This window comes from Oxyura jamaicensis, chromosome 22, assembly GCF_011077185.1.
Source record: "Oxyura jamaicensis isolate SHBP4307 breed ruddy duck chromosome 22, BPBGC_Ojam_1.0, whole genome shotgun sequence".
NCBI lineage: Eukaryota > Metazoa > Chordata > Aves > Anseriformes > Anatidae > Oxyura > Oxyura jamaicensis.
Genome location: NC_048914.1, coordinates 4,360,106 through 4,432,194, shown reverse-complemented (window position 1 = coordinate 4,432,194; position 72,089 = coordinate 4,360,106). Strand labels below are relative to the sequence as shown.

Genomic DNA, 72,089 nt, shown 5'->3' with positions numbered 1-72,089 from the left:
TTTCTTCTTGAGACTCCCTACCCTCACATTGAGTTTGGAAAGGTGTAGAAATGGAAGAAAATTCCATGTTTCTGCACTGAGATCCCGTGACCCAGAACTCCTTCCCCACCAAGATTTGGTTCTTAACGATTTCTTTCTCCTGTGCCTAGAGAATATGGTGACAAAACTTTGTGCATGAACCTGGCTGGAACAGAGCAATCAAGACAGGAGCTTTCCTGTCATGGCCCCTTGTAAACATGCATATCTGCCCAGCAGGAGAGAAAATAGATGGGAAGTCAAAGGAAAGCTTTAACAGGCAAGACATATTTGAGACAGGAAGAATACTATTTTGCTAAAAATGAAACTCCAGGTTTAACTAAAATAGTCTCTAGATTTTACTGTGGAGAGATCCTGATGTATAGGAAAACCTGCAATTTGCAGTAACAGTTCAATACAGTCTTCCTACACGGGAATTTATGCTTACTCTTAGGAAAGAAAATGTGCAGTCTTTATCACTATTTCTGACAGCTCCGGCCTGACACCTGTAAAGCTATTCAAACCAAGCACAGAAGATTTGTCAGAACAAGGCTGACATTTTAAATGAAGAATAATGATGAAATGTCTAAAAGTGTGCTACAGAAATACTAAGATAGAGCTTGCAATTTGTATACAGTGGTTTATATAAAAATAAAACCAGAAATTCTTGTGGTGCTATACATGAAGTTACGCAAAAGCTGGAAGTTCTGTTGCAGAATGGAGAATTCACAAGTTCTTGTTTCGTGGCTTCGTTTATATGGACATTTTGCATCAAGAACTATATTTGTTTCACTTCCACTCTTGATAGAAGTATAGCTATTTCGTGAACCAACAGTGGATGGGAAGAATGATTCCTCACAGGTGAAGGAAATGGAAGTCTCCTCCCTTCTGGTGAGCTAATACAAGCCTTCCATAATCATTTTAGAAATTCTTTCAAACCAGTACAATATATGTTCAACTACTGCAATTATACTGCTCTGTCATGTGCCCTGAAGTACTAAAACCAGCAATCCTTCACCCAGAATAAATTGTAAAAGGTAATACTTTAAAAATAATAACAGTAAGGGAATGCAATGCTGGTGAAGAGTGACAGCAGCAGGGACTGGAGAACTCTTTAGACAAGTTCTATAGACCAGTGTTCTGCCTCAAAAATATTTCACCACATGCCCTGGAGGATCAGCAAGAGAAATTTTTATGGTTCATTCATAAGACGAGACAGGACAGGACAACACTGCAGCAATGCGCTGCTCACACAAAGCAGAGCTATGCCTGAGGAGTCCCCAGGACATTTTTCTAGACAACAGCCATTCTCTCAGCTCTCAGACAACAAAACAGATTTGGCTCTTATTTGAGAGCTGCGATGTGGGAATATTGTCTTGTGCTGTCTCAATTCTCATTAGCATCACTTATACAAACCCTTGACAGAGTTCACTCATTCCAATAAGCAGCATCTATCTATGATGAGAGTTCAGCTCTACTACAGGTATTAGCATACATAATACACATGAGTTCTGAGTCTTGTTTTCCACCTCTGCAGCAAGGTTTTATGACCTTGATTCTGTTGCCTCAGATCTGTGCCTGATTTCTGAAGTGACACTGTTTCAGCCTATGACCCCCTGAGTGCCCAGTGACTGCCATGTGCACAGCACCTCGTGCATAGGAAAAAGCAAGTTCAACTGTCTGGCATATTAAAATGCAGAGAGCTGCACATACAGGACATCACATCACGGTGCTAAAGGGCCATGCTTGAAGCTCCTTGTCTGCATGGCAGATAACTCATCTTCAGTGTGGCTCCGTATCTAATTCTAGCAGACAAGACAATTGCTACATGATTGTACCTCAACCCCTCTATAGGATCCATATGAGATTTACCGCAGGCACAAAAGTCACGGACATTTTTGTTGTTATGGAGCTCCACCAACAGGGCTTGCGAAGCTTAAATGTTTATAGAGCCTTTGTATGAAAGTGTGCAGTGCTATAATAGCACTAATAGTGGTGACTATTTTCATCCAGCTGAAGATCATGAAAGAAGAGCTATAATACATAGAGAAAGCCAGTTGAGCTTATAATACATGGAGTTTGTTCTCCTCTGCATTTTGTTGGGCATTACTTGTGGCCATATAAGCTCCAAAAATAGAGCCCCCTCTTCTCAGGACAGGTAAAGGAGGTTGGGAGGAATCAAAGTGGGCACACATGTCTTATACTGTGCTGAGTTCTCTGCCCCTTTTAGAACAGGACTGCTTTACTGTACAGAGGGCAAATCAAAAGTGCTCTATCCCTCATTCGGTTTATCAGCTCACTAATACATGAACAAATATTAAATAGTTAAGCGCAATTCATTAAGTTCTTCAAACAATTATAGTAAAAATCAGTTAAATATAATGGGCCATGAAGTTATTACTCAATGAGGTTGCTGTATTTGCATAGTCCTAACTTGCTGTTGAGAAAGTATGTGGTGCTGACAGCTTGCACCCATCCAAGGTCTGTTAAAGATATAACTGTCCAACAGAAGCAGCATGCCAAAATGCTTAATTTTTACATAGCTATAGTGCTCTCTCCTGTGGTTTGAAGGTAATTTAGCAGGGAACACTGCTCTGTCGATATGAAGATACACGGGAGCGGAGGTGGTGTCAGCCAGCAGATGGTACTGCAGGCTGCCGCACTGCCGACACCTCGCTGCGAATCAAGCTGCTGGGGCAGCAGCCCTGGCAGCGGTTGTGCTCTGCCTCCTTTCTCCCAGGGTCCGGGTGTCAGGAGACAGGCAGCTCATTATGTCATGGAGATAGCTGCAGGAAAGTCAACTTTTCAGGTAGCTGAAGGAATGAGTTGTCTAACTAATGCATATGGGCAGTGAAAGCATCCTCTGTGCTCCTACCCTTACCTCGCAGCACCGCTTCCCCAGGGCTGGGCCTGTCTGGGAGCGCAGAACGAGGGCAGCCACATACGCCCTCCAGTCAGGGCGAGCAAACATCTCCCAGTCATGGCTTATTTTGCTCGAGGAGAGGCGGCTGTTTCTCAGACAGAGAACCCAGCCCTGCGCACAGTATCAGGATAAATCCCTGACACTGCTTACACACCTCTCAACTTTATGCTCATTAGTAGTGCAGGCTCTTCCATTCTCAATTGCCTTCCCAGGGAACCTAGAAGGTGTCTGTAGGGCAAGTTTCAGCAGCTCTCCAAACCACCTCAGGTTAGCTAAGATGTAATATTATCTGTATGCTTTTTATCCAGGCAAAAAGAAGCTGAAAGAAGTAAATTTTCACCGGCAAAAATAGGTTACATCTCCTTGCATTCTGTAGGAGGCAGAGGCAAATGATGAACTGAGCTCACGGAAGCAGCATAAATTATAAAAAAGCACCTAACTTCATGGTATGTCTGACTTGCTTGCTCCAGAAGATGGGGGTCCACTGAACCAAGCACAGGCGTTTTCTTTAGCACCTCAATCTCCTCCTGATTTTGATTTTTTCCCCTCCCTAGAGGGAAGTTGTATAGCTTATTGAACATGAGGATTTTTGTTTAACAAGATAGGTGACGACCCACTTTAGAATTGCATGATTGGCAACTGAAGGGGAAAAATGTACTTTAATTACTAGCCTCTCTGGGGAAAATTTTAAATAGTTGAGCTGATTCTAATGTGACAGCAGTTAGTTTCAAAATGAGAAAAGAAAACAAAATCTGCTAAATTTACAGGTCCATGGTGCATCATTTGGAACAGCTGCTGGAATCTTTACCAGAGTAACTGTCCCTCCTGGGGATCTGTCCTCCATTCTTTTGGAAGTGTACGTACCAAAGCCCATCTAACTGAGCAACAACCCACTCTTAATTAGTGACTATCACTGTTTCTCCTAATTACCTAAACTAATTGGAAGAGTCATGATACCCTGGGTTTAGACCTGTCTGCACCACTGATTCTCTGATAAGTTAAATAAGTCACTTTGGCTAATGTTTTCACAAGTGGCACTCCGAGGTGTGATCTTAGATTCCGAGCTGTCACAGCCTCTGCTGGAGTCAGAAGTGAAAAAGCTTTGGAAAACTGTGGAGCTGTGCTTAGAATTCTTTAAGTTCAGGTTCTACATTTCCCTATGCTTCAGTTTCATCATTTGTAGATTGCCGACAGTTTACCAGTTCCTCAGATTTTCAAATGCCAAGGAATTTCAGTGGATGACCAAATAACAAGTTAAAAATACAGATTATATTTTTTGCAACAAGGTTTTTGCACAAAACAATGCTACTTTCAACATGTAGTAAAGTCTCTTACCTTGGTGCTGACACGTTCTGTCGTGACACTGCAGAGCTGAGAAATTCAGTCCCAAAGTCCTCCAGCACATGGTCATCCTTAACATAGGTGAGCTCCTCAGGTAACCAGGACATCGTCCCAAACTGAAGATGAGCATCACGTATGAGCTATAAAGAAAGTTACTATTTCAGTACAAGCTCTAGCACTTAATTAACATAATTTAGATGAAACTACAGATACCTACATGGAAGCTAGGGACTGCAGCTAGGTCCGTAGCCCCACTTTATCACATTATCACTGTCCTTCTATCCTGCTGTCTCAGAGTTCCCACTCAAGGTAACAGCAGCTGTCCTTCAGGCTGCTTTGCTAGGTGGCTCACATGCATAAAATTGTTCATGGCATTTAGCTAGCTGTTTCTTCTTTGTCTTCCCCTTTCACATTAAGGTTTTAAACACTGAAAAATGAGTATTGAAAAAATTTCCTCAGTCAGCAACCTGCAATCTATTACGGCAATTAATCAAAGATATACTTTGTCAACTTCCCCTTGTTCTCTTATGCTTTATGATCGTGTTGTTATTTCATCAACACAATAAAAAAGGATTAATCTTCATTGCTGGGAAAATTGTTTTCAGGGCTAAGGGTAGAAGCCTTAGCTACACTACTGATCCTGTGGTCCAAATCAATCCCTGAGAGCAGAATTAATTATTTTTAACTGGGATGCATTCATTAAGCCCTAGTGAGAGCATTTAAGTTTTGCACATTATCATAATATAAATCCATCATTCAGGGCAGCATATTCATACAGTCACTGCAGGTTCAGCAAGCAAGATATTAGGGTGACATGCAGCTGACCACAGACTTGTTAGGGTGACCAGGTATGTGGTGATGTAGTATGCCCATGAAAACATCAGCAACAAAATAGTGCAATAGCATCCTGAAATGAATAACCACAATAATGACACATAAATATACTACAAAGCAGAAACAAACATTTAATCTCTATTATGAGGTATAACATGATGAATCATATAATCTGGAGACTAATTTTGAAGTAGATGCTTCAGTGCAGGTTGACATATTTGGCATTTCGATTCTTCTGATGAGCACCGGGTCACCCAGCTTTGTCACAAAGCTCTCAGGATTCAGGAAGATAACTAGGAAAGGACACACAGCGGCTGACCATCAGAATCCGATCCCTGTCCCCCAGAGGAGGGCAGTTTGTTACCTTTATGGCTGATGGTCCTAGCCAGGGCTTACTGTTAAGTACACTTAAGAATGAATGAAGTTACCTCCCAGTCTTGCTGGGGCCACCTGAGTGTAATCTCCACAAAAATCCACTCTCCAGTAACTTGTCATTTGTAACATCCGGGATGTTCACATCATCCTCAGTCACTAAAATTAACAGTACTATAGCATCTCATTTCAGTGCTCAAAGACTTCTTTTATCATGTTCTTACCAATGATTTTCAGCAGGATTGTCCAAACATTAATGCTGTAGGTTTCTGAGAAATATTTGCAGGTCAGATGTAATATCCTAAATCTTTACACTGACAATGGAACTTCAAAGCATCAAGTTCATATATTCTTTGCTTTTCTCATTACTCAACAGTTTGGCCTTAACATTGGCTCACTGCCCACAAAATATTGATTAGCCACAGAACCTCCTTGGCCAGCACTGTAAAAGTCAGCAATAGATTTACATTCTGGAAAGGAGTTCTGACAGGGCCAATAACAACACTAACACCTTGTAGGCTCTTATTACAAAGTAGACAAAGGGCTCATTTCACCAACTCTGTAAATAATTGGTTTCAGCTTAATGTTCTTGTAGTTAAAAGGATTTCTAACAATACAAAAATATAGTACTGGCCTCAGGTACATGTACAAATACACACAGGTCTTTGATGTGCAGTAATACTAACATATTTAACTCATGCATACATAAATTCCCCTCTGCGGACTCAGAAAGTACTTTTTAAACCCTTAGAATAAGGGTTGGAAGTGGAATAGTCCAGACCACTAGCGTACTCAGTCACTTCACAGACCCTAGCTGCCTGCTCTCTGGTATTTGGGGAGTTATTTAGAAGACATTCTCTAGCAGCACAAACAATAGAGACCATCTAACCATTGGGTCAGACCTGAGCACATTTGCAGTCAGGTCAGAGGATCAGGCACTGAGCTGCCCAAAAAGACATCTAGAGCTCTGCCCATCCTGAGCCCTGGCTCAACACCCCCATACGTAGGAACGTTTTCTGTAGGGAATGCAATGGGAAAAACCCTCTTTGGTTTCAGTCTCTGGTAAGTTGTTTTGTTTCATAAGTGCAGAACTCTGAGATAGTTTCTGTTCTCCACTACCTAAACAAAAAAAAAAAAAAAAAAAAAGAATCATTTTGCAGGTCTATTTCAGCTGTAATCCATCCTATGCTGCAACACACCACCAGCCTCGCAAAGGCACTCCTGTGCTATAGCCTACCCAGCTCTGATTACAGCTCCTAGTAAATACCTCCTCCAACAGCCATTAGAGAGAAAATTCCTTTTTTCTACCAGTCTGCTTCCTGCTCCTGATAATTCTTTTAAAAGCCTCCTCACAGAATATGCACTGATGATTTATCAGCTTAATACCTGTTCCAGCAGCGTGCAACTGCTACTTGCTTCAATCTGGAGCCCATGCACTGCTAGAGCTTTGCTTCTTACAGTCTGTTTCCCTGATTACACCACAGACCCGAGCTACTCTCCCACCCTTATGGGTGTGGGGGGGGGGGGTGACAGCTTCCGTGTAAATGGCTTTAACTATAGAAATTTTAGAGCATTAGCTAAGTCAAATGAACTGCTTATTTGGACCTGACAGATATTTGATAGGTGTAAGTCAAAAAAGTGAAATAGATTTCCTATTTGTAACAGGAATCCAAGTAAAGCTATAGAAATAAGTTTTCTAAATTACAAAGTCAGTTTAGCTGCCAGAAAAATTGCTATGGACAAACTTAGAACTCAAACCACCAGTCTGCTGGTAACCCCTCACCCCCTTACTCATCATTGCTTTTTTAATAAGATAGGGGCATTAGAAAAGAAAGTGTCCTACAGCTTAACAGCTGTGATCTCCTCTCATGATATCCTTTTTTTCTTCAGTTCTTACAATTTCTGTAAACTTTTCTAATAGCTCATGAATTAGGAAAGCCATGCCTTGATTTATAACACTGCTGTATTAAAGTGATCATAACAGATTAGTGATGACAAATCCAAAGTAATTGATTTTTTTCATTTCTCCCTCCTCCAACAAGCTTAAACTAATAACAATAATTATGTGAGAGTATTTCCATCAGGATGCTTGTACATTTCTGGCAGTAAAATCAATTGTTCCAAGGACAAGTTTTATCGCAGGAATTAATCATCGCTATCTTCAATTACTGTATTGCACAATTATCAATGATATTCATGATGTAAAGTATGCAGGAGAGCATCTTAATTGCTAAACAAGGCTTTACAGTAACTGCATCAAGTCTTCAGAAGTAAGTGAATGGGAAAATATTCCAGAGGATACAGCATAGACATGTCTGTAGTCTGTCAAACCAAGACTTCCTGGGAAGCTGCTGCAGGTTTGTGTCACAACACAGAAATTGTACTTTCATTCTTCAGAGTAACAGCACTGTCCTCGTGCTAAGTCTGAAGATAACCTGACCAAAATATTTTGGAAAGATTGGTAATACTTCTCAAAAGCCAGATTTCAGCCTTAGCTTCTTAGAAAAGTATGGATTTTTTTTAATGTCAGTTGAATGATTTTTGCACTGTTAAATAAAACCATGAACCCTCTGATAATTCTGTTCAAAGGTGACATGGAAGGGCTCAGGACACCAAGTTGCATAGAGAAAAAACTGGGAGAAACCAAAGTCTCATGCAGAAAAAAATACGACCTGAGGAATTATCTCTTCCACAGACTTTGTGTAACCTCAGGCAAGTCACCAGAGTTACACACACATGCTGCTCTAATGGCACCGGGGCACAGACAACCTCAACCCACACTCAGTAGTGGCTGTCCTTGTGCTCGTTTTTGCACCACTGGCACACAGCTCTCCGCAGACTGCAAACTGTTATACAGACCTGGATAAATAAATTGGCAGCTGGCTACGCTGTCACTGGAAGGCAAGTGTTACCCAGCTGGCTGTAAAGCCTCTCCAGACTTCTTAGTACCTCTGCAGCTCCCCTCACTGCCAAGATAGGGTAAGAAGTTATCTCGACTGTTTGGATGGCAAGATCTGCAATATGTGGAGGGTGTCTCACTCAGCTCGGCACAGGAATACCTTGTTAGAGGCATTCAAGCATCACGGTAACACAGACAGTAATCTACACTGACAGGCCTCTTAAGATAACCCTCCCAGCCTTACAGAGCTTAAAAAGCTGTAGCGTTTTCAGATCAGCTGTTAGAATTCACACAACTCATCTGATCTTCTTGCTTATGAATAATATAGCAGCTTTGTTAGTGCCAAAAAAAGGTCACAAAAGCAGCTAATAGCTTGTAGTCTGGGAAAGGATTAGGGTTAAGGTGAGACGAGCTCAGCTCCTGCCAAATGAGTCAAGGCAGGGGTACTCTTCCTGCTAGAGCAAGTGCTGTGTTTTGCTATGCTTTACTAGCCTTTCTCAATCAAGCACAAGTGTTGTCAGCACCCTACAGACAGCTACAGTTTGCTTAATTATTAGGCATTTCATGTAAAAATAATTGGCCTCATCACCATCCCCTTAGGTGGGAGCAAATAAGTAAGTTGTTGGATGGCATCAAAGTGGTTTTGAGAGCCACTGTCAAGGCTGCCCAAACAGGCAAGCAGTGCTGCTTTACCCTCTCAATGGAACATTTTTCACGCTAACCTTGAACACCTTGTAACTAGTTAACTAGCCCAAGCAGAGCTGTACTAGTACACAGAGATCAGGCTAAAGCCTCTGCCGAGGCTTCTTTTTTTAAAGGAACTATCTGGTTCCAATTCTTAGCTACTATGAATTGTAATTTCTCAGTTGATTTATAGCTGCAAAGGATCTAGTCCTTGATCTTTAACTTCTAATTCATTTTCTTAGCAGTGAATGTAACATGTGTGTTTGGTAAGAATAACAGACTGCTCTGCTGTTACACTGTGCCATGAGATAAATCATTTATCATGTGTTTCTAATCACATCACTTGCAGTGCCCGATAATTAATCTCCCCTAACCCTTACTTCATTCTGAACCCCTGAGTAGATCCCAATGGATATCAGTTGTTAGCATCCATCAGAGGAATGCATCCCCCTTCTGTCCAAAGATTGCCCAGCTACCACAACAGGCAGCATCGTCTCCACTTTGAAATCTGTAACGAGGCCCCACAGCAGTACTGGAATGGCTGCTGCTCTACAGTACAAAGAGAAGGCATCTGCAAGCTCTCATGCCACTCTACTGGGTCCACATACGGTGTTGTGCTGGGCTAGTAAGTGTGACTTGTCTGTCAAGAACCACAACACAGTTGGTGCTGAAAAAACAGTCTTGTTATGCTTACTGTCCAGCCCATGAGAAAAGTGTAGATGACAAAATCAGAACACAACTTGGCTAACAGCTTGGCCGGTCATGCTATTTGCTGTAAAATGAAAGTGAACTGAAGTGAATGTAGATTGGTAAGGCACGCAAGAACTCAAGTCATGTCCCAGATGGAGGTGCCCTGTTGTGTATCTGCTTTAAATGCCAGGAGCAATACTGCATTGTAGACACTCAAGTCCCACGTCTGACTGCTTCTCCTTTATTCACATCTCTAGTCTCACACAAGCCTCAGAAGTCTGATCTGGACCTCCTCCTGGACCTTTCTGCCTACCTGACCAGGAATGCCAGTGCCTCCCAGGTACAGCAGGGAAACACCAGGGCTCACAGAGCTTCCAGCTCCCCCAGCTTCCACATCAGCCAGCAGCAGGATAAGAGGAGGCAGCACTGGGCTATGCAGAACAACTCTCTGGAAAGAGAAAAGGAGCTTTCTTCAGGTACTACGGGGGCTTTCCACTGGTTTGCACAGCACAGATATAGTTGTAATTAAGCTAAATTGCAATTTTCCTCTTAAGTGATACTAATTTCCTATTGTGTACACTGCCTCAGTTAGGTCACCGTGCCTCATTAGACACAGCATTTCAGGTGCCCAGCTATCAGGGGTTCTGGGCCCGGGAAACCTTTCCCACAGAGACATTCTTTAATAACTGTTATTTAAGTAACACTTTGGGGACCAAAGAAAATTATGTATTTTAAACACTTAAAAAGTATTATTAGTAGTAAGCAATAGAAGTGATTGTGCTGGAATAAAAAACATTTCCTGAAAGGATCCGTGCCAGCCTTAATTACACTCCCATTGTATTTCATCTTCATGCTCCCCACACCGAGAGGGAGGGGTGGGTGGGAGATAATTGGAACAAGGTGAAAATGAGTGCTCATTAAATTGCAGACTACACAAGCACTCATTCCATGTGAGAGGGCTGTAAATATGACTTTTAATGAAGTTATGACATGCTTGCCAATAAAAGTCATTTACTTCACAGTATTACAGTTAATTATACACAGCTGGAGCCATTTATTGCCCATCCCTTGTTAACTTTGCCTGGGCTCATTAACCCTTTCACAGCTCTCTGCTTATGATACCTCCCACACAAGAAGTGCAGGACAAAGGCTGCAGGACTTTTAGGAGGAGTGGGAAGAGTGTAGGTGTAGAAAACCTTTGTAAAATACCAAACTCTAAACAAGTTGTGTACTGTGTTTGGGAAAGTGCAAATCTGCAGGAACCCATTACAGAAGCATAAGGTACAACCAGTGAACAAACAGGAATGAGCAAATGCAGAAGCACCAGCAGGAACATGGACGTTAGAGGTGTGGATAGTTTCTAGATCAAAGTCATCAGGACTGCATATATTTACAAACAACTTACAGAAGACATGACAAAACTAAATTTTGTCTATAGCATATTGGTTTTCAAACTGGTAGTTTACAAGAGCCTTTTCTGGTCACAAAGATACAGTCCAGTGTCAAATCACATCAGCCCAAAGTTCTGTTTTCCCTACAAGATACCTCAGCGTTCCCTGTATCTTAAAAATGAAGTTTTCCAGAACTGAAGGCACAAGAGTTCAGTTTCCCTATTCACTCTTTCTTACATACTTGCTGGTATTCAATCCTTTTGGCAATACATTAGCCGATGCTTTGTCAGAGGCACACAGTACCCACACAAGAGGGATATGCTTTTGCATGGAATGGCAAGAGTTGAAGAGGCCAAGATGAGCAGCCTTATTGCTCAGAGTTTAAATGGTGGCATCAGACCAGATAAGAAACTGAGGTGAACAAATGTTGGTTCAGAACAGAACTAGTGTCAGGCTCTGGTTTACTGCAGCTCAATTTTTAGGTCATTTCTTTTTATGACCTGTTGCAAGTACAAAAGCTTCTCCATTTGTGTTGCTCATATGTGTTGCTTTTGCCTCCTAAGAGCTCCTTAGCTTCCACTGTTCCAAACAATGCAGCTCACTTTTCAGCTCCAGTTAAAGTAGAAGCAGAGCACTTCTGCTGACAAAGCATGATCCTGACTAATCCCTCCCCCCAAAATCTGTTCAATAAATGAAATGCAGGATTTAACGAGTGTTGCTGGGCAGATGTAGAAACCCTGCAGTCAGGAACCCCCACAGCTGACAGCAACCTGGCTCAGTTACCCAGGGACTTGTTTTTCTTTGTCAGAAGACTTTCCAGCACAAGAACTTTTATAGTGGCATTAAAAAGCTTTAAACTACCCCATAAGCTTCAGAGTAAAACAGCCGTCCCTTACTGCTGCTCCTAATTAACTTCTAACCTGCTGGCTGTTGGGTTCTTCCCTCTATTCCTTTATTTCTAACTGCTAATGAAGTCTAGAAAACACAGCTCTTTATTTTACTAGTTTAGCACAGGTCCTCCGCAGTTCACTGGATTCTTTAGTTACCAGAATATATACCTCCTACTCTTTTCCTGTAGTCTGAATCTTGTTTGCAAGTTGTGTTAGACAAACGACATGGCATGAGCTAAGGAATTAGTCATTTATATAGTTACAGTTGGGTTTAAGGAAAAGTTAGATACTCATTTCCCTCCAGTTCCACTGAAGCAAGCAACAGACATTGGACTTGGCAAGGATTTGTCTAAATGGAAAAGAATGAAAAGCTAAATAGCAATAGGACATCAGGCAGATAATGCTATGATGCAAATTATGTAAATAATAGTTCCTTTGTTCAGAATATACAGTAGACTTCCTAGTGAAAGAAGGATTTGATGCTAGTCTAACAATTGTGTTACAAAGACATCAGAATGGGTTGATGGACAAGTACATACAGCTACATCCAGTTATACAAACTGTGCTTTCAATCCTTCCCCATCAAAACCGAGAAGTGTAACTTATATGGCTCACTATATCATAATTTGCTCTGATCTGCTAATGAAGACTAATTAGCTATATAATTCAGCATGACTATCTGCCCTGACCACTGCAAATCCTACTATCCCTCAAAATCTTATTTGCTCCCTTTCCCTTCTCCTCTTTTAAGCCCCTGACTGTTACAAGTGCCTCTTATTTAAAGAGAAATTGGATACCTACTGCGTACGTTCCTGCAGGAAGCCCTTTAATATATACTGTCACAATTTTCTCCAGGAATATACTAATAATTACAATGGCTAGGAACATTTACTATGTTATCTAAGAGAAAACATCAAACAATTAGAAGTTACTTGTTAAAGTCCAGAAAAAAATAATAAATAAATAAATAATAAAAAAAAGAGAGATGGTGATGAGACCATGGGGTCTTCTTAAGCAGCGATGAGCTGGAGAACAACCAAGAACATAAAAAAAAAAAAGAGAAGGAGAGCAGAGGCAGACACCTGCTCACAGTAGCTGGGAGAACATCTCTTCCTTGAAATTAGCATTAGATGCAGCACCACAGCATTTAGGACTTACTGGAATTGCTTCCGCAGCTGGGAGAAACAAGTGCGGTATGTTGACAAGCAGGAGATAGAGAGGGCACAAAACACGAGACTGGGAAGAAGCTGAAGGAGCTAAAAAACATGAGATAGGGTTTGTAGTTGGTTTACAGGGGTTAGAAAGAAGCACACTAATAATCTGTGAGCTGTGAAGCATTAAATATTCTCAATATTAGAGCAGAAAATGTATAATTTTTAATTCAGGTTCATGGATTTACAGGCCACATTAAGGTTATTTCTGCTCAGCAATTTAAAATTTGGAATAGAATTAAAAAACCTGCCCAGGCACAAAATCCAACAGCTTGATTCAAATTCATGCTCCATGCAAATCCAGCATGACTTCCCCACAATCAAGGATAACCGTCTTTGTTGAAGCAGTTGAGTCAAACAGGAGGTGGGCAGGCAGATGACTGAGTGCACCGACATGTTAGGAGCTTTTCATCTTCGAATTCCGTGTTGCTCAAAGCATGAACTGGACCACTGCTGCTGACACATCCTTCAGCCTGCTTGCCTTTCCACCCCAGGGCATCACTGTTTTTGTTCAGAGAGGCCTTTGACTTCCCTGTCCTTGATGTAGATAAAACTTTTAAGCTTCATCCTATTGACTGGACTGACTTCAGGCTTTTGGAACATGTTCTTAGACATTAATTTCCTTTTTACTGCCCACACCCAGAGACAACTCCGACTTCAGCACACAATTTCAGGCTACAGCTATACTGGAATATTAGCAAGACCATTACAGATACAAGAACCATCATTCTTAACTTTCCTGGTGTACAGACTACTGAAGAGAACAAAGCAGACACAGTTATGTTAGGAAGCCATCCAGGTACTGGCTTGGTTAAGAGGTAAGTGTAGGGTAGGCTGGTAGTGCAGCACTCAGCTAGCACCTCTAGCAGGTAGGGCAATCAGTTCAGGTACAGACACAATAGATGCACTTTACTTCTTCATCTAGGGGCCTTTAAAGTTCATTTTTAAGCTTCTCACATTGTTACTCAGTTAACGAGGCTGTAGATTACTTTCAGGTGAGGCCTCTTCCTTTCTCTTAAAACTCTAATTCCGTGCAAAAGGGTATTATTAACAAAGAAAGCAAGTAGTGGCATGACTCACTAACCTAGTTGTGAGATAAGTCATGAGGCAGAGAAGTATTTCACCCCCTTTCTTGCTGAACACAGAGAAGCTAACACTAAAATATTAATTAGAAAAGGAGCTAAAATTTGCAAAGATAAAAACATCAGGAATCATGTTCTGATCTCTAGAGTAGTTAAAAAGCAGAATACAGTACCTAGGGAGTAACATTTGATCTGTGGGATCTCTATTCCGCTGGAGTTTTACAAGGGGAGATTAGAAAAATGTGAGAAGTGTTAAGTCTTACTGATGCTGCCTTCGAACACATGACCACAAGAGATTCCTTTCAGTTTTGTCTTCCTGTAATCCTGCATGTTATGGAAAGCTCTGCAATTCTGTCTTTACTGAAAGACAAATGTAAAGCTTCAGAGAGTTCCTGAATATGAACACACCATTTCACTCCACTCCAGGATCTGGGAAAGTGATTAGGATCTCATGAGCATAGTCAAGCCTCGTACTAGCTTACTGCTGCAAAACCTCAAGTCTCGCTGGAGTTGTAATGCCTCATTTTAACTATTTGAGCAGTGTTACTTGCAAATTGCAACAAGGACTCTATAGAAAATGTTTTATAACATTCACAGAGACTTAAGAGTTACTACAGGTGCTGAACACTGCAGGGGAGGTTTCCCTTTTCTCAAACATGCAGAATATTGGATTCTATATAATATTGGATTAATGTGGAGATCCTCTGTTGTCTTTCAGAACACCCCAAGGGACAGAAAACCACACAAATTCAACTAGGCTAGAAGCTTATAGAGCAAGCAAAGACAAGGTACGCCACTGTAGGAGCCCAGGTCAACTTCAAGGGCTGGAGCAAAGGTGTGGGAGAAGTAAGGAGGAAGCAGGGAGGAATGCTTTATAGTACCTCATTACAAAAATATCCTTGGTACTTTCACCCCCACAAGGCATCCATGAGATACAATTGCTTAGAGCCTTCTAAACAGCCAAATCATTTCCAGCTTGCACTGTAATTTAGTAGGTAGCTAGCTGAAAAATCTTCAAGTCCAATTAGACAATAATTGCATGTTTGAATTTGAGCAATTTGTACAGAATAGGACAATTTAAATCATTCAGAGGACTTAACTGAATAGCTACAATAAACCTATGCCCTAGAAACTGTCTAAACCTCCCCTGGCATAGCTTGAGGCCATTTCCCCATGTTTTAACACCTGGTGCATGGGAGAAGAGCCCAATGCCCCCCCTTGCTACAACCTCCTTTAAGATAATTCTAAAGCACAATAAGGTCCCCTGAGCCTTCTTTTCTCTAAGCTAAAATTAAATTAAAAACCCGCCTCCCTGTTTCTAACAGGCTGTTTACACTAACATGGCTCAAGAAGCACCATGGTCATGCTACAGGCACTGATGCAAACTTCCACCAGCCCAGGCTCCTATTAAGGAACCACAGCACGAGCAGCACTGCCTCCTGACGAACCCCAGTGGAGAGCTAGGAGTGCTCACCCTACACCTAACAACCAGAACACCACTAACAGGCTCCAGGCACCCCATATCTGAGGCAAGCCAGACCTGGAAGCAGCACCAAGGAGCCCATCGAGCACATGCTGGTGTGATAGTGCTGCGTGGGGACTTAATGGGGCTGGTGGGCAACAGGGAGCCCATGGGGGGGCAGTCCTAGGTGGGGCTCATCGGGGTGATCAAAGGGGGCACTCAAAGGCCCCTGGCTCCCTCAGGTGCCTGGGAGGTGATAGTAGCAATGCTAGTCTAGGTTTTCTCTAAATAGCAAATGTTTTTTCCTTATTTCTAAAGGCAAACCTTTTCACAGGTAAGGTATTCCCATTAAAATCTTCAGTTAATACAAGAGAAAATTAGAAAAATCCCATTTTTAAGCTGTGATTTTTTGGAGGGGCAACAGTCCTTTATGTGTGAGCCCTTACTTTGTAAGTTTGTGAAGTGATTGCTTTAGCTACTGTAGTCTTTAATCCCCCTGTTTGCAATAGCAGTGTTTGCATTTCAGCATCTTACTTTGCTACAGAAGATCTATGCTGGGAAGCTGCTTCTGTGTCAGTGACAGAACGGATGCTCTCAGCTTTTCTGTGCCTTAGCCACTTGCACATTTTCAGAGTTCTTCAAGCAGTCTTTTCACATATTCTCTAGAACAGCTGAAGATTACATGTTAGTGGCAAAGGCCTATCTTCTTATTACCTACGGCAGCTTGAAAATTAGGGTAAGTTAAGTGTGTCACACTGCAGTTGAGCTGGGAACAAAAGGAGAAAGAAAAAAAGGAAAAATCTAGATCAGGAAGTCTTTAGTCAGTCTGTGTGGGTGAATGTGGGCAGATAATGTAATGGAAAAGCAAATATGCTGCTAAAAGAAGATTTAACAAGTTTCTTCTTCAACAAGGGGTGACAGACTCATACCACTAACTCACAGTGAAGAGCAACTCAACAGATATTTCTGAAGATACCTGAAGTTCCTCCTCCTGTGAAAAAGCCTGGATTCCTAACCTGCTTTCTCATGTACTCTATGAGCTCTCCCACTTGATTTTTTATTATTATTGTGATAATAGTTCTCTTATTATTCTTTTTTTTTTTTTTCTCAGGGCTTCTCACTTAATACATATTTTTTTAATCAAATCTCCATGTCATTATATATAAAGGAATAGAAACAGTAGAGCTGAGAGTTGGTTTCCAAGGTTTCTCTCTCTCTTTTTTTTTAGTTACTACAAGTAGGAATTGCAGAATGATATTCACCATATAACGTAGCAGTTAGTGCCAACATTCATGTTAATAAATAGATCTTTTGGCTTCTTCCGTGTATATAAGGATCTTTTCTTAGTACTGCTCTGTGTTGCTCCCCCAAGATGCTATGTTAAAAATGTCTTTTGTCTCAGGTTGGAGAGGTACGAGATTAGACTCCCTCTTCTTGCCTTATCTCGTACTTCTGAGGATTTACATCCCTCTCATTTGAGTCTGGATTATAGGTTCACTGTCTAAGAAATGTTGCTTCTGCTGGCAGTTGGATCCCTTGAGATATTCATCCATCAGCTTTGTGCTCCTCCCTTTCTTTTAATTTCTCTTATGCTTTGTGAGCTCCTGCTTATTAACGCAGCACCGGGGAGGGTCTTGAGGCTGTTCTGCAGAGTGGCATCGAGCAGGATGCTAGCCAGATGTCTGTTCCAAAGAGCTAAAAAGATAAATTCACATACCAGCATTTAAACTATCTCAGTTCAGAGTACTGCCCTTCAAGGGACACCTCAGATGCCTCTATCTTTTCAATGAAGATTACAGGCCAGGAAAAAAAAAATCTAAGTAGGTGTTAACACTCAGAAACTGCAGTAATGAATCTAGTTAGATAAACTGGGCTGGCTGTTGAGCCAGCTGTATGGGAGTGTTTGCAATCAAAAGAAACCTTCCTCAGACACTCAGATGAAGGCATTTTGCAGGCTGTGTAGTTTGATCACTGGTTATCCATTTATGCTTAAATACTGAAATAAGGGGAAACAATTCTTGTGTGTCAGTCAATCACTGTAGAGCTTCCTGCATTCTTTCAATTCATTTTAAGGCAACTGGGTACAATTTCCATGATATTAAGGTTTACACAATTATCAGAGGAGGGAGACTTTGGTCAGACAGTATTTCTGATTTGTATGGGGGCAGTTAAAAAATAAAAATAAAAAAAATCAATGAGTTATCCTGACCACTATAGAAGTTTTCCAGGCCACAGGAAGAAAGAGACAATTTTGAGGCTACTGACCATTTCATTTCTTTGATTCCTAATCCATCTGCAGATTGCCTTAGTTTAGATGTGGTGTTTATCAGGCTTCCTAATCCTTCTTCAGAGGAATTTCTCCCTTCTTCAGGGAGGGCTTTTCAAACAGGTGTTCTGGAAGTAGAAGAGGCAAACAGATTATGAAAAAGGGTCTGATCCAAAACACATCCAAGTGTGGATATCCAGAGGAGCAAAGACCGAAACAGGCCCCTATTTGCGGTTGTCAAAGTTTAATTTTAAGAATGCTGCGTTTTAATTTGGCACACAGCAGGCCTCCCAGCCATGCAGCAGAAGTATGAGCAGGGAACTTAGAAGGATTAGCTGGCATCTGCAGTGCCAAAGCTCTGGCTGTTAGAAAATGAAACGCAGCAAGGTAGGAGAAAGAGAAGCACAGTAGTGCTGCAATTCCAAATCTCCTTTATTTTCTAGTTTACCACTAATATTTTTTAGTTGATAGTTTCTCTTATTTTATTATTTTTTGGTTCTGAGAGCCAAGAGCCTGTAGGAGAAAGTCAGGGCCTATATCTACCCATACGGAATTCAGATGTCCGTTGTCACTCACTGTAGAGACTTTAGGCACCACGCCTACAGGCTCTGGCTTAAAATTTACTGAGATGTTGCATTGGTGTTACTGAAATTGGAAGAGTTAGGTTCAGAGACAAACCTGGCTTTGAGATGCTAATGAGCATTGAAGATGGCAGTATTTGAACACCTCAGAGTCAATTTGGTGGAGGGACATCAAGGGAACAATACAGAGATTGGGGGTGTATACTTTTAGTTAATTTTCTTCACTGTGGTAGCACTTATTCTTGGAAATTAATTGCAGACTGTTGCAATTACAGTACAGAGCACTAGTGTAAATGTGTTCCCTGCATTGAGTACTTAGTAATGATAATAATTAACAATAGAGACATGCAAACAGTTTTCATTTAATAGTAGAGTTGCCTGCAAGTGTTTCCATTGTTAAGCTCTTGTCAGAGCTTTGTACTTTTAATTAAAGGGAAGCTGATGCTGGCAGAAAGGTGTTGGATTGACATTCCCTGAAAATGAAATCATCTGCTTAGCTGCTAAAAAAACAACAGACAGAGCTACCTGAGTATAATACATACTTGGCTACTTTTAGAATAAATTTGGGAGAGCCAAGCTCCAAAATCATCTAGAGATACTGCTTGTGGATTTAAAACATTGTTCAAAAAATGACTTAATCAACAGGTGGGAGAGTTTTGCATTATGGACTGGGTTTGAGGAGATCTGGATTTTAATTCCTGCTCTGTGACATGTGCTAGGTGACATTGGCAAGTCACCACAGCTCCTCAGGATGTTCAGGACATTTAACACTTCTAGGATGCCCTGCTTCAGGTCTGAGGAAGGGATGAGCTGTGCCTATGATGTATGTGTTTCTCTCCATGGCTGTATGGGAATTTGAGACAACTACCTTATCTGCAGTGATAGTTTAGTTCACCAGAACATAGGTATCTGAAGCAGAATTTCATCTTCAAGATGCTTTTCATTGGAATTCTGAGACTTCAGATGTTAAGACTGAATTTTTATGTCCTGAGTTGAAGATCCAGCTTTTTTAGCCTAAAGCCTGCATAGACTAACATACTAAGGAGTAACATTCTAGAGCAGATTCTCAGTGGGGAAGCACAGATATCACTTTCACTGCCATTTTTAAAATCATGGTATGCTATTGAAGCAGTGGATTAGTTACCAAATCTATGAAGGCATATAGTTAATGAAAGAAGTATCACAGAGATAGTGAACTTCTCAGGAAGGGGCAAACTTGACTTTACTCTTAATATTTCATTATGCTTCAGGGACTTGTTGGAAGATTTGTGTCTTTACATTCTTGCTGTAAGAGATTAAATGGAAAAAATATGTATTTCCATTAAAACTAAAATAAAACATGTTTTTAAGTTACATCAGAATCCATCTTGCCCCTAAATCTCTTGGCACCATTGGAGTTTTAGTATTTCCATGGCTGCAACAAAATCCATTTCCTAATTCACACTCCAGGTAACAATCAAGATGCCCAGCAGCTATAATCTCTAAACCTGAAAGACATCAAGTTTGCATTTAGTTAACATGTTTAGGAGAAAGTCTTTGGTAGAAGATTTCAAAACTCCCCTCTGAATCACACATTCATATAAATATTGGTGAACAGTGTAGATTATATGCATAATCTCCTTATATAGCTGAATGCCCTTTTGAATTTTGCCAGTCTGCTTCTGCATTGCACTTGTGATCCCCAGCATGACAGTCATATCTGGATTAAATAAAACAGGGGATAATACATCTCATCCCCAAAGCAAACTTGATCTTTGCTTTCAACATTCTCTGTTTTGATCTTGCACTTTTGTTTTGCATACATATATATTTTTGTGTGCCTCTCTGTGTATGCTCATTTTCAATCTGCATACATTCCTTCATATAATGTTATTCAAGCTTAGTTCTAACTCCTTTGTTTTTTCAAGTCACATCATCCTTGCTGGAATCACCCTATCCTATTTGAAGGTAATCTTCAAAAACCTAGTGCTTAGATAGCACATGCTTATGTAATTTAGCAGTGAAGAATCATTTGCTAGTTCCCATGAACACCAGAAACACCAGGAAATAAGACAGGCCACAAAAGCCAAGGCTGTAGGGAGGTAAAATGATCCAAAGAAACTTTCAAAACTAGTTACTATGAGTCTATTTAAAAGTAAGTCACCCTTTGAGAACCACGTGGAATAGAAATAGTTTCAGTTTCATGATTCACTGTGATGAAGAGGTGTAACTTGTCTTACCCTATGTTTCAAGAAACAATTTCTCAGCCTCATACTAGGGACAAACAACATAGCAAGATTTCAGAAACATGGAAACTGAATTTAACATAAAAATCCTGGGAAAGACTGTTGGAATTTTATAATCTGTACGTTCCAGACAAATTTGTAACTAGCACTGTAAAAAAACTATATTGGTATAGTTTTTTTAGTTGAAATGAGTTTTGTTTTTAACTAAAACATATACCCTCCTGGTTGTGGATTACTAACAGGTGTTTTATACCAGTCTCTCTCTCTATTCCTGCTACAGAGGAATAGCAAAGTAGCAAAACCATCTTTATTCCACTCTATCTTTATCATTTTAGCCATACCCATAAAGTGGTGTAAGCAATCAGATGAATTCTGACACAAAGGGTCCGAGCCTGAACCAGGTATCTGTTACAGCTTTGCTAATTTCCCAGTGAACGATCAACCAACAGTTGTAGCAGCTGTGATAAGAGGATTCTTGTTTACAACAACATTCCAGATAGCCTGCTTTTGTTTTAATAGCACGTTTTTCATCTTCAGTCTAGGAGTCTGTCATAGAGAGGTACTATAAATTACTGCCACAGCATGCTCCTTACCACCTACAGTCTTTCTGTGGCGATATATGACCCATAAATCTTACTGACATTCTTTTCCATGGCTCTTTTAATGCTCTCCCCTTTCTCTCTCCCTCTTCTCCCCTTCTTTGCTGTGAACAACTCTGACAGGTTTTGTTTTGTTTTGTTTTGTTTTAAAAAAAGGGCAAAAAGCATGAAACAAAATGGAATCAGATTTTGTGGGTAAAGCCTAGGAATTGCTGAAGGCTTTGGCATGGAAAATAAGCTAATTTTAGCATAATATCAGTAATAGATTTGGTCCTAGCATTTCAGTAATCCAGTTCATTACAAATTTCTTTCCAGATATCACTCAGTGTTCTGGGTAAACGGTTGCCACATGTTCTGCAAGAAAAGAAATTACATTAACTTTCTGGGATAACTTTATGTCATTGAAGTAAACTTGGTTGGTGGCCTCTAGAGATCCATTATCAGTTTCAAGCACACTAACTCACAAAGAGATAATATATACACACAAAAGACTGTAAGAATTAATTTCATTGCATTTAGAATGAATAGATTCTTTCCAAACTAGTAGCATCCTCTTAGCAAGAAATTGCTTAAATGATCTATGTAATAATTTCTCCCCAAATCTTCCCATTGGCTCATTGGATAATTTGACAATATCACAGATAGATGCTTCCATTATTTCTTATTTCATTATTTATTTTGCTTTTTGTTCTGTTACATTTATTCTATTTAGAGAGTAACACCTCTGCCAACTGCAGTTTAATTGGTATCTAAGGCCTGGCCTGCATTTACATTTTACTAGAATAATAATGTTGGTAAGGATTTTTTTAATAAAAGAATTATGCTGCTATGAACACTTTTGTGGATGCAATTAGGTTAGTATAAAAGTGATTTATACTGATTTAGTTCTTCCCCTACTCTATGGTAATAGCTATCTAATTATAAAGTATGTTTATACTGACACAATTGTATCCACAATCCTGGTACGCTTTTTCATTCTTCATTTGTCTTAATGTAAATTCTGTCAAAGGAAAATGACACATGCACATACATACACCCACAAGCAAGATCATCAAAGTCCTGAAAATCTATTTGGTCAAATTCATCAGAAGATAATTCTGTCTCTGGGGCTTTAATCTCTAAAGAGCAAGATCAGTTTGTGGTGATCGTAACTGCCTGATTTGCATTGCAGCAGCCATAAAAGACTCCCACAGTGCATAAAAAAACACCATTTGGGGAACTTCCTTGAAGAAAATGGGATCAATAGCACTATAAGGAGCTAAATTGCTGTTACTGAAAATGTATACTAGATTAACTTAACCCTTTAAACTCTGCATACAGCAGATGTGATAAAACTCTTAAATCAAACTGTACTGATGAAAGAATCAGAGTTATCTGCCACACAGTCCTGTGATCTCCTATGGAATAAACAAAGCTCTGAACAGATGGCATACAGTGAACCGATAGCGTCTCTCTCTCTTTTTTAAAAATATGCTCCTCATTAGGCGCCACCTGGAATATGGTGCTCTGTTCTGCACCTCCCAGTGCCTAAAGGCCACTGACTACACGGAAGAAGGTAATCCAGGAGCATTTGGAGATGTTGTAAAGGAAAACAGAGCTTAGAAAAGGGGTGACCCTGGTAGGGGGCAGGACTGTGGACACTAAAAAGTCACCATTGTTGATGCCAGTTCACAACAAGCCATAGCGATGGTGGCAAGGACTGTCTACCCCCAAAACCTGTGCTGGGCAAAGAAGCGGGGAAAGGGCAGGCCTGTTACTGGCCTTAACTGGAGCAGCCAGCAGCTGGCCCTGGGCAAGGCTGCAGGGAGAAGGCTCGCTGACAGAAACCTGCTTGTCTTAAGGTGCTCGTGGAGACCAGGGCTCACTGTGGTGGCAAACGTGAGGTGAAGCAAGCAGCATGGGAGAGGGATAGTAAATACATGGCTTGCTTAGCTCTCGTTCTGCTGGGGGCAAAAGGTGCTCCTCCTGGGCTCTGGCTGAGCTGCTTTTAAACCATGTCGTGTGGTGGGGCTCTTCAGGGGCAGGGAGAGTGCTGTGTCAGGTTAGGGACCTTGTGGGTCTAGGGACCTTAGAGGATTTGTGGGTCCTGCCCTGCAGCACAGAGTGCACTGGGGACCTGTGTGAGCTCTGGTAAAACCCCTGCAAGCCCTCAGGGCAGAAGAGCAAAGCCAGCCTTGCAGAGGCAAAGGAAGAGCAAGTAACAAACTTAAAAAGCAAGCAAACTGCCTGTTCTTTACAATTTGGGGTGGGCAGGGAGCTTTGCTGCAGGTGCGGGTCCAGCTGAGCACCTGCCCCAGGTGCTGCTGCCAGCACAGGGGCCATTAACAGAAGGTTCCGGAAGGAACAGGGAGCAAGGAGAGCGCTGGGCTGTGGTGCTGAGCAGAGGTAAGCAGCCTTTGGGTTTAAAAAAACAAAGAAGTATTTTTTGTGTATCTTTTAAATCAAATCTGCTGCCTTCTAGCGTGTGGGGGTTTCTTGTATTCTTTTATTTTTATTTATTTATTTATTTTTTTGTCTGTGGCTTGTAGGAGCGTGCAGCTGGGAGGTTTCTGAGGCGTTTTGGTGGTTTTCAAATCCAAGCCTGTGTTTGGGAAGGAGAAGGGAAACTTTGCATTGAGAGTTCCGTGTATTTCAAACAGTGTGCAAAGGTGGAAATAGGAAAAAAAAAAAAAAAAAAAAAAAAAACTAATCAACAACAACACACATACACACACACAAAAAGAACTAAAAGAAGGTCTATTGCGCAGGCTGCTGAAAGTGTTCTTGAGTCTTGGTCGGTAATTTGAAAAGTTAAGTGGGTTGCAAGCAGAGCAGTCAGAGCAATTAGCTGAGCTAATGCGACCACAATAAATGTAAAAAGTAGTCAATGCTACTGAAAGAAATTGGCTGTTGTTAACGTCCAAAAAATAAATAAAAAAGGGCCATTATGGAAAGGTCAGTTCAGGGGAATAATATTCAATTAGATGCTAAAAGAAACAATTGCACTAATTGATGCTTAATTTTATGAATGCTCCAGGAGCCATGAGTGAGGTGGGAATTGGGCATCAGAAGGAAGGCTCAAAAACTTTGAATTTAAGGTATCTGAAATGCTTCAGGACCAGGGTGGCTGAGCGGTTGGATGCAGCACTGTGGCGCGTGAGGTTCGCTGGGTTTGAAGTGTTGTGCTTCTGTGTGGAGGAGGAACATGTCAGGCACCAAAACCTTCCTTAAAGAAAGCATAAAGTGTCCAGCACATGGAATAACATTGCCCACAGGCTCCATGTGTGCATGTTTTATGGAGATCCTTTCCCTTATGTTAACCATCTGTTAAGTCAGCCACAATACAACCGTCGAGTTCTTTGGTTTGCTGCTGTACCCGCCAAATGCAGCCTTATTTCTCACAGGCATGAGTTTGGTTGGATGTTGCTTCTGTAGAAGGTGTCAGTTACCTGTGTGGTTTATTTTTTGGGTGTCTTTTTTAATAACTTGTTCTGGATGTGGTCAGTGCCAATTGATTAAATTGGATCCCACCCTATGCGGTCAGTTAATTTTATTTGTTTTGATCTGATTAAGTTCCTTAATACCATTCAAGATTCAAGCATTTCTCCAGTCATGATTTTTAATAAAGATTAAGCATAAGCAGTCTTTTGGGTCTCTGCATGAAATGTTTTATAGTAACACCAATCTGCAAGGGTATTTAAGCGTTAAGAGTGAAGAAGGTGAGTTATGTAGATGAAGTGCTATGGTAACTTTTCATGTCCAAGAATAAAGATTAAAATAAAGGGATTCTAGTAAAAGTTACTTGAATTGCCCTTAAGCCATACAGCATGATCTAATTCTGAGATCATAAAAAGAAAATCCTCCTTGAGGCATGCCTACAACAGAGAATTGAGAGAGAAGGAATCCTACTGCCTGCTGCTGGTAGGCAAGTGGCTGAGGGTGGAGCAGAGCCATGGCTGATCTTCCTGGTCCCCCCCTCCTGTGCCGTGGATTGTGAAGAGATGGACAGACAGCCAAGGGTTTTCCCATTGCCTCTCATCCCTTTCCACTGATCCGCTGGCTCGTTCCCCATGCAGTCCCTGTTAGGCCCTGTATTTACTGGGGAGGAAAATCTGCCAGGATCTGGCTGACGCTGAATGGCAAGAACACAAGAAGGGAGCTAAGGCTTTTCTGAGATGCCAATGGGACAGCAAATCAATATCCTTGTTCAAAGAGCAGAATGAGCGCAGTTTAGAGTGAAACTAATGGGAGGACCAGGAAAGAAAAGCCTCAACTGCTGTTGCCATGACAAATAATGACAAAAAATGACTGAAGCATTTTAAAGGTAATGTTGCAATAGAAGATAACCTGTGAGTTGCTTGGTTATAATTGGGCTGGGCTCTGTCAGCACTTGTTAGGGCTGAGAGCAAGCGCTCCGCAGGATGCGCAAACAGTGCATGTGCTGGGTGATGCACAGAGGGGGAGATAAAGCTGTTGTGAAAAGGCCCTGAATTTAATTCTCCTGGAAGCAATTTTTTTAATTCGTGCTGGGAGGAGTACAGGTATGCAGCATCACCTAATGCCCAGAGACAATTGGTAATTGGGAGTCCTAAGCTGTTTTGGAGAGGGGAATATAACACAGCAGACCAGATAACGAGAAGTCAGACTGTCTTTCTGTTCATTTGTTATTTTTGTAGTGTATTGTTCTGGGAAGTTGCTTTGCTTTTTTGTCACCTTTATAGATGAATAACATCTATAAAATAGAAGTAGTGGTGTTTTGAAATGTGTGTGAGGGAGTACAAGATGAGGGGAAAGAAGAGGGAAGAGAAACGGTTGTTGATGTTTGGTGTTTCCCCACTGGGTGAGGAAGGTTGAGGGGTGAGGCATTGCTTGCTGCTTCAGTAATGATAATTACCCAGATAAAGACGTGCACTTCAATGTTACAGAAGTGCTGCAACAAGTGTAACCAGCAGGACTGCAGGTGTATCACTTTGTGTTTCTAAAGATGACTTCTGTGGGTATGAATGAGTCTTCTTTTTCTCCCATTGATGAGAATGAATTTTAGATGTAGTTAATGTGGAGCCTTTCTCTTAACTTCTGATCCATATCCAAACTCAAATTTTAACTTTGCTCATGCTCACAGTGTCAGACCTTTTTAAGTTTTGTTTTGTTTTCTCTCTGAGAAGCTTTTTGAGATGGATTATTTATGGCTTCTTTAAACAATACTTATACAACAGTAGTTAGCTGCCTATTTATTTAGTTAGTTTCCCTGCCCTCCTGTTTTCCTTTCCCTCCCACTCTACCTACAAGGATTGATAGCTTTTAAATAGTTCTTCAAAAAGTTAAGTTTCTGTGCACCAATGTGTGTGGATGAGCAATCTCTGTATGCTGCAATTTGAGATTGAGGAGGATGCAGAAAGAAACCAGTTGTGGGGGTGTGGTGGTTCTGTTTGTTCTAAGTCACGCCTGGTTGCATTCTGCCTGATGGCAATTCACCTACACAATATAAAATGGCAGCAGCATAGTAGATTTTTATTATTATTTGTGAATGTACAAGTAACTACCAGAACTGAAATGTAAGTTGATATCTAATATATGGAGAAAAGCTAAGGGTGGCCAAGGGTGCATGGAAAACTGCAAGCATCCAAGACTGGTGATTTGGGGGCTACAGGCTTAAACTATATACATGTATACTTTTAAAAAATACATACATATATATATATATATGTCCTTACTTATTGGTATTCTTTTACCATGTGCTGTACCTTCCTTGTGTTCTGGGACTGCTCATCTGCTAACCCCATGGTGCTGATAGCAGGTGTCAGTACAGCTAAATCTTGTAATCCAGGGAGTACAAAGATTGTCAGCAGAGATTGACCCAAACCAAATCCCTGTTTGTGAGATCACAGACAAGATACCAGTCTCAAGTCAGAATTTGCCATTGATGCTTATTATGGTGGAAGCCAGCTGAGACCTTAGGAGAGTTCAAATCCTATATGGAACGCTGTCTGGGTGTTGTTTGAATAGTTGTCCTGTTGAGATTTTCTGCAACAAGCCAGGCCAAATTTACACACACAATTTCCAACAAGGGTTTTGATTTGCTTTCTCAGGGCTTTGGAATGAAATTGCTTTGGCCACAATAGCTTTATTAAATTCCCTCTGCTAGTTACCTTTGTAAACTGCTTCTCATAGGACACTGTTATGAGAACAGAAAACAAGTCATCTGGGATGGGATGGGATGGGCTGTTTGTAATTTTAAAATAGTCAGTACTTTCTTCCATGTTATAAAGGCTTTAATGGCAATTTTCTTGCTGTATTCAAAATAAAATGTGTGCACTTTGGGATCTTTTCCCTTCTTCAGTCATTCCAAATAGACTATTTTTTTATTTTTTAAAAAAAGACTGTAGGCACCTCGTGTTAACACACTGGGTTTCAGGCACTGCACAAATACTGGTAGCTAATAGTTGCTTTTGCAGTTTTGAAGACTATGCTGTGTTCTTTGAGAAACAGACTGAATGGACTGGTGCCATTTTCAATGCAAAAATAATCCTGTAATATAGGAAGTGCCTAATGGTTAATACTCGTAGGGCTCCCGTTGGCCTGTAATGACCACAGACCGTCAGAATGAAATAACTCCATCAGGGAGTGACTTTACAGCAATAATAGTATATGTGAAGGCATCAAACATTCATGACCATACCTGAGGCTTTCTAGTCCATAAACCTTCTTTGAACTCAAGTAATAGAGTTATCAGAAAGACAGAGCAACTGTTCGTCATAAATGTGCTATATTCATAGGCTTCGCTGGAATGCTGTAGTATATGGAGTACATCGGTGTAATTTGGTCTAGTGTATAACAGATTAGCCAATACTCAACTTTTTTTTTTTTTTTTTCCCCCCCCATCTTTTTCTCTTCTTGTTTAACCCTAGCTGGCAGCTGAACACCACACAGCTGCTTACCTACCCCTAAGCAGGATGGGGAAGAGAATCAGAAGGGTTAAAGTGAGAAAACTCATGCGTTCAGATGAAGTCAGTTTAACAGGTAAAGCAAAACTCTGCACACAAGCAATGCAAAATAAAGAATTCATTCGCTGCTTTCCATTGGCAGGCTGATATTTAGCAGCTTATAGGAAAACAGGGCTCCATCGCATGTAACAGTTACTTGAGAAGACAAATGCTGTAACTCAAATGTGTTTTCCCTCCTGACCCCCTTCCTAATCCTTTTGCTCAGATTCTGTTGCCGAGTGTGACGTCCTGTGGTGTGGAACGTCCCTTTGGGCTGCTGGGGTCCCAGCTGTGTCCCCTCCCGGCTCCTGGTGCGCCCCAGCCCACCCGCTGGCAGGGCGCTGTGAGGAGCAGAAAGGCCCTGACCCTGTGCGAGCCCCGCTCAGCAGCAACTATAACATTGCTGTGTCACCAATGCTATTTTCATCACAAATCCAAACCATAGCACCATGCCAGCTACCGTGAAGAAAATTAACTCTATCCCAACTAAAACCAGCACACTCCCTTTTGAGGATAGGCATTTTATTTGATTCTGATTCATAATCCTTCTAGGGTATATAGAACATGTAGAACTTTGTAATGTCATTTCTGTTTTAATTGAAAGCCAAAAAATGCATGTTCTTGTCTTCACTTTTATTTCCAGAATATTTCACGGGACACTTTCTTATACAAAGATTGACAAAAATCTTAAATATACCAATGTGGTAGTTGTCTTTCAAATGGTGTTTGGACTGGATCTGTTAGTCAACTGACTTAATATATTACATAATTGAAATGGAGTGTTACATTAGCTGAAGCTTCCTACAAACCAATTACACAGCCTCACACTCCAGTCGATGACAACTATGTTCTCATGATCCACGTCCTGCTGAACTTTCTGAATGTGGAGAGGAACTTATTGTGCCATAGGCCAATGTAAAATATCCTGTACAACACTGAAATCGATGCACTGGGTTTCACTCTCCCTTGTAAGTGGATATTAGAGAGGTCAGGAAATACATACAGATGGTGCTATTTATAAAAATAGATTTAATAGAATCCTATAACATGAGCTTTTGCTTCAAGTTTTGCCAGTAAAAAGCCCAATGAAGTCAGTGAAATGCGTGCTGTTACTGACTCGAACAGATTTTCAGATTGTGCCTTCAGGAGAGAGATGACAGACTGTGCTACAAATTGTTCTCATACAACAAGGCATTTTAGCAGTACTCTGGGCAGCCTTGAACAAGCTTTATCGGGGGGGGGGGGGAAGAGGTCAAATTATAAGCCATTGTGTAGTTTTGATGCTGTGATGTTTTTTTATTACCTTTTGAAAGAACTTGGGGTCCCCTACTGAAATCATTGCTTAATTGTGTCTCCTATCTTTGTAGAAAAGGGTCAGAGATTGACTTTAAAAGGATTTGGATCTTCTCCTTAGGAAAATACATTTTCTAAAATCAGAGGGGTCTTTGCAAGAAGCAGGAGTACCTGGCTATCAGTTCTTACTGTAGTTTCTGTATTGTATGTTACTACTGGAATGGAATTTACATTTCAAATTTCAAATACAAGTGTTGCTGTTCAGAAGTATTTAAAAAAGCAGCAACAGCAAAAGCCTGAAACGAGATAAATCTCATTTTTTTCTGTTTTGTCACTTCAAAACAGGGAGAATAAAAGACCATCCCCTAGTTCAGTCCATGTTGATTATTGAGTTTCAGCTTCAAAGCCACTTTTTGTAACTCAGTAATAAACTTCCAAAAATGTGATGGTGGTGTGGAAATTGCTCATGCAGACAGGCTCAGCTAAAGCTGCTAGCAATTGTCACTAGAACACCTGCAGTGCAAGTGGCCGGCTGATGAAAACAGTGAAGTGCTTGTCTTGTGGCCCTGTTGGGGAATAACAAATCTGGAGGGGATCCAGCTCTAAGTGAACCCGGCACCCATGAGCTCTGCAGCACTTGCAGTCAGATTATCTGTGTAATTAGCTGTCTCAATCCTTTTTTGAAAACCCAGCCACTTCTATTAGGTACTGAAGTGAGAGCTCAACTGTTTATCAGATACAGTGCTCCCTGCAATTGCTCATCCCTTTTGGAGATGAGACTTCCGATCAGGCGCATTACCACACCTAGAGGAGCGTGGGGGTTCCTAGTCGCTGACTTCAGTGAATGAAAGCTGCAGTTCCTTAATTAGTTTGCTTTAGGGGCTATTAATATCACACTAGCTCTAGCTGTGAATGCTTTTTAGAGGTATAAGTTAAAGGGCTTTACCAGCAGAACCACTGTCAAACCTCTACCATTTAGAGTAAGTGTTAAATTTAATGACCCGTTCTGTGGCTCTGTCCTGTCCTTTAACCACAGTGTGACACCTGTGCACAGGGCTGACCGATCCGAAAGTTCAAGCTCTGAAGCTGCATAGGAGCTGCGGCTGCTTTATGTAAGTGGCCTTGACAAGCCATTTTCAAGGCCAGTGGTGCTTTTTATGATTTGGTGTTGGTTTGGTATTTCTCTCAGGCACGTTGCCACATCCGAATACATCCTGAGCAGGAAGCGCCTCTGAGCTGTGCTGCTCCAAGGAACTCAGTGTTTCTGTCCTGTGGCTACGTCTGTCCTGGGTTAATGGTTGCCTTAGCCTGCCCTCAAGATTGCACTCAATCAAGGTTTGTATTCTAGAGCAGACAGCAGCTTGAGCATGCTGTCCAGAAGGATGTTTCAGGCTGTATGCAGACTCATGGGATGACCATGAATACAGAGCGTGGATGGGGTGCAGACCATGCAGTGTTTGTTATCCCCATTACTCAACAGCGCAGGCAGTCAACAGAAAAATGCTCCAGAGCCTTCCCCTGCCCAAGTTCAGGCACTGGCATTGCTAGCTGGCCTAAAGAAAGGGAAAGTATAACCTCAGCATTCTGGAGCTTCAGCTGACGTGAGTCAGTGAGGAAGTGGGAAATTTCTTTCCTTTTTTCCTTTTCCAGTTCTTGAAGTACACTTGAAAGAAAGCAAACCTGGATTCTGGTACTGGGCTGTAGACTACTTATTCATTGTGATTAGGATGTCCATCACTTGACTGAGAAATAATCTGCCAGAACAACAGCTGTCTTCTGGTATGAGAATCCCAGAAATCTGCAAAGATCTGTGAGACCACAGAGTCTTTTTAGCATTAGCATCTTTTGAGTCAGGCTCAGGTCCAGGGAAAAATCATAATGGCTTTGTTTCCAGACATCTTCAGTGCTAGAAAAGAAACCAAATTATTCATTAATACTAATAACTTCTGTTATAAGTCGAGAGGGACAACAGCAGATTTTGATGGAGCCAATATCAAGCACTAGATGATCTGATGTGACTGATCCTGGCTCTGTACTGTCTGCACATATGTATGTTTCCTATTGGGGACATCTAGGTGGCACTTTAATAATAATAACCTTCATGTACTCCTTGGTGTTGCACTGTGGCAATTTTAAGGACATTAAAAATGTCTTGATGTTACAAACAAAAATAACCCACCTATTTGTGTGCTTTGTATCCAGTTGGATCTGTGGGAATCCCCTTGATATTGTGAAATGCAGCATGTATCTGGGACTTAGCTGCATTCAGTTAAGATCTCAGTTCTCTGAGATCTTTGCATCCACAGGGCATTATGCTTTTCACATCTTAAGAGTGAAATGTGGTTTGAAAGCACTTTGATTAATAGGTCCTGCTCAAAGCCTTGTCTCTGGGCTAGAGAACCGGGCGCCTTGCTGTTTCCATGTCATTTGCAGAGCAGTCTCTTGTTGTGTGTGTACTCGTACACGTCAGCGTGGTGCTGCCTGTGGATTGCATTAAATACTTCACCCTACGCCTGTCTAAACTTCTAAGCATTACAGTTGTAGACTGTGCATGTAAATAATTTATGAAAAACATTGTATGGATTTTAAGTCTTACCCTTTTAGCATCTGCCTTTTCATCTCTGAATGTTACTTGTGTATTACACGGCTGTGATAAATTGGCTATTTAGTGAATTGGTTATGGTGGATTTTCAGGAGAAAGCTGAAGTAGCTGTTACTCACGTAAATATGCAAAACTTTGCTGGTAACAAACTAGAAAAAAAGGCTAATTAGTATAATTACTGTCATTATGATTCTAATTTAACTGCATAGACTTGCACTGCAGCAACATCAGAGCTGTCACATTTGCAAACTGCATAATTATATGTATTAAGTTCTGTCTCTGTTGCATCCAATATATAAAATGTGCTGTTACCTTAAATTGCTCCAAAAAAGAAGTCAGAATGTCATTAAAGGTCTAGCTTGATTTTTCTTGATTTTTTTTTTTTTTTCTGATTACCAGTGGGAGTTGAAACAAAAAACTTTTCTAAATAAATGTTTTATGAATTTTATCAATCTTTTTTAAATAGGTGGTGAGTTGAAAATAACAAATCTGAGTGTACAAGAATATATTTATACATTCATGCCTGTGTTTCTAGGTCCTAAATCCTACTGCCATGTACTTACTGGTAGATTGTCACTTGAGTGTCAGAGATCCTATCCCACCAAAAGTTTCATAATAAGTGTCTTTCAATCTATCTGCTAGGGAGCAACTTCCTCTAATCAGGACGGTGTGAGTACTGTCTGGGTGATACTGCGTGGCATTCTTCTGGGGAGGTCATAGAATAACGTCAACTGTGAAATCTTAATGTGTTGCATATTAAATTAAACATGTGGTAAGGTATCTTAGAGACTCCTCAATTACTTAGAGAGTTTGTATCTGAAACTAACCTGAAGGGAGAGGTGGGTATTGTCAGTGCTTTGGAAGATAGGATACAACTTAAAATAATTTTGATTCATTGGGAAAATGTCCCTGTATCAAAAGTATGACATTTAATGAAGACAAGAAAGGAGGAAGCAAATGTAAAGATACATAATATGGAATAATTAGTGAGGAAGTAGAGGATATGGTGTTTCAAACTGAGTCAAAATGGGATTCAGCTGCAGAAAAGGCAAACGATGTTTCTGGATATCGGACCCATATTGCATGTGGAACACAGGAGGTAATTATTCCACTCTGCTTAGCGTTGGCGAGATCTCCCCTGGGGGAACAGTACATGCCTCGGGCGCTGTTGTGTGGAGAAGATAGTTCGATGGGGTGGAAAGAATCCAGCGATAAGCAACAAAGAAAGTAAAAGCTCCTGGGGAAATAATGACTTGCAGGAAAGCTTGAAATTACTGGGTTGATTTATTGTAGTGGGGAAGAATAAACGGGGACCTGAGAACAGCCTTCAGCTGTGGGCAAAAAAGCACCAGGCTTGGGAGGTTTTCGTGTTTCCCAAGGGACAGGCTGGAGCTTGCACCAGTGAAGGTCTTTGGGTAGATGTGGGTGGACAGGAGGGACAAGGAGGGCTGGATCCATGGGGAGTGGAACGTGCCCCATCGTACTGAGGGGACTCATGATCTTTCCCTCCACTGTAAAATTTTAACATAAACACTCATGTATCTGGCCAGTCTGGCTTAGGCAGGCACGTGTGATCCTGCCTCAAGAAAAGGTATCTTGAAGTGCCTTCCAGGGCTCTTTCTGTGACCTTTTATTTAAATATATATATATAGAGAGAGAGAGTAGCAGCCTCGTAGAACTACTGCAGAGATCTGAGTTCAAATTCCTTGGTTCCTTCCCTGCAGATACTGAAAACACTGCAGCATAAATCCTGCATTGCACAGCTCTGCATCTGTGCTGGTGGTTCTTAACCTTTGCAGACCTCGTGTGCTGCATGTGGCAGAAGCACTCCCTTGTTCCCACTAATAAAAACCCTGGAGGCATTTTTTTTTTATTTCCAGTCCTTCAGATAAACTCCCTTCAAACACCAAGTGACAGATGTTGTTCACGTTGACTCCAGTGTTCTGGAAAAGCACTCAAATGTTATTGTAACTGAGATAACGTGGAGCAGAATGAAGTCCATTCCTGTTCTGCCTGCACTTAGCCATAACAGCAGTCCAGGTGGCATCCATCACCCTTAGAAAAGATGGACCTTGCATAGGCATGACAAGGGGCTTCATGTGCCTTGTAGGAGGTCATCTTTAAGGACTGAAGCCAGACTCATGGGCAAGGCAATACACTGCCAATACGAAGTGGGACCCTTCACAAGAGTATGTAAAGCCTGGCGTGTAAGTGCACGTTTAGAATCAAGCGTGCGCCGAAGCATTTTGCTGAAAGAAGGTGAAAGAAAAAGTGCTGTGCAGGGATGATGACTCAGGTCTTTTTGCCAGAACAAGAGAGATAAAATGAGGCTTTTAAATTAAGCATGGAAAGGTAGAGCTTAGGAAATGCACCCAAACTTTAGGTTCCTAATGGCTGATTTAAGTAATTGTGGTACTTTGTGTTTTAAGGGCTGTCAGATCCTGGATGGGATTACACGTAACTGTTGAGGTGTAATGGCTCCATTAGGTGATAATTTAAGGATCGTGAATTACGTCTGGTGTTCTAGCCGATATGGTGATCCCAAGTCTGTCCTATCCACACACACTTCATTTAAAAATAAATGTGTTAAAATGCCAATGCAAATTGGACCTAAATTCACCTGTTCGATTAGTTTGGGTGAGATGTGTGACCTGAACTTTCCCTATAGGTTTGGCTGACTAAGTTGCAGTACTCGGGGGGGGGGGGGATTAAAAAGATTTTTTGACATTAGCAGGAATTTCTATTAGATTTCTGTATTCAAAAAGTAAAATCCAGATCTGCCCCAGCAAGAATTGTTTTTCAGCAGTTGGCACTGCATTTCAGGCTATTGAGCTTTGTTCCTTTCATAAATGAGTAAATCTTTGCAGATCTGCATGTCCCAGGGTTGTGTACTTTCTGTCCATTGCCTGCTAAAACTACTGGTCTTGAGGAGTCATCTAATGACTGTAGATAACCTGATATCTTCTTTCATCTGAACTGAATCACTTCAACCACCTACACAAGACAGCATCACAAACTATCAGCATGCAGAAACCATGATTCAGTGCCTCTAATGATCAGGACATTAGGTATAATGATAATTTAAAAAACACATTTTGTTGCTAGGGGGATTTGGTTTTGTAGAGCTTGGAAATTGAAAAATAATATCTGAGAATCCCACTGATAGTGTGACTTCAAGGACAAAAAAAAAGGTTTTAATTCTAAACTAAATAATACAAGAGCTTGCCAAAGAACTTCAAGAACCAGTACTGCTATTAGTCTACAGAAGAGCACCTGTTGGTGTAACGGAATGTTGTGGTTGCCTATCTAATGTGCAGAGCTCAGATAAGTGTGTATTTGGGTGAAGTGGGATCTCGGAGAAAAATAAACACCAAGTTCTCTGCCTCAGTCCAAACCTGCTGCAAACTGCACGATCAGTTTGTTTCTCAGGCAGCATTTCAATCTTCAATGCCACACATGTTTCAGAAATCAGGCTGGTATTTATCACCAAAGCATGGAAAGGTGGGTGCAGGACTGGTGCGGCTTTTCTTTTGTGCTTGGCTGATGTTCCCTGCATAATGCACTCAATCAGCTAATAACACAGACAAAACTTGCTGCTGCACCTCAAAGCAACATCCTCCTGGGCTTTGAAGCTGTTGAGAGACCTGAAGCCCCGATTACAGCTCTCACAAGAACAGAAAGATAAATAGGAACAGATACATGTTTCGTCATGGTCCAAGTCCAGTCTTCATTTTGAATTCTCTAACTGGAGTTCAGACCTTGAGATCATGAGATGTTGTGCAGGCTTCTGAGCCCCCAGCCCTCTTTCCATCGACTGAGGAAGTACACCTCTGAGACTTCCTTACTTAATATGTATTTATGCTTCTGGAACACTCTTGACAGTTTGTTTTCTCCCCCCTTCTACATAAAAAATGAGTTGCTTTTGTACTGCTCAGCACTGTTATGAATATTTATCCAGAGGGTTTATTTTTGTTATTCTAAATTTGCCTGTATCCTTTGTAAGAAGAAAAATGGGATATAATTAATCTCTTTGTTAATCTTGATATTTGCATGGAACAAGTGAAACAAGCTCTTCAAACCACTTGCTCCACACTTAAGAAGTATTTGCTCTGCAGTTCAGAGGGAAACTTGAGGGCTTATTTATTTATTTTTATCATTTACGATTCAATACACACAGTGGGAGGCAAATTTCCTAATTCTCTGTGAGTTTTATCTGGTTCACTGTAGTGGTTGGAAGATTTCAAAAGTAACCTCAGGAGAGGAGCAGGGAGTTACCAGGTTGGAGGGGGCAGCCCGTTTAACATGTGCAGTTCACCAAATGCAGCAGGCCAGCTGAGCCCTCTCATTCCACACAGCCCCTGTGCTCAGAATTGCTCAGGGTCTGTGCTAACATTGGTGGTGGGAGTGAGCTGAATCCACAAGTGCTGTTGAAAACGGTCTCTCTTCTTTCACACCAATCTTTGCTTCCCTGTACTGCCTTAATACAGAGATGCATGTTGCAGGATAAAGCCCGTGACGGCATGGAGATTCATCTGTGTGCTGTTGTCTTCCTCTGGGGTGGAAGCTCTGGGGGCTTAGCTTCAGAAATGAAACCGTAGCCTCTTCGTACTGCGTGGGTTCATGCAGTCTTGCAGTTGGACCCGTTCCTCATGCCTGTACTGTGTGTCAGGTGTGTGAAACTGATTATTCCTCTCGGGTTGTGTACAGCTGCTACATACTTGGCTTGCACTGATGTGAAGATGAGATCGGGGTTTCTTCAGCCTTGTGCAGCATTCCATAATTCATCGCTCAGTGGTGCAGGTGGAATATGGAGGAAGATATGTCTTGTACTGTAGGTCAGGATGCATTGAATCGTTGAATACAGATGTATTCATTTCACTTCTATCACTCCATATGAAAGCAGTATACTAGCCTTGTCTAGAGTAAATTCCAGAGTTGTGTAGAATAAAATAAAATGGTGTGCATTACAGCTGTAATAAATCCTTGTTTTTCATCTGACAAGAATTTTTTCAAGACTGCAACAGCAGTAGTCTGTCTGAGTGGTCATCGCCAAATCATACACTGTACTGGGCACACTCTGCTGGGCTTTTGCTGTTGATTACTTACTTACATTGGCCATCAGCAGAACAGGACCTGTGTTAGAGCCTTTATAATCCAAGGGGTGGTGGTGATGGGGAAAGCGGGAGAGTTACATGAGAAGAACGAACAATTAATTCACCCGGAACCAGGATGCAGATCAGTGTAAACAGCATGGCAGCGTAGTGGGGAGAGTAAGCAAGGGCAAAGTTGAGATCACGCTGTCAGTTGTTCCACTGGGAAATCTTAACTTGCCTTCAGTGAACGTTGAAAATCTCTTTTCCTTCAAGAGCCGGGCGGTGAGTCCAGCTGCAGGGTGGCACAGTGAAGTAATGGGTAAAGTGTTTGTGTGCTGGGTGGCCACCGGCTGACAGCAATACAGCCGTGCTTTCTGTGCAATGCCATACGATTAGTAGGTACAGTAACAATTGTTTTCTAAGAAATACCCTCCATATGAAAATTTGTGAACCAAAGTCAGCTCTGGTGTCTGACTTCAAAAGACTTGAAATAAGGATGAGCTTGGCCCTCCATCTGGAAAATAAATTAGAGCAATATTGAAGCTTTGTTGGAAATGGTAACCCCGCTTTGAAGGCTCCTGTTTTATGAAAGGTTCTTTGAAGGCATTCATTCACTCTGGGATGAATTCATGCTATTCATTCTGCCAGTCACAGAATAAGATATAATAGCAGTCACTCATGATTGCTGTCATCTATCAACAGTTCATTACATAGCAGTTAGACTGAGGATACAGCATTTGTGAAAAACATTACTATACATCTTGAAAAGAAAAAGCCAGCAACTTCATGTAAAAGATACTTGGCCTGTTTCTCTTCAAGACTGGGTGTCTGTTATTTTGAATGTTTTTTATCAAATGGCATTGCTGATACACTGAACAGGTAATACACCCCTGGAAAACAGTGTTGCTCCAAGGAATCAGTTTGTCCCGGCTGAAGATTTGACAAGTTCTGGACCATCTCCCCCCAGCTCCCGACAGCATTCTCTGCTCTGTGTAGTGACTCATACCAGCACAGGGATTTCAGCCAAATTTCCTCCGAGTAGGCAGGGAGATGGGAGCTGCCAGTTGGTGTCAGGCAGCTCTTTACCAAACAAGTGGGATTCTTTTTGTTGCTAAAATGACTCCTAGTAGTCTGATAGTGTATGTGGACAAGGGGAACCAAAAGCAGAATAGTTGGATAAGGACTGTTCTTCAGTCACCACCTGGACAACAGCACCGAGTTTAAAATATTAAATGAAAGGGTGTGTGTCTCCCTAAAATCTGATTTTTCTGTTTGTTATTGGAATGTTACAGTCTGCTGAGCAGGAGTAAAGGAGACGGGAGGAACCCCCAAACAATAGTCACCCTGTGCACCAATGTTTCTTATCTACAAATAATTTTAGATTATTTTGCTACAGTTTAGGAATCATGTATAGATTCATGCACATGATGGGACTGATAACTGCATGGAAAAGACTCTAAAAAGCAGTATCTAATGCGTATGTAATCATTTTAATCAGTAGCTCTCAAAGAACAAGATCACTATAGCCATTATCATTCCTCAGGCAGGGGAACTGAGGAGAAGAGAGTGACTCCATCTGACTCGAGATGCTTTCTTTTGCAATTGGTCAAGAAACACCCTTTAAAACCAAACACTAACTTGCAATGTGTCCCTCTAAGGTATAGTGGTGCTACAAAGCTGTCGGGCTGACTGCTCATCTCCCCTGGCCCCTTCTGCTGTATCCTCACCGGCTCAGGTCATTGTTCAGCTTCGTACTTCTTCCAGGGCAGCCAGGAGGGGCGGCGTGTTGGCTGCACGTAGCCCCCACCCCAGTTTACCTGCCTGTAAGATGGGTGTAGGAGTCTTTCTCTGCGTAGCTTACAGTACGTGAGCAGGGTTTGTAGTAAGGCTTGCGTCGCTTTATCTTCTCTGCAGATTAAAGAACATGCAAAGCACTAACATACAAGCTAGAATGGACACCTTAGCTGGGAGTATAATTTCTCCCTAGTCTCAGAAGAGTAATTGAGTTAATAACTAGTTAACTACTTGCTAATGTATAATTTTCTCATTTATACAAGTAAATTGTAATTAACACATATGGCCTACAGATACATGCAGGGAAAAAAATTAATTTTCTCCCTCTTTTCCCAAGTATGGATGGATTAAAATGTCCTGTTTTGTGGGAATTACATTTTAATGAACTCTAATATGCACAGATCCCGTTAACATAGGCTTTTTTATCAGTTCTTTTAATTATGAGGATCGGCTTGAAGCAAAAGAACTTGAAAAGCTTTGGAAAAAAAGGGGGGGTTGTATCCTCACAACTATCTTTAAAAATAAAAGCCTTAGGAAAGTATTCTGACTTTCTTCTGTTAAATTCTTGGAACCATTATGTTTGTAGTTATCTTTTGAGTCAAAACTTTACAAACATGAGCCAATCCATGTTGTGCAGTTTGAGAAATATTTAAACAGAAATGGAGAGGTAGAGGTAGTGAGAAGAGTGCCCTAACCCTGTTACCTCCGGTGTTTCATGTAAAAGGGTCAATACCCAAGGATTTACTAGGGACACTTTTTACATAAGCAACTTTTACTCATACTGAAATTGTGCAAAGCTGCTGTTGTGATTTGACAAAGGGCCTTTTTGTCTTTTCCCTGCTACAGTTGTTTCCCAAGAGATTCTGATAGCATATATTGTCACTCTATCCAAGCCACAGAGATGGACAAACTTGTTGTCATCTTTTTTAATTGAGTTTTGCATGTGGTGAGAAGAGATCAGCAAAACCTAACCATATCAGTGTAGTTCTTGATCCTGCAAGCACACATCCTGCTGAAGAAAACTCAAAAGCAGAGCACGTTCAGGGAATGCTGTCTAGTTGTTTTTGCATCACTTTATCTTTTGCATGCTTTTTGCTAGTAATAGCAAGCTCTGCAGAGCATGGAATTAGTCTTCTGCCCTTTTCCCCATCACAGGTATGCAGGCAGTGTTGTTGATCAGTGCTGCAATGTAGGCATTGATCTTTGTTTTTTCCTTGGTGGTTTTATTTATTTATTTTATTTTTAGCGCAAAAGATCATTTGGGCTGCTTATCTTCAAAACAGAAAGCCACATCTAAAGGATTTCTGCAGCATTGCTAATACGTCTTATAAAAGGGGTATGTGGAAGATAAGGCTGCCTAAAAGAGCAGCTTTGAGGCAGGTTGGCCTTTTATGGCAAACGTGAGTGTTAAAGGATTCCTCCCTTTATGTGGATAAAAGGAAAAAATGGCCCTAATGGCCTCTTAGTTACAGTGTCATGGCTGTTCTCCAGTGCATCTCATGGAGAAGTTGCTTCTTCCCCAGTCCGACATGTTATCGGATAAGCATGAAAAAGTGCTTAACGTGCTCCTGCTTTGCCGATGCAATATTCAGTTTGTGCATGTTGCAAGACAGCCAGGTGACCCAGCTGGGTAGGGTTACCCTGATGCAGTTGCAACTGAATTCGGAATTAAGCAAAAGGGGTTTAGTATTTCAGTTACTGCCTCCAGCCTGCCGATCACTGAACCATCCCAGGTCCTCCCATAATATTGTTTGAGGTTCTCTGTGCCAGTGCTCAGTACCTAAGCGTGGGGCTGGTGTTACCTGCCTGTAACGTCCCCTCTTGCCAGCAGATGTCCCTTCAAGCTCACCGATATTCTGCATTCATTGAAGGGCTGCTAGGCGAGGGCTATTAACAGCAAGTTGTTTTTGACCACGCAGGGTAAAACCGCAGAGCCCCCACGTTTGGCTGAGATTCCAGCGGACAGAAGGGCGCTGTGAGAAAGGTGAGGGATTGCAGGGATTGTCTGAAATCAAACACCTCACGTGAACACACCCCAAATTTAGGAAGGTCCTTCCACCTAGAAGGAAGAGGTGATGATGCACTAAAGTGCATTTCTCTCAGCCTTAACACAGTGTATCATCCTGAGCTGCTCATAGGCTATTTATTTGCTTCCTACCTGTAAAGGATTGATAATGTTGGCTTCCTCCCAGCATATCCTGGTTTGCTAATGGCTGTGATGGGCTCAGATACCTTGAAGATGAAGCCTTTAGAAAACAAGGCAGATTTGTCTTTAAAAGTCAAAGCCAAACATGCCTGAAACCTGTTATCTGAGTTGGTTTGCTAATTTGATGGATAGTTTGAAGTTATTTTTAGAGGTGCAGCTTGCAGAGTTCATTCGGGTTTTTGTTTTAGGAAAACAATTCTAAACGATACCAAATGCTGTTAAGGTGACCCATGTTCCACAAATCCGAAATATCAGGTTCTGTAGCTGACGCTCAGGGTCTGCCTGTGAGTCAAATTATTAGTCTGTAACATTTCTGGTGTGGGTGAGCTGGTTTGGATGTTTCTGTTAATCGTTTAGAAAGTTCTGCTGCTGTGCTGCGCTACTCGGAGGTTGGGTGGTGCGGTGGGGAGGCTCCTGGGCCTGCCTCCACTTGTGGCAAAGGAACGGGAGGTCGAGTCCTGGCGCTCCGTGTTTGTCACGATGCATCAGTGTCTCTGGAGTGCTGAAGGAAACCCAAGGGCGGTAGATGCCTAGGACAACGTTTTGATTCGTGCTGACTAATAAACGACACAAGACAAGTTTGAAACTACTTTGTCAGACTAGGTGACTGACAGCCCTGTGGGGAGCATCCTCTTCGTTTCCTAGAGGGATGTGTGCAATAACGCACTGAACAGCTTCTGGCTCTGATGTGTAGGGGATTGGCAGCTGGACTTGTAGATTTAGTGGATCTGACTTTGTGTTTTCACTGGAGGTAAGTCTGAGCACAGTCAGACTGCGAATGCTTCATTATATCAAATAAAAATAATTCCTGTATGTGTGTGTATGTACCGTCCTCACTCCCCAAAAAGACTGTAAGATCTTTAGGGTTTAGATGCCATCTGGACCTTGCTCTAACTAGCATAATTCATCTTCTAGAAAAATAAAAGTGCCATTAGAAAGAGAGAACCTACATTCTTTTTATTCTTTCGTTTCAAATGTAGGCTTTTTTTGTGTGTGCCTGGCATGTCATGCCTGCTGTTAAAAGATCTTTTAGAGGAGTGATTGTAAGCTACAGGTTTTCTTGAACTTCTTTTAATAGACTGGATATAGGTACTTTAACGTTTGGTCTCCAAACAAAATGTCTCTATAAACAATATTTGTCTCTATAAACAAAATGCCTAGCATGGCAAGAAGCAATGAACTCTGTCAATCTCTCTCCTGTGTGACATCTCCCCTCGCCCCCACCTCACACTACAATTTTGGGGTTACTTACCAGATAGCAGTGGCAACTATTCCCCATAACGTTGCATTCTGTATGTGTATCTTTACGCCATAGTGTTCTTCCAGACTTGTAAATAAATGCCTCGTTGTCAGGGTGATAGGCATTTTATGATAGTCACTTGAATAAATAAAATACGCTGGGAAATTAAGCCTCATAAGTTTGCCAGTCGTGGTTAATATTTCTTCTCTGCCTGTTGCTGCTAACATGGAGGACGTCTGAAAGCAGTCATTGTGCTACCTTCAGCAGAAGCCTTCATGTAAAACTGACCTTGTGCAAAGTGCAACGTTGGCCTCAGGTAGCAGAGATACAGCAGAGGCTTTGGAGCTAACGCTGCAGAGGTCTGTGCCAGCACCAGGTATTTCAGGGGGAGATTTAAGAAATCTGTACCTAAATGGAATCAGGTTATTCAGTGTGTGCAAATGGTTTGTTCTTCACCACTTCATCAGCAGTGAGGTATTTAAATGTGCTTAAGCATCTGGCTTATTGGTCACTGCCTACTTCCCGAGTATTCCTGTTGAATCTTATGGGATGAATTACAGTGGTCAGGTTATCATTTCCACGTACATCCTTTCTTGGAGTGAAGGCACCCAGCTGAAAAAACACCTCTCAAACAATTTCTCAAGAACTGTTTCACTGTATTATTCTCTTACTGAATTTAAACACACCAAGGAAATGAGAGCAAGCCTCAGCTTACCATTATGTTTTTGTTAATTTGCCTAGCTAGGGGTATTCCATTTCTTCTCAGATGTGTGTTTATGCTTCCCAGTTTCTAGACTGCCCTGCATTACAAACAGTGAACTCATCCATATGATGCTGTCATTATCAGACTTGTAATAAATTCCTACCCAGATGGACTCCATTTCTTCTCTTCAAGCCAGAAGCTGATGGAAACTTCTCCCACTGTTAGTAGCATAATGTACAGAAAGAAAAACTTAAAAACATATGATAAGTTGTTACCCTTGTAGACAACCTGTGACCGCTTCTGTCACAAGAGCAATCTGGTCATCTCTTCACGTTATATTAACAGTTGGTGTTTTGATATCTAATTCATGATTTTTGTGTTTAAATCTTGACTGCTGTTGACTGCAGAAAACATAATATAAGGTTATCTTAAATAATGTTAAAAATCTAAAAAACGTTAAATTAAAAAGTAATTACAGAGTTAATTAAAATAAATATGAAAACTCAGTGGATATTGGAAACAGTCAGCAAAACTATATTTTCTGCAGCATTTATGCAATGGTAAAATTTACTGGAACTTTTTTTTCCTTTGTTTGTTTTGACAAGCTAACTGCTTTCATTTTTTTCTTCTTTTACCATTGTGTCAGGTACTGCTGAACTGCACTGAGAAATGTTTCTTACCCTGCAGAGGTTACAGTCTAAATAGACAAGACCAGTACAAAATGAGGCACAAAGTGTCTTGCGTGGGGTCCCACTGTAAATTGGCAACAGAGGCAGAAATAGAATGTTTATACATATTTATATATAGGTATATATTTAAAGTTGGACCCCATCCCTCATGCATCTAAAACCTGACCTTTCTCTTTCTTCTATCACTATGATGCATATTGTTTCACTGCTGCTCCTTGTCTCATCTTCTACTGGAGCTGTATGTGCTGTGGGGTAATGGTTTATCCTTTGCTATGTATTTTTGCACAGCCTAACATAGTGGCTTCTGCAAAGAGATTTTTTTTTTTTGAACACGAGGTATGAACAAAGTTTGTTTAGTCCTATGAAAAATAATTTTGATATGTTCATGATGATCATCTCTTACTAACATACAGATTCACACGTGTACACAGTGTAAGACAGAGAATGGTGGTTTTCCACATCTCCCAACACAAACCATCAGGCTCAGTTATTCTGAGAGCCACGTGTTGCATGGCTTAGCAGAGTACTGTAAAGGTCAGTGCTCTGTGGGTTTTGGTGACATTTGTGAATCTGTTGGGATAAGGAGTTAGGCAGCCCTGTGGAGCAACAGGGGCTAGAAGAAGAGGGAAAGTAATTTTTAGAACAGCTTTTGTGTAAGTTTGAACTGATCTGGCTCAGCAAAGATAAACAATTTTGTTTGCTTGAAAAGATTAAATAGAAATAGCACATCAGTGCAGAGGTCGCCGGTTTGACAGGCAGAAGCTGAGACATAGTAAGATATTGTGTAAATTAGTTTTTCTTAATTTGAAGTAACTACAGTCTGCTATTTCATGTTATGGCTGTCATCACCTAGCCCTTGTTTTCCAGTAACCATATATCTTATTTTTCTCCTTATGCTTATTTAAAGTAGTTTAGAAAGTTAATCCCTTATTAAAACTGAAATGTACCTCTCCTAGGCTGAGGTAAGGATGTTCACCCAACATTTTATACCGGTTTAATTGGTGTGGTTTGATATTACACTTAAATTTGATACAAGACCTGTGTGTACCCTGTGCTGTAGGAAGATCGATCTCATTTGCTCTTTATATCCTCTCATGCAAGTCAGCATATGTTCTGTTTGTGTTCCTTCTTAATATGAAAACATAAGATTGTGCATGCGATACAAAGGATCAATTTTTTTAACTGGGGGAAGAAGAGGGAAGGAGGGAAATCCATAAAAGCTTTTTTCACATTTGGAGTTCAAATGGGAATTGGGTGTGTTCTGTGCATGAAAGCTGCCTGCTTCTGCTGCTGCCAGAAAAGGCAGTTAATAAAGGTGAATCTTAAAGAATACTTTGGTAGTCACTGTGCACACAGCCTTAGGAAAGGTTAATTTTTCAGTGTGTCTCATTGTGGACACATTTCCCATACTTATTTGCAATTCTTTTTGCTTCTCTTTCTTCTCTACATTTGTGAAACTCTTACACAAAACATGAACAGAAGGGGAAAATGCAAAAATAAGTTCTTGTGTATTTCTAGGATTTACTCTTCAGGTGTTTTGCCAAGTTTTAATATGTTCTTCATGAAATAGCATGATTGCATGTATTCAAGAAAAAAATTTGCACAAAGAAACTGATTTTAAGTCCCCAGACTGTGTGAGTGAGTGGTAGGAAAAAACCTGCAAGTTAAATGGTCAGTGCAGGAAATAACATTTCACCTCCATCGCTACTTCTCAGTTATGGAAAAAAAAGTAAACCTGGGTTTGGTGAAATACTACGCACTTAATCAAGTCTTGTTTGCGTTGCACAGGTCGATAGTTATGTCCATGGAGCCGTGATGTTTATTGCTTCCTTGGATACAGTGTACAGTGGGAAAAGCTCCTACTTCTGCCAAAAAGGATGGGGGTGTGTGGAATGCATGATTCATGGCAAACTACTGCTGCTTAGCATCCTGGTGTGCTTTCCTTTTCCTGTTGCTGCTCAGTGTCTCAAACCCAGAACTTTCTCTATGTATTCGTATATATGAAATCGTATGCCGGTCTCATCTCTCTCCATTTGAATGAAAGGAAACATTTTTCCTGCTGCCAGGATGAAGCTTCTTCATGAGCTACTCTGCCATGCTGTATTCAGTTACCGTTTTCTCCTTACAAGGTACTGACAAAAGACACTAGAATGCTTTTAGACTGTGTCAGAGAGGTAACGCAGGGGATCCTCGAACAAGCTCTGAACAAACTAGCTGGCTTCAGCAGTCCAGCTGTGATAGCGCTGTACACGGGCTAGTTTGTTTGGAAAGCTGCATTTGGGGCCTCAGACAAGTGATTTGAAAGGAATTCTGGTGTCTGTATTGCATGGCAATGACCCTTGTGATCATGAAAATTAAGTTACAAGGTCAGCCAGTGTAAGAAGGTTACCCGTTCGTTTGGGGTAAAGAAGTCGGAGCTCTTTGCAGCTTTACCTGATGGTTTGTTTTTTTTTTGCCTTTTTCTTTTTCCTAAGTTTCCAACAACAAAAAACCAACAGCAAAACAGTAATGTATTGGCTTTTTCCCTCCATTAGTCACCAGAAAGCAAATATCAACAGCCTGTTACAAATTTGGAAGTGGTTCAGGCATGATCTCTCTCTCTATCAAGACATGCACAGTATGCCAAGGGCAAAGACTGCAAGTAACACTTCATTGCAGATTGCTGTCGTGCAGTGTTCCAAAGAGATTTGCAGATATAGCTAATAAAAGAACTTCCATAAGCCTATGGTTTCAGATGAGGTGGGGAGGAAAAGAAATGGTAATTGATCACATTTTTCTATCCATTAGCTGGGGCAATGTACTGCATAAATAACTGGTTTTGGCCTTTTCTCTGCCCTTTGTTAGCAGCAGTAGTCTGCTGTGAAAGATGGGGAGGTAAAGAAGACAGGACAGTCTAAACAAATAGTAGGAATTGGATTGTTTTCCTTGCAAGGTGCTCATTTGCTGGGGGATCTGCAGAACACGTGGTGTTAAGTGCAGTTGTTTTCTTAACTAACTGTAAATTTACCTGTACTGCGGACTGGAGTCTAACACAGAAATCGAAGTGAGGTGAAGGCCAGTCGGTTCTGCTTTGGAATCGTTCTGCTGTTGCAGAACGCTTTGGTATGGGATCAATGCTGTTGTGTTTTACTGAGCTGATCAACAGCCTAGAAGGTTTGTAGGGCAGGAGGTGGCGAAGTGGCGATAGCAGTTGATCTGCTGCGTTTTTGTCTGTTTTTTTTTTTTCCACCTCCCACCCCTAGTTATTATCTTACTTGGATTCCAGTGCTGAATCATAGTGTGTCAGGGTATGTTTATTAAAGTGTTGCCGCTTTATATGTTTTGCTTCTCTCCCCCTTCTTTACTGCTACCCTATAAGAACCATGTTTCAGGTGGGAAATAATTTCCTGCTGCCTTGTATAAGCACATGTTAGTGTTGTCTGTAAACATGCCACAAGAAAACAGAATAGACCTAGGAGAGAAAACAGTATATGAGCTTAAAAAATAGTAATTTTCTGTTGTGGTTGAAATCAAGACCATAGATTTATGGTTTAAATCAGTGGCAGTTCCACTGGTATTTGTGCTCTGAAGTTGTGCATCTTAGCACAACTCTGTTTAAAATCAGTGTGTGAATACAGTTCCTCTGGCTTTGCTGAGCAGGTGCTGGCTGGTGCTATGGTGAAGGTAATCTGGTAGCTTTTTTCAGAGCATGTGCCATCTGTGATGAGACTGGGTTCAAAGTTAATACAGCCCGTACGTAGTTCATACAGCTCCAGGAATAAGGCAAGAAATGAAAGAAGTATAAGCAGTCTATATACAGTATTAAATGAAGTGTTAATGTCAATAAAAATGCAAACCAAAACCAGCCCTGCTGAGCCACCTGATATTTCTCTGAAACTTTTCAGAGTCACATTGACACAGTTGCTAGGAACAGTCAGGGTTTTTCCAGTCACTGTTCATTTTAAATGGTTTTAACAGCTCTGGAAGTATTCATGAATTCAGATTTCCTCACTCTCCTGATCATGTTGCTGGCTTAAAATTCACATTTAATTAACCTCTTTGCCCAAGGCATAAATCAATACTAAAACTCCAAATACTACCCATACTGATAGTGATTTTCATTTGGAGGGAGCCTGCTGAAAATTAGGATTTAAGATGCCTAAAGCAAAGGAGCAAACTAGTTGTGCGGAGTGAAGCACAACTAACTCGTAAACTGCAATAATGAATGTCCTTGGATGGGATGGGAAATCCATTCATTAAGGCTCCCAAGGAAGAAAATGAGAACCACACTAAGGTGAGCATGATGCTGCGTTCAGGACAAAATTCATTTGAGGGGCTGGACTTACATTAAAACACAATTGCTCTGTACTTTAGAAGTCCTGAGGTTCCTAGAATGGTACTTCAAGTAGCAACAGCAGAGAGCAAAATAAATGAGAATTCTATGAATTCGCATGTCTGATATTTTTTTGTTACAAATATCCTGTATGGTGTTAATTACTCCTTTCTATTACTGCCACCTAGTAACGCTATAATGTATTTTTAGTATAGCAGCTCCTGGGAGTGCAGGTATCTGTGTAATTGCATTGTGAGAGGTATGGGAGAGACCTACTGTGACTAGGTAACACACACAGAAAAAATGTCATGATTAGTTCCCCTAGGATTGGGGAAATACAGTAGTCCTTAACTGTTATACAAATACTCTTGCACTCAAGATAAAAGTGGTTGCAAGTACTGTTACAGAGACTAAACAACCCATTTAATTTTCATTTTGTTAGCACGTTTTGGGGAAACTTACTTCTTACCGAGTGATTAGCAGAAGGGATTCCTATCTTTTTATATCGCAAGAATAATTTCTATATAGTTCTGATATTTTTACTCTAAATTTCAACATCAGATTTATTTGCACAATTATTTTGCTAAAGACGAACCTGGGGGGAGAAAGGGGGATGTGTTACCACAGTGAGTTTAAAATTCTCCTTGATGTACTGCTAAAGCTTGAGTACTCCCTGAAACAATAATGAATGATAATTGAATAAATAATTAATTATTATCTGGGATTTAATGAGATGATGAGGTAGTAGAATGAGGTTGTTTACTGAGATATGGTAGTTGTCATACCTGCTGTAGTCAGTATTATTTTGCCTGAAGTATTCAAATCTTTGTGTTCTAAAAATGTAAGAGCTGCTTTCTGTGCTGGTGAATCAACTGTATTTTGCAAATGAGCTGTCAACTAAGCAATCTCAAAGCACTTTAGGCTACGTTTCAGGAGGATATTCTTTTATATTCTTTCCTGTAAATATGTGAGGTGAGTATTGGCTTTACTCACAGTATATACATAGGAGTCTTAAATCAATTTGGGTCTCGAGTAGTAGTGATGGACAATCTATTGGAAGCAAGCATGCCTACACAGGAGGTTATGTTTGCATTATGGCTCTCGAGGTTTTTCCAGCTTTAGTACAGAGGATTTTTTTCAATTTAGCAACTAATGAAATGGAACCTTTGTAAAATTTGAAGTTTTCTTAGAGCAAGGGACCTAATTTCCCTCTGTCAGATAGTTATAAAGCAAGGACAACTTGTTTTTTGAGGGTATATGGCATCTTTATTCCAATGTGTGCAAAGACTGAAACAGAATTTGTTGAAAGTTAAATTCAGCTGCAGTGTTGTTCTTGAAGTTCATTTGTACCAGGAAGGCATGGGATATTCTCTTAGCAAAACCATATCACTGTAAAGCTTTGTTGTTGTTTTTGAGTGGTGAAATCACACAGGGAATCACTTCAAGGATAGTTCTGCGAGGGCTTTGAGGGCTCTGTCGTCAGCTTTGCACTTGTTGTTTGTAGGTGTTATTTCAGGTGGACCTTTGATTTGCAGTAAATGCAAATCTGCATACTTGAACCTTCAGACTACTTGAATTACACACCTCATTTCACCAGAATCAAGTGGTTGGTATATCTTCAGCAGAGCCATTAAATAAAGTCTTGGCTCAGCAAAGTATTTAACCACGTGGTTAAAGCTCAGCACACTCTTAAGTCCCTCGATACTTGAGGACCTTCAGGCAAAATTATGTCATCAATTATATGCATGTTAGTTCCTTGGCTATAATGGGATTGCTCAGGTTTAATGAAAGCAAAAAGGGGCAAAACCAAGGCCATTCTATGTAGTTTTGTTCATTTGGCTCTTCACTGATTTCAGATGTTCTGGTACAGAAACTTGGAACAGAGTACAGGTTCAGGTTATGTTAGCTCTGCTTATTTCTAATACTCAGATTGGACAAAGTCTTTAGGTCTTGAAATACAAAACTGAGTTTATATGACTAAATGAGGAGCAGAGAGGGGACCCCCACCATGCTTAGGATGTGCTTAGCTTATCAGGAATCAGAGTACCAATAACTATGGAATCTCACAGTGCTCTTTACTCAGAGTCACTGCTCAGAGTGTGGCCCATCGTTATTGTAAATGGAGCTCTCTTTTCCAAGACTTAGAAGCCTAAAAAATAGCTTTGCAGAGATAGTTTGAGGTCAGTCAGGTAGGAGTAAAGAGATTTGCATCATTTCTGTATTTTGCATGCAAAATATATTATAGGGTTTTATCAGAGCTTCCCTTATGTGCTTGCAGCTGCAGAGCTGCACAGTGCATTCGCATATGATAGCCATCACTTCAGGCTCTATTTCACCTTGTCACATCCCATTTATAAACTGAGGTTTTTAATAGGACAACAGGCAGTCACTGAAGAGGGAAGGCCTTAGAAAATAAATAAAGACTGAGGAAGTCAGAGATCATTAAAGCTGACACCACCTCACATGTTCATTAATTATGAATCTACTTGGAAGAGGTTTGTTAAACTGCTGGCAGATGCATGTGACACAGTTTTTGAAAGCTCTTGACTCAGCCCTTGGAACACCTAAGCTAGGGGAACCCAGAAGTGAAATTCAACCCTAGGGTATTTAAGTTCAGGTCTGTATTCAGCCTAAGGTTTGCTTAAGTTTAGTTAAGGCTGAAATTCTGGCCAAGTGGGCTTCCTCTACAAACATTCCTTCAAAGTGCTTTCTTTTTGCAGAAGATAAATTCATTCTGTATGGAAGATCTCTTTGCCCTGCTGTCGCATGGCCTGTGCCATCTGCAGCTTTTGCACAGGATGTACTGTGGCTTTCCTAATAAAATCCCAGCTAGTCCCTTGCATGTTTTATATAGACAACAATACGTAAATGAATGTTCTGGTAATCACACATATTATGAGGAAATTTAATTTGTTTTGACTGCTGTTCTTCAGTAAGCAAAGGGGTAAAGGAAGGATGATACCTCTGTGTATCCATACCTACTCATGCATCCTACACATTGCTCTGCTTTTGTTCCTGAAGGTATCACACTCAGTTTTGTCTATTCTCTGCTGTTTCTTCATAGGTGTCTACAGGATTTCCAAAGAAAAACTTCATCCTGACATGAACCACATTCAACTTCTGTTCCTCCCAAGGAAGACACCAGGCATCCCACAGACTGCACACCACAAAATGTGAGTAGACAATACAAAACCATGTATATGATCTGGGCTTCACTCATTCTGAGCACTGTTTCTCCTTTGCTTTTTCTTGCAAGGACAGCTAGAAGAATTCCTGAAGTTTATTCCAAATGCCAGTGTGTAACATAAGTTAGGGAAGGGTAGACTTTCTGTGCTACAGCTGCTGTCTGACGCTGGTTTGCTTACTTAGTGACCTCAGCAATATGCACAGTCTCCACAGGCCTCAAGAAGGGAGCCTGTGGTTAGCTGCCATCTGGTCTGGTTTGTTGGCCTAGTGTGCAGCTTTCAGGTCATGGAGATACCTCGAGACCATTTACTCTGTGTATGTCATAGAGGCTCTTAGTTTCCCACCCTCACATTCTCAGTGATCTTCCTTTCCTATGCATGAACTCATTACAGCTGCAGGGTTAAATACTCATTGCCTTATAAGCAAAACCCTTACTTTCATATTGCTTTTTGCAGATTGTTTCCTTCCATGCTTAATGCTACTATCTCCTTAGAGCAAGTGTTGCTTCAGTATTGAAAAATAAATTTGTCTTTACGTAATAACAGCTGATAGTGTTCAACTTGCTCAGCACCTTTCAGCTAAGGACTCTGGGAAACACTTAAAACATTAAACTCATGTTAAAAAAACACTAGGGAGTCAAGAAGCTGTTAATACTCATCCTAGATAAAAAGGGCATTTAAACGGAACAAAGCAATTTGTCTGAAGTCAAATAGCCAATGACTCATGAACTGGAGTCTGAAGCTCAAAGGTCTTGCTTGCCCCCCCCCCCACTTATGCATGCTATTTGCTATGGTTGCTGTAGCTCAGACTCTCTCCAGAGGTGGTAGTCGAATTTAGGAATCCTGACACTGACCAAATAGTAAATTAAGGAAGCCTGGTTGCCATATTCTTAATGTACTATGTGTGTACATGACAACAGAGTACCTGTCTAAAGCCCAGGATTCTCTTATGAGAGCACAGGGTGCTGGTATTCTCATGAAATGTGCTGTGGATCTAAAATAGCATTTGCTTCAGGGTTTGGATCGACAGTTAAAAGTACCAGACAGCTATTCAGCTGGAATCTTTAAGGTAGTTCTGATGCAGAAAAAGAGAAGGAAAGAAAGGAAACTAGGCAGTGAGACTGGTAACTCTTGTAATCGTTTGATTTCTATGAGGAGGTGGTTGCAGTGTCTTAACTAGGATGCAAGGTAGAGTACATGAATCTGGATTTAATTTCATAAGCATGCAGATCTTGTTGAGAGTATCAGTGTAACAATTCAAACTAAAATGAAAAATATTCCACGGTTTAAACACTATTTGTAATTGCATTTTGACTGCAAAGATGTTATCAGAGCATCTTTCAAGCTCCAATTAATGCAAACCTAATTCTCCTTTAATAACAGTATCAGGAGGATTTTAAATAAAGAACATAAAGACTTATTTTTGAGCTCTAGATAACTTTCAAATGTCTTCTGTCCAATTTTCATAGTGTGTATGTAGTCTGTGGGCTGGAACGATACTGATGTAGATGTCTGCAAAAGTTTAGGGATTTGGCTTTACTGGTCACTATTATTTGCTCTCTAGTTCCTTGTACAACAGAATTGTGACCTATGGAAACAATTTTTGATTAATAATGCCAAATAATTAAAGAGAGTCTCTTAGAATTAATGAAGATTCCCGGACCTCAGTTTTTAGATACTGCTGTTATGTCTATTTACAATCCTGTCCCAGAAAGGGGCAATACTATTTATTTCCTTTTGACTGCAGGGTGCAGGTTAGACCTGTTTTTGTGGTGGGCTTTTTTTTTCCCTTAAGATATTTTAATATTTTGTTACTGAGAATGTAAAACTTAAATGTGTATAGCAGTCAATTTTACATATTTCAGTCATGTCTTAGGTTTCATTAACATTAGAAGAATTTTTTTATGGGTGCCCATGAAATGAAAACAGGTATAAAATTTGTATTTGGCTTAAAATTTTATAAGCGAAGTTACCCCTAGCATTAAGTAGGTCATTTTCTAATACCATAAAATATAGAGACAGGAAAAAAATCTTGAACTGCTTCTGCAGAACTGGGAAGATGTGTATCAAGAAAGAAGCATATCCCTTGAGAGGTAGCCCAGTTGAGGTGTTGAGAAAACACAGTTGACTCTGTACATTCTGTCTTCAAGACTAAGGTCATTTAGAATCATACCAAGTTTCATATTTAGAGCTTAAGTTTGCATTTTGGGACAAGATAACATCTCACATGTTAACCCTAGCAAAGCTAGTTCGGAAATTTGAGTCTGCCAACACCATCCCTGTGCTTCTGTAACCAGGCTAATGAGCTAGCTAAAGCAGGATTACTTTGCCAAGATGGAGTCTAGCAGACAATCCCCATACAAGAACTCATTATTAGTACTGTCACCAGCTCCTAAGTTTGTACTGCTGCTGATTCAGTGACCAGCCCAGTACCTTTCATCCTGGGTTGCCCCGGGCAGGCAGTGGCATGTGTACTAATGAAAGTGCAAAGGGGCTTTCCTCATACAGCAGTGTTAATTGCTTCTGCATATTCATTGCTGTACTCTCACATGTTAGCGTTTTTCACGTCTTTCTTCTTATGGTACAGAAACAAATGTCTGATGGTGAGGAGTGTGCCCACATACGTGCGTGTACACACACATACATGCACTGCAGAAGGCAGTTGAATTTAGCTGGATGATGAAAAGTCCCTTCCTGGCATTCTGCTGGTCTTGACCATGTGGGACTCCACTAATTCCAGAGTCCTTACTGTTCCACAGAAGAGGGATTTATAGAATTGAGCAGGATTAAGGCAGCGGCTTTGAGGTACAGGATTACAAGAAGGTTGGTTATATGCAGGTAAATGTTGACAACGGTTTTCTGAACTCTGCATAGAATTCAGGTGGAGAGGAGTTTTAAAAACCTGATCCAGTTGTGACACCTACAGGTCTCTTTGTATCAGAGACCTTCCCAGCATTAGCTAATCACACAAACACTGGTGCAATTTCCTTATCCCCTACAGCCAACTTAATTTTCTGGCTATTTCTAGCTCAGACAAAACACAGGTTTGTCATTGATATCCTCCTGTGCATGGAGTCTCAGTAATGGAGAGTGCATGGAACAAATCTAGAAATACATGCCTGTTTTTCAGCAAACTAACTCAATGAGGTTTAAAAGATAGGCAGATAGTACATTATAGGTGGTGTATTTTTCAGCAATGTGAAGAGAAATACAAGAAGCTGAGTTTTACTTTAAATGTTACTGACGCTTTTGTTACTTTTTTTTTTTTTTTAAGCATAAATGGAATTTAAATCACTTTAAAGTCTTAGACCTGTAATCTTAATGTTGTACTTAACCTTCATATAAGATTATCAGTGAGGGGAAAAAAAAATCACAACGGGTTCTGTATCTAAAAACAATAACAGCAGGCAGGAATCTGGAGCAGTCTGTCATTTGAGAGTCCATGGTTACTGAGCTGAAGTGTGAGTCTGGAACTAGCCATGAGTCCAGCTTGAATTGAGGAGGTCATTAAAAGATGGCCTAAACATCAAAAACCTCAAAAGGAGGATCACTATAGGGCGAAACTTACTCATAGTATGATGCGTATTGTACTGCAACACTTAAAACTCCAGAAAAGAGAGAGGAAAGATCAGGCTGAAATGTAAAGCTGGTAAAAGCAAATTTATCTCATTAAAACCCTTCATTTGCTGCTTTGAGAAGATCTCCAAAAGCCTTGAATAGGATTAAGGAAAGGGCATCAAGATGAACAGAGTCCAGCCGTATCAGCAAGGGGTTTTGCAGATGGCATCTCTATCTTGCGAAAAGCTTTTTATACCTTAAAGTCATGTTCAGACAGCTTAATGTAAGGTAATAAGAAATGTGGACTCCGAAGGGTGAAAATGCAGGAAAACAGTATAGCAGGTCAAGGTAGGCACAGAACAGATGATCTCTTGAAGCTGGAAGGATTTTAGAAGCATTATGATCTGCTTTAGAAAATTGTCCTTATTCTAACATTGCTAACTGGTGACACTTGGTGTCTCCTTTTTCTCCATAACATAGGCACCTGTCCATTCAAATTCCAAGGAAAAGATTAAACGTCTGAACTCTAACAGACATAACACAACAAAGAAAACCTCAATTCTTATGACTTTTTAAGAGATTTAAGCATTTTGGGGAGAATGGATGCATGATTTTTTCAGTATTCACAATAGCAATCTAACCACTATTGGAAATAGGAAAGGGATCGGTATTGAGCAGGGTGAAAAACAGTCTTCTATTGTACTGGACAGCTTGTGTGTGTATATATATATGTGTATATATATATATATATTTAATTGCACCAGAAAAACATAAATATCGATATCCTTTAATAAAGAGCAAAACTAAAGCAATACTGTGTGCAGATGTTGGAGACCCTGATTCAAGTCCATCTCTGTATGTTTTCATATAAAAACATGCTGAGCAATGGCTTATTTTGATAGACTACCAGGACATTAGATTGGAAGCTCTCTTTTGCAGAGGATCGGTTTTTATTCATCTTGTAAAGCCCAGGCATACCTCTGTGCCAAGATGAGTGGCAGCCATTTAAAAGCAGGTGACCTCTGAAGCCCTGCTGGTGCAATCAGGCATCCAAATAGAGATTTTTGGCAAAAGAAGTTACACTAACCAGTGAAAATAAGGGGATTTTTCCAAGGATGAAGTTTGGCATGAAAGAAGGTACAAATTAGGTAACAAATCATTGTAACATTTTTTATTTATATTTTTTAAAGTTTCTAGGTACAACTTTACAGACCTTGATGCTCTGTACTCAGTTGCTAGGAAAGTACCGCACTGACGGAAGGCCTGCACTACATCCACTTTGGCCCCCATAAGGAACTGTTACTTTGCTTTTCTGCTCTTTTAGTGTCATTTAGTCATGAGATTCTTAAAAGTAGCTTCCAACTGAACATTATTTATGCCTCTTTTCTTAGCTGCACCCAGTAACTGCTAATTAAGTCTTTTGTAGCATGACTCTGAACTAATTAGGGTTAATTGAGCCTGCTTGTACATTAGCTACTCCAGCACTTGTCCTGATAATCAGGAGGTTTGTGTGCATTGAGTATTTTGTGATTAGCTAGCTTAAATTCATGTTCTCTGCTGTTTTTCTGGCTCATGTAGCCTTTGTGACTACTCTGATAGTAAACATGAATATTCCTTTTCTGCTGGGGGCGGGGAGCATAAATTACTGGTCCCTACAGCGGGGTTTTTGTCAGGCTGCTTGGTTGCAGTAAGGACTGGATGAAGAGGTAAGTTAAGTTTCATAGGTGTCCAGTGACGTGCTGAAAGTTGCTGAGGTACCAAGCTGCCGAAGTTTGAGCTTATCTGGAAGAATCCTCTTCGGTGTATAAACATTGCACAGTGCCGGAGGTTGGCATTGATGAACTACTGGCCTGGAAGGAAAAATGTCAGCACCTGAATTGGAATCATCAATTGCTGCAGCGTAATGTTGTCTTTCCCCTTGGAGGTCTTTCCAAGTTTTTGATTCAGTCTGTCCATCCTGAGCTCTGCGGAGGTTATTACTGAATTAGAAACAACAAAGCAGTCTATCAGGTGACAGCACCTCTGCTGTCAGTGTTATCTACGGTTAGTCACTGATAGAGCTGTGAGATTCCAACCAGGCTCTCAAAGATGCTTTGATTTAGGAAGGCAGGCTGGCATCGTATCAGTCATCTTCAGAAACAGCATTGCAGCTGTAACTGCAGGCCACGGACCACCACTGCAGAGCCAGGTTAGGCCACAGAAATGTACATTTTGGAACAGATCCTGTGGTGAACCCCGTGTTTTCCTACACAGGTGATGTAACAGCACTGCTTTAATACAGGCCTGACGAGAGGAAACAAATGGCTGGGCTCAGAGGGTTTTTATGCAGTCAGGCTTTTGAAAAGGTTTTAGTCTGTCCTGCTAGCACCAGCAGGAGGCTTCCCCAGCTGTTAGTGGGACCCCACCACGTACAAATACATTGGATTTCAAACTTCCCATCTCTAAGTACTTGTAGAACATACTGGAGTAGCATATTAAGCGGCACACTGTGTATGAATCTTCATATATATATATTTTTTAATCTTTATTTACATAGATTTAGTTCGAGTTCTTTTTTACTCTTACTTTAGCTTTTTTGATGATACTAATATAGGCACAACTGTGCATTTCCTTGAATTAGAGCAATACCTTGTCTTTTTCTCTGCCTCTTATTTAGTTCCTACAGGGAAATAAATGTTTTTCTTTACTCTTTGAATGTTAAATTTGGAACTGTGTGGTAGTTTCCTTTTTAGCTTTCCTTTAATCCAGGAGGGGGGGGGAAGTAAAAATGAGTGCCTAAGAACAACTGTTAGAGTAATGAAAAACAAACAAAAACAAACAAAAAACCAGAAGTGTGCTTCACGCAGAATAGAAGCTGTGAGCAACTCTATAGCAACCAGGAACAGTCAGAAAGCTGATTTATGCAAAGGTGAAAGGGTATATACACAAGGCAATCATACACCATAACATACCTGAAACCTTCATAAAAAAGATGTTTAGATTAACTACTCTGGTTTTTCTCCTTAAATCCATTCAACCTCCTAACCTAGAAGAAAATCATTATCAGTTATCACAAATTCAAATTAAGATTACTTCATAAAACTAAAGTTCTAAAACAAAACCTAAGAAGTGGAATTAATTGCTGGATCTGCGTTGAATCACCAAGAGACATGGTTTATTTCTGTGTCGTAACAGAAAGCGCTTCATCAGTAGGAATTCACATGGAGGAAGAATAAGCATGTACCGTACATTGAAAACAAGTATGTCTGGGACGTTTAATTATTTTTTGATTAATTCATTTAACATTAAAGTAGTCAAGGGCTACAGCATATTCAGCACTGTGCAGTTTGCTACTGGTATGTATCTTCAGCTCTTCTCATTTAAAAGCACCTTGTGTTTTTTACCTGCAGGTGTTGTAAATGAATTACTACTACTCTTCTAAGCTACCTTCATTACCCCGAGGAAATGCACAGAAACACATTGGAGCTAAGATGATTTGCAGCATCTGTGGTTAAGATTTAATATAATGTACTCCATGTTTTCAAGAATAAAATGAGGAGTGGGGTGGGGATTCAGTTAAAACACATGTAAGCATTAGATTAATTACTTAGAAACTGTTCAGCTAAGCAGTGTACTTATTCAATGCAGGGATAATAGGAAGATATTTTTGTTCTTCTTTGTGCACATTTCAAATTAACTTAACGTAGATTAAAAAGTAGGAAACCAATGCACAAAAGTTCACAAACAAGATGTGAGAACCTCTCCTAGTGATAATTTATAGACAAACTAAATAATCATCTTCAATTAACAGTCACCAAAACTATCAACCACAAGTAAGCATCCTCTTCCAGGATAACCAGCATGTGTGACTAAATAAGCATGTGCTAAAATAAGCCTGATGGGCCTTCAAGGGCTTGTATATTACATTAACAGTAAAATACCAAAGTGGAATAAAAAGACCATGACAGAGATAAGGCACTGACCAAATTTTGTAATGTTTTATGCTTGCTTTAAGTCACAAGATGTATCAATGAGCTGTACGCTCTTTTAAATCTCATCTGAAACTTAATCATTCCATTCTGTGATCATTACTATTATCATTAACTCTGTAAAAGTGCATAACTGGAAGCACAAAAGATGAGAAGTACAACGCTGGGAACTGAGTTTGGGTCTCAACAACTGTGTCATTCATGTTTGCATAATTTATTTCTGTGTTTATCATTTATTGGGTGGGTTATGGGTAAAAAACCAAAGTTCACTAGCTAAGTTCCATCTGCTTTGGAGAAAAGCACGTGGTCCAAGTTATGTTGTGTTTGGATCAGTAGCATAAACAGGGCCAGTTTTGTGAGGGGACAGATCACCTGTTGAAGCGCAGCATTGGTATTTATGAGTAGTGGACAACTTGTTATCAGATTATGTTCCAGAAACTCTGATCATGTCAGTCAATTGACATTGCTGGATTGGAGAAAGCTTTAAACTGTTGCTGTCATGAGGTTTAATGAACCCTCCTTTGATTCTGTTAATTAGATCAGATGATGAACTGCCAGGGAGTGACAGCTGCGATAAATCCATATTAAAAAGGTGTTAGGAGTCACCAGTCCTGGACAAACATCTGTTTGTCACAGAGTGGAAGGCAGACTTTCCTAATTATTTGGCTGCTTTGGCACTCTCGTTCTCCAATAGCATAGTCCATGGCATGAGGATGTCTGTGGCACAGGTAGATGAACTGGCCACAAAGACTTGCTGACAGCTCTGCTTAATAAACAAGGTGTGAGGGGTTAGAAGAATCTCCAGCAAAATCCAATGCGATCTCATCTTGATAGCAACATGTATTTCACAGAAACTGAAAAGACTATTTTATAGTAGGCTGTTATGGAATAATCAGCACCTGTGGGATTAGTGTCCTAATCTGTCAGTCTGTAGATGCTTTTTTGCCTTGCAGCCTGAAGGCTTTACTGGGTGATTCTGAATCTAATGTAATGTTTCATTACGTGTACAAATATGTAGCTCTTTTCTTGAACAATCCTGGCATGAACTGTATGATGTCTTGTGTCCTGAATTGCACAGACTATGCAGAAACATTTATCTTTTCAAAACTGTTCACTCCTATGTGCAATTTCAGAATAAAAATGAGATAGTGAACAAGCTGTATTTTGCCATGTGACATGCCACTTTCCCCATCTCCATTTCTACTCTTTTTTTCCCATCTTCTCTCTGAAATAACCAATTATTTTGTTAATGTTTTGTCATACAGAAGTTTTTCAAGGACTCTTGTCACTTGCATGTTGCTTTACTAGCCTGGCTAAAGAGATTGTGGTGCTGTAACAGATAGGGTTTGCTTTAACAACTATTTTCTTTTCATTATTAGTTCTTACCATATTTGTTTCATCTGGGAGATAAAGAATTGTCATACTGAATCAGACCAGATCAAAGCTAAATACTGCCTTGTATTCCAGCCTCAATTCTATGTAAAATGTACAATGAGCTTCCTCATGTCTTTGATGGACTTCAAAGTTATTATACGTAATAGGTATTGATGAAGCCATTGTACTCCATTAATGAAACTCTGTTCATTAATGGCCCTACAGTAACTGGTGTTGAATTCTGTGATTTACTTGGTTTTCTGGGAGGGGAGGGGGAATACTTTAGTGCTCTTCAGAAATGGAACAGGAACTGAAGCTTGTAAATGTTATATGCCTTGCATTGCATTTTATGACTTTGGGGCCCGATTCAGTGGAGTTTCAGACACATCCTCTGGAATTCATAAGAATGTGAATTTTCCTGAAGCAAACACTGAACACTTTTGAAGCCAAACCTGATGTTTCAGTGTTAGAACACTGCAGAATTTGCTATGCCACTGCGGTAAATAAAACTTGCTACTTCCAATAGCTCTTTTCCCTGAATAGTCTCTTAAGAAATTGAACCAGGTTCTTTCTGCAGTAGCTCGGATTTATTCAGAGGGGACCACCATGGCTACCTGGATGAAAACCATCGTAACTAGAATGGAGAGTCTTGCCTAGAGCATTTTCTTCTTCTCTGTACCTTCTAAACATTGCCTCTATTTGGCAAATGAGACCAATCACAGAAAGCTCTTTGAATTCTTAGTAATTTCTTTGTGGGCTTGGAAGAAAAAAAAAAAAAAAAAAGCTAATTTAGAATATAAAATACTGCATTCTAGTGCTGATTTTACCCATTAGCCCAGTGACTAGACTGAAACCTTCTGCTTCGCTAATTTGGACTGAATCATTAAAAACTTGTTTCTTTTAATTAGCATCTCTCCTTTGTTCTTCTCTCCTTTGTTCCCTTCAGATTAGAGTCATTCTCAGCATGCTGGTTTGCATGTACATTCCGATGTACATTGAGATAATTTGGGAGGAACGCTCAGGTTTTACCTGCCAAAATGCCCCTTAGAAAGTTGTGTACAACCTAAATCTGGACTTTTTTTTTCCTTGTGCCATGAGAATAATAGGCAACTGACTTCATTAGTGTTTAAGTCCTTGTAAACAGAGATTTGTAGCCTTTATGAAAAGACATGGTCTGTTCTGAGTTTGCTGTAATGGCTGCCAGATTGCTTCCCCATTGAAAAGAAAACTGTGCCTGGATATAAATAATTACTGTAAAACACTGCCAAGTCCAGGAATTCCTCTCTGTGGATCAGTTCCACAGGGTTCGAAATCTACATTTATAATTGTTTATTTTCAATGGAACTGTCCTCAGAGCCAAAATTCAGACATGCAACTTTGGGGTTAAATTTGGCTTCAGCCAGAGTTGTGATTGCCATGTCTATAAAGGAAATGTGATGGTTTCAGATGCTTATCTGCACTCAAAACCGCTTGAATCTCTTCGCCATTTCCTTGTGCCTCTTAAAATTCTAATTAATCCTTACAATGGAAACAGGAAATGCCAACGTGCTGATTTTTATTTTTGGTATCATTTTGCACTCTTGCCCAGCATTTGATGTGGTTCAGACTACTGAATCCACTGCTTTTGAAATGTTTTGGGGGGAAGGCTGGCTATGAACAAGGTGTTGCTCTTATTTTTATTTTCTATTTTTGTTTACTTTTTAATTTCTGCTTGTTTGCTTTCTTAATTTTGCTGGTAAGAATGTCATCAGAAGCAAAAATGAATAAGTAAATGGGAAGAAAATGCAGAGGCAGATACTTTCCTTAAAGTAGTGAGACTCCCTGAGACAGTGTATATAGACTTCAGTGCTATTACGATTATCAAAAGTTTAAGAAACATATGGCAAATAATTCTCCCAAGCAATTCTAGTTTTGAACTCCTTGCATTCAAGCATGTCTCCCTTGTATGCATGTCTGTTTTCCATACCTCACTGTAGTGCTTTGTCACCTCAGTCCTTGTGCTCAGTCTTTCCGCTGAGTTCCCTCCGCAAGTTGAAATGCATCATGGCTTAAATCTGTAGAGATCCTCTGGTGCTGAGAACAGAGGTGTAAATCAAATATCTGTCTACTTACTAGGCTAAAATAAATTATAGTAAATAAACAAAACAAACAAAAGCAATGCTATAGAAGTATTAAGCCAGTCTGGGATTGAAATCCACAGTATAACAACATGGAAACCTTTCAGAAATCACAATGGGAACAGACTGACACGATCTCTTACATACAGTAAATGTTTATTTTCCCCCCTTACAACTGCTTACACACTTAAAATCAAGAAGGTAAAGACGTGGCCATTATGACCTTAACCTGCAATAGCTCAGCTGTGCTCGAGCTGGGAGAAGGTGCTCTGTATTGCCCAGTCATACCTCCGGTTCTGCTTCGTGCTGCTTTCTGGAGCTCACCTTGCTGCTACGTGCTCTGATATGAAAATCCGTTCAGAGGAGGTAGTGACAAGAACAATACATTACTGACAAACCTTGAGAGAATGTTAGGAAACATCATTCCAGCTGTTAGAGTCAATGAGCAAAACTGTGAGTCTTGTCAAGTCCTTTTGCTATTTCACAGCATAAAACTGTCACCTCATTAATCAGAGGAGCGTGTTACCACGAGGCTCCAGTGTGAATAGCATTTATCGCTGATCTTGTCAATTTCTTGGAATAAACTACGACTTGATAATTCTCTCCTCGTGCATTTGAAACTTTTTTTTTTTTTTTTTTACAGTGAAATTTCTGTTTGCTAGTGATCTACTTGATTAATCAGACTGGTGAGGATTTGAATGTATATATTAGAAAGCATAATTAAAAGGTAGATAACTAAGAAGCTGGTGCAGTAGGTGACCTATGCATGGGGGGAGCTCCATTTAATGCAGAACAGAGTCTTGGTTGCAGCAATGATTCACTGATGACTTACTACAAGACGCATGACCAGGATGTTTCGGAAATGTAGTGCTAGCAAGTAGTCTATAGATGCTGGAGAGAAAAAATGAGGAAATCTGGATAACACCACCTCAGCTGTTCTTAGAATGTTTTACAGGAATAATTGATCGTACTATATCTGTAATATCACCCTTTCTTTGGAGTAGGCTGTTAACAATAATCGAGAGATCAATCTGCCTATAAAACTATTAATTTGTATTCTTCCTTGGAGACTTCTAGGCTCTGGCTCTGTGTTCCTCCACAGCTTTTGATCATGTCTTGCTAAAGTAATTCTTTTCCCAATACGACAGATTCCTTCATCATGATCCCATTAAAGAGGAAAGAACAACTTAAAACTACATGCTTTTAAACATGTCACTTCTCATAACTGCCATTGACTCTGTTGTGTTATAACCACACTGAAGCCAATAAGTTATTAATAATTTAGTGTGCAGTTACAGAGGCAAACATAAAGCTATGCTTTGATCAAAAACACGTAAGACCATAAAAGCACAGAGTATTCTGCTCAAGTTAAAAGACAAAAGTTAAATACTTGGCACTAACTGGACTGAAGTTGCATTACACTAGAGAGGTTTTTTGGGGGAATTTGATAACAAAGCTCAAACATTTCAGAAATATCCTAAATCACATCCTTTACAGAAGCTTGTATCTATGCTCATTGGGCAAGGTGTCTTTAACTCAATACAAGAAGCTGAGGCTTAGGACTGATAAATCTGAAACCTTAAATTGCAATCCCAATTTAAATAAATTCTGTCTTAGATACACGTGCACTCTGTATACATACAAGATAATGAGGATATTTTATAAATGCAATTTTAAAAATTATAATGTATAGGAAACCTTGAAAGCAGACAAACAAACGTAGCTGGTTTTAAGATCTATTAAACTTTTCTTTGTGCTGGAGGATAGGTTTCCACTGCACTGTTGTAGTACCATGTTCAAGCCTGTAGTGGTTTTCCTAAGGTTTTAATTTCAAGGTCTTCCTAAGGATTTAATTTTCTTTTCTCTCCCAGTGAAAGCTCCTAAAGGAAAAGGCATGACCACACACAAGAGCTGCGAGTTCTGAGCAGCAGAGTGCCTGCAGCTGATTGAGTGCAGTCCCGGGAGAGGAACGTGTAACCACATGCATGCACTTCAGGGGGAAATCTGCAGGCTCTGTAAAACCCTAGCTGCAGGAGGGCTCTGCTTATTTGGTGGAGATCGCTTTCAGGATAGAGATCTGGTATAGGCATGAAATGCTACTTGATACCAGATTTATTAGTTTGTAGTTGAGATATAAAGTATTAGCTCTCTATTTATATTGTTCTGTTAATGAGCAGTCTCTGATAGAGATAGTATTTCTGCTTCTGGGCCTTCTCTAATATCAAAGGACAGATTTCTGGCTGTAATTACATATGCATTAGGCTCTTCTCCTTTCAGAAGATATTGTTAAGTTGTTCTGATAGAGATACAAAATACAATATAAATAGACCAAAAATAACATTTTGATCACATTTTAATTCAGCGTTTTTAGTTTTGTCAACATTTATAGGAGATGTCTGAGACAACAGAGTAGGATAATTACTGGAGCAAAAGATAGGACAAAGCTTGCATTTCCAGGAAGCATCATAACAGCAGTATTGTCTTTCTGCTAGAGAACTTTCCTAATATGAAAGCATAAAGACTTCTGCTTGTTTTTTGCAAATGCTATGCTATGTTCAAAGTCCTACATTAGGAAAATATTTCATAGTGCTGGAGGATATGCTCTGGTTTCCACAAAGCTTCTTAGAGTTGAAACGGAATATTTTATAAGACTACAGAGATGGGTGGCTCAGGCTGGTAATCTGCAATACCTGATTAGTCAATCAAGACCACTTGTATCTAGCAAGCATGACACAACTATGTTACAATGGAAATAAAAAGGAAATTCACTTTTTACTACCATACTGAAGACTGGTAGCTCAGAAGAAGCATAGTGTTTTGTTTGGAAAACACAAGGTGGGATTTCTCACATAGTTCTTTAAGCTCTTTACTTTGGCTGCACTATTTAGCAAAAGTTTGTTCAGTGGATCTTTTCCTTCCGTTCATAGTTTCAATAAATAGTGAAGTAACAGATAGGAGAATGTTTTAGTATTGTTCTAGGTTGGATAGAAGCATTGACAACAAAGCAGAAGAGCAAACGTCTTATAACCTGTGAAGGTTGTGTGCATGTTGCTAGTCATCAAAAGAGTACAACCCAGGAGTGTCCTTTGTTGAAGATCAAGCAAAGATACCTGCTTTGGTCCCAATGTCCTACTCAGACTCCAGTATGAAAAAAATTATTTTCTGCTTTTACAAATCCCCACTGCGCTTTTAGATGGGCAGAGATTTCTTTTTCCTTAGCCGCTCTCTAATTGCCAGCACCTTTTCTGTGATACTCCACCCCAGCACTGGCTATCTTTCAGGTCCTTCATTTGTACTGACTGTTTGTATGGCGTTATGATTGTAATTAAAAATAATTCTCTAAGATATTTTCCTCTGTACTTCCCAAAATGGTCTGAAAAAAATGGAGGAGAATGGTAAAGGCAGGCATAAGTTCATAAATACTTGAGACATTTAGATGTAAAATGATCTTTAAAACCTGTATTAATCAGCTGATCAGCTGCAATATGAATAATAGGAATCTTGAAGCTAATGTTGGTATAAAGGGGTAGGATCCAGGCAGTTGTGCAGTGTGGATACAGTGATACATCTGACACTTCTTCCTGCTACTTGGAAGTAATATTTGTTGATTCTTTGAAGTTCCTCATGTAGAAATGTAGACACTTAAAAGAAATGAAATGACAATATAGGTATTTTTTATCTTTTTCTTTGCAAACATTGATTCACAGGGTTCAGAATTAAATATGTATGCTATTAAGGATGGAGAAATACACTTACTGGTATGTGAATTAGAGAAAGAAACCACAATATATTTCACCTTTCTCTGTTGGAGGAGGATTTTAGTTTCCTATCTTAATCTGGCAATTTAGTAATAACACTTAATTTATAAATCATAGGCAGTTATTTATTTATTTATTAATAAATGCTTAAGTAGTTAAAATATTCACCATGCAGGTTTGGTACTCAGAAGAATTAATCAAACTGTCAGGCTGGAGACCAGACTCTGCAGAGAATACACAGTGGTGTGTCATGGTTACTTAGCAACTATAGCTGAAGAGGTTAGGGTGGAAATACTGTCATTTCCTATGTTTGAGATCCACTCCCACAGCCCCCCTACCTTCTCCACCCCCATTTAGATACATATTTTTCCCCCAGCAGATAACGTCCTTTGTATGTTTAAAACAATTTTTATAATATAGCTTTCAAAAGAACCTACTGCTTCTGTAGACCAATTTGAATCAGATGAAGAATGCTGAGGATTCGAGTGCTGTTCATAACGAGAAGAGGAGTGAACCTAGAATATGTATAATAAATAACTAATCCTACTCTTTGAATAGGAGGGAAGCTGTTTAATTTTACTCTATTAACTTCTTCCTTAAAAATTGAGATCAGTGGAGGCGAGGGTGGTTTTGACTAAATCATTGAAACAAGGTTCTTCCACAGTGGCGACAGAGGTGGGAACTGTTCTGCACTTCTGTTATTGGTGGTAGTATTTATTACCCTGATAAGGAAATTGAGTTTGCTTACTAGGAGGAAATAGATGACCTTATAGCTGTATTCTCTTAAGAGGATTTGCCTCTGGCAGTAGGTTAAAAATAATAGCTGTTCTGAAAATTTTATGAAAGCTTCAGGGTAAGTGTTACTTTAACATCAGCAGCTATAACACAAACAAGCCTTAAATCCTACAAGTTATGAAATCATAATGAGGAAAGGATCCAGAATTTCCGCTGAGTTCACGAAGGGTGTGTGTGCATATGTAATATATACAATGAGAGCCGCTATAGAAGGAGCAGAAAGATGGCCAGGAGTCATATGTAAGGTTTTGGGGCCACTCAGTGTTCTTAATCTTTAGCTCTTTAGCTGTGCATTGTACAAAATGTGTATTGGCCTAGGTCATAAGAGCCAATGGAAGTTGGATTCCTCCTCTGCTACCTTCTCACTACAGGATGGGGCTGCATAGATGCTGCCACATGCTAGAAGAGAGTTTGTCACGCTAAGCAGCACTGATTGGAAGGCCAAAATTGAAGTATCTGAAACAACCATGCCTTTCTTCTTGTGGCAACACAGCTGGCAGCCTGGAGGTCTCTGGACATGCTGCAAAACGAGCCTGTTTTGTATGGATGTAGGAAAAAGACCCAACATCGTCTAAGTCTGAAGTCTCTCAGCTTAACTGGGAAGAGTCGTTCAGGAAGCTTGAACCTCCAGTTTGCTGTCCTTCGTGGGATGAGCAGTGGAGGTCCTGCGTATATTTACTGCAGCGCTATGACAGCAGTCAGGCAGTCAGCCTGGTGATGCTTTATGCAAGTGCCTGGAGAGGTTTTTTGGCATCTTAGTAATTCAGGTAACAATCTCCGTGTCGTAGTCTGTGCAGTCAGTGCATACACCAGCACTCACCGTGTTTCCACATAATGAATGTGCCTCACGATCCAGGTGACATTCTTTGCATCAGTGAATTTTTATTACTTTTTAGGATTTAGATTCTGAATATTGTTAGCTTCCCTAAAACAGTACCTAGGCATAGAATGGATTATCCTAGGGGTAAAAAAAAAAAAAAAATGACTGCAGCCATGGAGCTGTTCTACGTATTCCTCCAGTGTCTCACTACCTGCTTAGGAGATACAGATCTCAGTTACACGGCTGAAAAACACAAGCAAAGCTGAGCTCCTTAAAGCTCACTTGTTATTTCTGCTTCCTCACTATCATTTCTCATTTATTTTTGTGTACAAGTTATGATACAACTTCATAAACTCTGTTTCTTGATGGAACTTGCAGAGAAAGTTGAAAAGGTAGCCGTTCACAGTGCCTAACAGGAAGTTTGCTATCTTTTTGATAAGTTCAGAGGTTTCTTGGCACAATTTACTAGCAATAATCTATGCTGAGCTGATGTGCTCTTGTTAACACACCTGTCCTTTTGATGATTTAAAAGATGATTTTTGGCTTTTAAAGTCAGGATTGGGCACCAAGAAAGCAAGAACTGTATTCTTGTCCTGTCTTTTGACTTATGTGCTCCCATTATGTACATTAGGGAAATATCTGCATTAACCACTCCTACTTTGGTACCAGTCTCTGAAGGGGAGAGGAGAAGGACTAAAACCAGATTGTTATGTCAAATACAAAATTCATCAATCAGGCTTCCAAAACAGTACATAAAAAGTGATAGATGTTAGATTTATTTGCCTTTTTCTTTTGGGGGAAGTCTTTACATAGTCACTATTTTTTTTTGTATCTGGAGACATTTTTGCTGTGGATACTGACTTTCTCATAGATTTGCATGAATGTGCCCCAGCACTGCTTTAGACAGTTTGCTATAGATAGCAAGACAGTCCCTAAATAAGGGCTTGCTTTATTTATTGTTTGCAGAATTTTTATATCCTTGTGTTACATCTTTTGGTTCCATTGATTTTTATGCATTGTGTAATTTAACTGAGTATTGATTCATTGGCTTTCTAGAACTCTACATCTGTTTCTGTAATCACCCAGCTTTGAGGTGGGTATTTGTGAGAGTGATGAGGAAAACTATGAAATGCACGTCTGTTCTTGCCAGGTTTATTCACCAATTGCTCTTTCATTCCTGCCCTTGCCAACTTATGCATTGCATTTGGTTCCTAATGATGATCCTTGCCTTATTATTTGCTTTTTCACTGTATCAGTGTGGATGGAACTGAACTGGAGTTAGTTAGTCATGTGTTCAGGAGATGTGAATATCAGGTTCCTGGTATTTCTCTTGAGCTAATCCTTGAAATAAAACTTTCCTTTGTGCAGGTATTGTGAGTGTTGGCAAGAATCCATGTAGTCCCCAGATTTGGGTGAGGAATCCTCAACAGCTGGCTACTGATTTCATTCCCTATCCAGGCAGTAGGTTGGTTAACGGTATAGCCCGTGGTGGCAGGTGGAGCCTGGCATGGTAGGTTCCTTGCCAGCCCATGGTTTTGCTGACTGGTGCCCGAAGCAGCTACTCCCCAGTGAGCCCACCCACAAGCCCTCCCAGTTTCTCCAGTGCACAAGGAGCAAATGAAGCGGCAGATGGTCAGTGGGAGGAGGTCTCAACCCAACCCTGCAGGCTTCATGGCACTACCAGGATTGATGGGCTTGTGCAATTTATGTTTTTTTAATCCATCTCACAATAAAAAATGCAAATCAATGAAGCTTCTGGGTCTCTGCCCGCCTAAATGCAGAGTTACTGGGTTGTTTTTATAATTTCATAGCACTTCTGAAATGCTTTTTCTTTGTATAGCATCCAATTAGAACACACATTGCCAACGGCAAGAAAGAAAAGTTTGTCTTAAAACTGCAACCAGAGACCGACACTATTAAGCATAATATTACTTTGCAATTATAAAGAACTAGAACTGGTGAAAACTGTGCAGGCGTATGCAGTGCACGATGAATGGGTGGGGATGCTGTTAAGGACAGAGCAGTGAGGTGCAGCGTGCTTCTGGAAGTCTGGGTTCTAGGAGCTGCATGCTTCCTTGCTCATACAAGGAGTGTGCGGAGAAGTGTGACCCTCTTTGTCACTGCTTAGCATTCACTCTGTCAGAACAGTTTATGAAGTATGAGGCTGTGTATGAACTACACAGCTACGACACAGAGGAGGCTGGTTTTGTCTAGCTGTAATTGCAGTGCTGCAGGTACCTCATTGCAGGACACCAGTGCTTACTATGAAAGTAGTGTACGATTAAGTTTTCTTATTTCTTAATAGTGCAATCTTTATTTGCAGTCTAGAAGAGGCTTACTGGGTAACAAATAAAATTTATCATTTTGCAGAAGTGAACTCTTGAACGTTAAAGTACGGAAAGCATTTGGATGAACTCGGATCATTTATACTAGCAACAAAAATTATATTTTCAGTGCTGTTCTAGTGACTTGCTCTTAATACAAAAAACGTTAACGTTATGAAAATGATAGAATTAGATTAAATCATGAAACATTTTTTTAAAGGTGGTTAAAGACTTAAGCACTAAAGAAAACATTCTAACACGTTCAGTGATTCAGGATAAAGCCTCATCCATGTCTTTTGATTCATTATTTATTGTGCTGTGGCTTGACCACAGATCGATTCCTCTCCACCCTTCCCTTCCCCCCATGGCTCAGGTTTTACTTTTGCCTGTCATGGCTTGTGGTTATGGGTGATACATGAAAACACTGTATGCAAAAATGAGAAACTGCTCTCTTGGAAAAAAATCCATGCTAACTGATTACTTGTGAAAGATGAAACTGGGGCATTCTAAAAATCTTCCACTGTGCAGGGAAAATCAGCTCATAAATAAGGGGGGGAACCTTTTGTAGCAGAACAAGTAATCTTGCACAGTATATGCAAGAGAAATTAAGTGTTAATATGTTCTCCCAGGTGTAGCAACAGGTCTGTTGAGATGCCATCCCTTTTAAAAGAGGCAACTTCTGATTAACAAGCTAGCCATTAATAATTAAAGAGATTTCTTTAGCCATATTTGATCTATTGGGCCAAGCTGTTATGGTGTAGATATATATCCTATAAAAGCTGTTGTATGCACAAAATATAGCTACATGACAAGAGCTGGTAGCTGGCAAAGTATGTAGGAGCCTGTAGTTCTCTCAGATGCCATGTAGCCTGTGTGGGGGATGATCAGTATGTTTTACAAAAGGAAGACTAACTTCAATGAGATTTAAAATATGCTTTGAACATTAGGCATATGCTTTAAATGCTTTCTCCAGTTGAGTTTATCTTCACAGTTTATCTAGGACAGGGACGGTCACAGTTGCATATTCATTGAGCACTTAGCACAATGGTTTGCCTATACAGTATCATAAATAATGCATTAGAATCTCACTGGGTGATCTCATGAAAACAATTAGACAGTGCCATCCTTGTAGATCGTATTGTCTAAATACTGAGCATTACCTTTAGGAAGTCTGAGTAAAGTTTTAAACAAAATTGTAATGCAAATGTCATCTGTTGTCAACAGCCATTAAGAGAGAATTCCCTCCAGTGGAATAATTCACTGGTGTAAGGACATCATATTCCAAGCCTGAAGAAGCAATTGCATCCTATTGTGGGCCTATTTTTTCTTATTTATTGATTGATTATTTTTTTTAAAGCATTGCTTCCACTCAATTTATAAAAGATTATCATGGTATGTTTATATCCTCTGAAGACTTCCTGACAAGAGAAAAGAAAGAAAATCATTGTTTAAGCATTTCCTGACTGCTAAATGGTTTGGAGGTGTTATTATTGATGTGATTTTTATTGGAGCTATTTTCCCAAACAAGTTCTCAGCAGCAGTCCACTAGAGTGCAGTTAATTCATTAGAACAAGAAGAACTTGAGTTAAATGCATTATAGATGAACTGTTGGTATGTAATAAGGTCAGCTCATACAGGGCAAACACTCTCCTGGTTATTCAGTGTTTGTTACAGGATCTTAGCAACACATGCTTTTGTTTTACCTTAGCTTGAGATAGTTTCTGCATAGGTATTTACTGACTTAGTGCTTAAAATCCCTTTACAGATATTGTTTAAATGTGCAGAAGATGCTGTGCATAAAATTCTCTGCTAGGTAATGTGAGACAAGTAT

At 40.3% G+C, this 72,089-nt stretch overlaps 1 protein-coding gene and 1 long non-coding RNA gene across 3 annotated transcripts in view; one reads left to right on the top strand and one right to left on the bottom strand.

The window, feature by feature from the left end:
- Nucleotides 1–8,452, bottom strand: part of KCNU1 (potassium calcium-activated channel subfamily U member 1) — a 204,975-nt gene extending 196,523 nt beyond the window's left edge. Inside the window, exons 1-2 of the mRNA XM_035345241.1 lie at nt 8,345–8,452; nt 4,274–4,419 (exon numbers count right to left, since the gene is read on the bottom strand). The gene's annotated coding sequence lies outside the window, so the exon portion shown is untranslated. The remainder of the gene's footprint in view (nt 1–4,273; nt 4,420–8,344) is intronic.
- Nucleotides 8,453–16,055: 7,603 nt separating this feature from the next.
- On the top strand, nt 16,056–60,754 carry LOC118177442. 2 transcript variants are annotated; one of them, XR_004755798.1, is made up of 3 exons: nt 16,056–16,128; nt 51,424–51,532; nt 58,492–60,754. It is a non-coding gene; the product is annotated as an uncharacterized LOC118177442 (long non-coding RNA). The 2 variants fall into 2 exon arrangements; XR_004755797.1 differs by lacking the exon at nt 16,056–16,128 and adding an exon at nt 23,803–23,850.
- Nucleotides 60,755–72,089: the final 11,335 nt, after the last annotated feature.